At 38.0% G+C, this 72,089-nt stretch overlaps 4 protein-coding genes across 4 annotated transcripts; 2 read left to right on the top strand and 2 right to left on the bottom strand.

Moving 5' to 3' along the window:
- Positions 1-28,837: 28,837 nt before the first annotated feature.
- LOC131621540 (uncharacterized) lies at positions 28,838-29,887 on the bottom strand. The gene is made up of 3 exons (XM_058892583.1): positions 29,313-29,887; positions 29,123-29,249; positions 28,838-29,008 (listed from the first exon to the last, which is right to left on the bottom strand). The coding sequence occupies exons 1-3, from the start codon at positions 29,885-29,887 to the stop codon at positions 28,838-28,840; spliced, it is 873 nt and encodes a 290-aa protein (XP_058748566.1).
- Positions 29,888-46,385: 16,498 nt separating this feature from the next.
- Positions 46,386-49,899, bottom strand: LOC131621554 (uncharacterized). Its single transcript, XM_058892594.1, has 4 exons — positions 49,745-49,899; positions 47,244-47,502; positions 46,954-47,142; positions 46,386-46,750 (listed from the first exon to the last, which is right to left on the bottom strand). Exons 2-4 carry the CDS (start codon positions 47,472-47,474, stop codon positions 46,664-46,666), a joined length of 507 nt encoding a protein of 168 aa, XP_058748577.1. The 5' UTR covers positions 47,475-47,502; positions 49,745-49,899; the 3' UTR covers positions 46,386-46,663.
- Positions 49,900-49,931: 32 nt separating this feature from the next.
- LOC131621553 (DNA polymerase delta small subunit) lies at positions 49,932-55,210 on the top strand. The gene is made up of 15 exons (XM_058892593.1): positions 49,932-50,105; positions 50,183-50,312; positions 50,433-50,539; positions 50,798-50,924; positions 51,262-51,369; positions 51,848-51,963; positions 52,051-52,134; positions 52,638-52,706; positions 52,780-52,851; positions 52,934-53,025; positions 53,114-53,241; positions 53,466-53,567; positions 53,676-53,743; positions 54,496-54,578; positions 54,964-55,210. The coding sequence occupies exons 1-14, from the start codon at positions 50,073-50,075 to the stop codon at positions 54,553-54,555; spliced, it is 1,296 nt and encodes a 431-aa protein (XP_058748576.1). The 5' UTR covers positions 49,932-50,072; the 3' UTR covers positions 54,556-54,578; positions 54,964-55,210.
- An 807-nt stretch (positions 55,211-56,017) lies between these two features.
- Positions 56,018-56,833, top strand: LOC131621555 (uncharacterized). The gene is made up of 2 exons (XM_058892595.1): positions 56,018-56,448; positions 56,574-56,833. The coding sequence occupies exons 1-2, from the start codon at positions 56,119-56,121 to the stop codon at positions 56,661-56,663; spliced, it is 420 nt and encodes a 139-aa protein (XP_058748578.1). The 5' UTR covers positions 56,018-56,118; the 3' UTR covers positions 56,664-56,833.
- Positions 56,834-72,089: the final 15,256 nt, after the last annotated feature.

The raw sequence follows: 72,089 nt of genomic DNA, 5'->3' as shown, positions 1-72,089 counted from the left end.
AAATCGTGTATGTGCAAGTTATGATGCAATTGATTGAGGGTTAATGATCCTCATAGGTGCAGAAACAAGATGGTATGTTCATATTTCATTTATGATGCATGGAGAATAGAGTTTGAAGTTCATGAACACTTACCTTAAAAACGGCACAACTGGAAATCGAATTCTTCAGTAGAGGTGTTACAGAAGTTGTTTGATGATCTGGATAGCTTCAATGGACCTTATGGAAGGTGTCTGGATGCTTGGAACCATCTGAATTCATCTGGGCATGGTCATGGTACCCGATCTGCATAAGCTTCAAGAGTGAATCGAATTTGATGATTCTGAGGTTATTGGCTATATGTGATGGATTGGATAGTTCATATGTGATATATGGATGATGTTAGAAGTGATAGTTTGGACAGAATTGAGCCTGAATGAAAATTGGCATGATAAGTCTTATGTTATGCATATTTGAGAAGTGAGGTAGTGATTTTGAGTTCTTGGTGTTTTTGGGGTGTATGGATGGATCAAACAACTTCCAAATGATGTTTATGAGTTGTGGGGAGCATCATTTTGCTCAGAACTTGCAAGGGATGGAACTTGCACTTTCTCCTCTTTGAAACTCATGAAACTTGTAATTCAAGAAAGAAGAGAGAAAACCTATAATTGTGAGGTTTTGGTGTGAATTGAAGAGTGGAAATGACCTCTATTTATAGGCCATGAGTTCTGAATGCAGAGCTTTGCAACTTGCTCAAGAATTGGTGATTTGGCATTTGGAGATAAAGTGGAATCTTTACATTTAATGCAAATGGTTAAAGTAACTAAACCATGGTTATTTTGGCCAAGCTTCTTATCTCTTTCCATTCTGATCTCAAATCAGAAAATATCATTCAATCATTGCTTTGGTGTGTCATTGCTTGAATTATAGGCCATATAGTATTGAACTTAGTGAAAATGGCTTGTAATTTCATGCATAATGACCTCTAATTGCAAAATTCAAAACCATGGCTACACTCCATATTTTTTCATGCTCTTGGACATTTTGGAAAGCTCATGTTACATACTTCAAAACCCTAGTTGAAAGTTTCTTCAAGACCCTTAAGGAAATGGGTGAAAAAGATCCATGAACTTTGAAGAAAATGAGATTTTAAGTGAAGTTTTCAAAAAGTACCAACTTTGAAGCTCCATACCTCTTAAATGGTTGATCTTATGGAAAAAAATTATATGTGTCAAAGTTGTTTATTGGATCAAAATCTACAACTTTCATGTTGGAAGTTTTTTCAGTTTGTAGGTGAAATTTTGAGAAATTCCCTTCCAAAGTTTGGAAAAAACCATGAAAAACACTTAGAAATTTTTCTAAGTATGAAAAGTCAAACTTTTGACTTTTTGATCCTTGATTGATTTTCTTGATTTTTCTTGATCAAATGACTTCATATATCATATATTGATGATTCAAAACTTCAAAAGTCAAGGTTGACCAAAATTCCCCAAAAGTCAATGGTGTTCTTGTACAGTTGACTTTTTCAGACGAACCGCGTTTCTGGAGATTTCAAATGAGACAGGCTATCCCCACCAAATGAATGGTATGAATGGATCACATTGAAGCATTAGAGGATATTGAGCCATGGTTTGAGTTGTGGCACCATGTTCTGATTAAAAAGTCAATGGTTCAGGTGAATTAGGTCAAAAACCCTAATTGTTGACCAGATGAAATTGATGACTGTAGGTCTTGAATTGAGATACAATTTCCATTGCATGTTGTCATGGGGATTACTTGAAGATGATTGAAACCTTTGATTGACTTCCTGGGGATTTTTAGGGTTTCCCAAATGTGATCCCTGATTTTGGTCCCTGATAGTTCAAAACCCTAATCTGATGATTTGAAATTTCACTGTTGATCAATCCTTGTGTTGGAGATGTCTTGAGCCAATAGATTAGGCCAAAATGATGTACTTGGGGTCTTGAGGTCATGTCCCAAGTCATTAGGTCAAATCCTGAGCAAAAGTCAGGAGTATACTGTCTTCAGTCAAAACCCTAATTCAGTCGATTCAGAGCCTTTGAGCTTGTTGAAATGAATCTCTGGGGACCAAATATTGATTGTAGATGAAGATGATTCATTTGAGATGAAGGGAGAACAAAACCCTAATTGACTGTTTCTTGCACTGATGAGTGATCTCTTGATTAAACCCTGCTGAGCACAAGTAACAAACACAAGCTATGCAATTTGTTAGAGATGCAAATGATGCATATGCAAATGATATGAGGTGGTATCTTAGGTCAAAAATTGGGGTATGACAGATGCCCCTATTTAAGTTTCTTCAACCTGAGACATGAAGATTGAAAATCTTCGTTTTGATAGGGTGGAAGAGACTTAAATATCAGAAGACGCGAATTTTGGACCTAAGATACCAAAATTGCGAATGATGCAAGGATATCTTTACCGAGGGGATATCAAGAACTGACTCCACTGGGGACAAGAGATCGAGAAGGATGTCTCAATCCGTTTTTAGGAAGAGAATCCGTTTTTTCCTTTTCGGGAAAGCAAGTGTATGCTTCACCGGGGAATGATAGCTTTGTAAGAAAAGCTTACCTATCGACATTACCGACTATCAGCACAGGGATAGACTTGTTAATAATGCGAAGGTGAAAGGTATGAAACTAGATTACCGACTATCAGCATGGTGATAGACTTGACAAGGTAAAAAGAGTTTCAAAGGTTCGGTTAATATTACCGACTATCAGCCTTGTGATAGACATGTTGAATAATATAACCAGAACAAAAGGTTACCGACTACCAGCCTCGTGATAGTGGTTTTGAAGACATGATCAATTATCAGCCAAGTGATAAAATGATCCTGGAGACTTTTGTTAGGGAAATTACTGGTTATTCAGCCTTGTGAACAGTAATAAGGCCCTGATTGTCAAATGGTCTTCATGATTGATTTCCTTGAGAGGAAAAAGCTTTTGAAAGAGACATAAGCTGCTCAAACGATGAGGCTATTGCTTATTGTCTATTTTTCACGACTCTGTTTGGGGAATCGGAATTTGAATCTCTGGTAAAGACAAGGTTCTATCCATGAATGTATTGGAAAGAAACAGTCAAACAAGACTTTGTACCCATGAGGAATGAACTCGAATGGGTTTTTTTTATCCTTTGTTTTGAGAGGAGAAACTAAAGCAACCTTCTTCCACGAGGAATGATCTCAGTGGGGAACTGGAAAAAGGATATGTTCTTTTCTGCTTATGGGTGACGACCTACTTGGAGAGATGACACGCCCATACTTGTTTTTTCTTTTTCTCTTTCTTTTCTCTTTTTTTTTTTTGAGGATAGATATATCCTAATCAAGTGATTTTAAAGCAAACATTGAAAAATGCAAGAATGCATAAATGATGAAAATATGATGAATGATGAATGTCATGAATGTAGTATGCATGTTAACAATACTGACAGATAATGAAGTGTATACTGGAGAGGGACCGACGTCGCAATACAACCAGATACTTGGCAAATGTTTTTCAACACGTTGTAGATAGCACGGGTGATGAATGATGCTGCGTGCTTTAAACTTCTCTGGGGAAGATGAGCATCTTTTCTCATTGAGATGGAAGAACCTTTTCACTGGAGATGGAAGATCTTCGTCACTGGGGATAAAAGATCCCCTTCACTGGGGATAGAAGAGCTTCTTCACTGGGGATAGAAGAGCTTTTCCTATCATAATCTTTGATTCATCCTATGGAGATAGCTGTTGATTGTTCCTTCTGTTGTTCACAACTCAAAGGAAAGTTTCGCTTTTATTTTGAAAAAGGAAAGTAAATTCATTTAAAACTTTTTTTTCTCTTTTTTTTTTTCAAAAGTGAATAACACAATTAAAGCGTCATTTTGCAAGCTGAAAGAAATTAAAGATTGCAAACAAATGGGCACAAGGCTCAAATTTATTTAATAGGATGGAAATCAGCTAAAGGCGTGATTCCATAGAGTATTTACAAAAGTTGGAAATGGTAATTATGCGGAAAAGGCTACATTGAAAGCAATAACCACTATTCCCTCTAACAACTTTGAGTTCCAACTGTGCTTGTCGCTTCAGATTGGCGATGATTTGATTGAAGATCCTTTGATGAAAAAGACTCCTCAGGTGACGAAGTATGGACTGATGCAGTTACTTTGTCATAAATCCCTAATTTTTGCATAGATTGCCCTTTCAGGTTTTCAATCTACCAGGATGAATTTTTCTGTTTATTGTCTCTAATTTTTGCCTGGACCGCCCTTTCAGGTTTTCAGTCCACCGAGACGCTCATTTTTGCCTAAGTCGCCCTTTGCGGGTTTTCGACTTACCGAGCTGTTCTTTTGTATTTTTTAGACAAAGTATTTCTTGACTGCATCAGCATTCACAGGATGTGGGAGTTCATCACCATCCATTGTTGCAAGAGTCATGGCGCCGCCAGAAAATGTTCTTTTGACAACATACGGGCCTTCGTAATTAGGAGACCATTTGCCCCTAGAATCTGGTTGAAAAGACAGGATCTTTTTAAGCACGAGGTCGCCTTCTTGAAATTCACGAGGTCGAACCTTTTTGTTGAAAGCTTGTTTCATCCTTGCTTGGTATAACTGTCCATGGCATAGAGCAGTCATACGTTTTTCTTCGATTAAGTTCAACTGATCGTATCTGCTTTGACACCATTCAGCCTCTGATAACTTAGTCTCCATGAGGACTCTCATTGATGGGATTTCAACTTCTACGGGGAGCACAGCTTCCATGCCGTATACTAGAGAAAAGGGAGTTGCCCCTGTTGAAGTACGCACTGAAGTACGGTACCCATGTAAAGCAAATGGCAGCATTTCATGCCAGTCTTTGTAAGTGATGACCATTTTCTGGACGATCTTCTTAATGTTCTTGTTAGCAGCTTCAACGGCGCCGTTCATTTTTGGTCTGTAAGGAGAAGAGTTATGATGCTCAATCTTGAATTCCTCCCATAATTCTTTCATCATTTTGTTGTTCAAATTTGAACCATTGTCAGTAATGATCTTGCTGGGAATACCATATCGGCAAATGATGTTATTCTTGATAAACCTCACAACCACTTGTCTTGTAACATTGGCGTAAGATGCTGCTTCGACCCATTTGGTGAAGTAATCAATAGCTACCAAGATGAAACGATGACCGTTTGAAGCTTTCGGTTCGATCATTCCAATCATGTCGGTACCCCACATGGAGAAAGGCCACGGAGATGAGAGAACGTTGAGTAGAGTCGGTGGTACATGGATCTTATCTGCGTAGATCTGGCACTTGTGACATCTCTTCACGTGTTTGTAACAGTCAGATTCCATTGTCAACCAATAGTATCCTGCTCTTAAGATCTTTTTGGACATTGCATGCCCATTTGAATGAGTTCCAAAGGACCCTTCATGCACTTCATGCATTAACATGTCTGCTTCGTGTCTATCCACGCATCTGAGCAAAACCATGTCGAAATTTCTTTTGTATAGCACATCTCCGTTCAGGAAGAAACTGCCAGAAAGTCTCCTTAGAGTTTTCTTATCTTTGTTTGATGCCCTAAGCGGGTACTCTTGAGTTTGAAGGAAGCGTTTGATGTCGTGGAACCACGGTTTATCATCGATGACTGCTTCAGTTGCAAACACATAAGCGGGCCTTTCAAGGCGCGTGATTCTGACTTTAGGCACATCATTCCAGTGATTGACTTTGAACATGGAAGATATAGTAGCCAAGGCGTCTGTCATTCGATTCTGATCTCGAGGTATATGATGCAATTCAACCTTGTTGAAGAAAGTCAACAGACGTCTTGCATAATCTCTGTAAGGAATCAAGCCAGGGTGGTAAGTTTCCCATTTGTCTTTGATTTGGTTGATCACGAGGGCTGAATCTCCATATATGTCGAGGATCTTGATCCTTAAGTCAATGGCTTCTTCGAGACCCATGATACAAGCTTCATATTCTGCGATGTTGTTAGTGCAATCAAATAGTAATCTGGCGGAGAACGGGATATGAGTACCCTTGGGAGTGATGATGATTGCCCCAATTCCATTGCCAAAAGCGTTTACTGCTCCATCAAAAATTAAGCCCCATCTTGATCCAGGATCAGGACCTTCTTCAGGTAACGGTTCGTCACAATCTTTCATTTTCAAGTACATGACATCTTCGTCAGGAAAGTCAAACTTGAGAGATTGATATTCATTAATTGGTTGATGTGCCAAATGATCGGCGAGAATGCTTCCTTTGACTGCTTTTTGAGCACGGTACTCAATGTCATACTCAGATAACAGCATTTGCCATCGGGCAATCCTTCCTGTTAAGGCAGGCTTTTCAAAGACGTACTTGATCGGATCCATTTTGGAGATTAACCAAGTAGTATTGTTGATCATGTACTGGCGGAGACGTTTTGAAGCCCAGGCCAAAGCACAACATGTTTTTTCGAGCATGGAATAACGAGACTCACAATCTGTGAATTTCTTACTCAAGTAATAGATGGCATGCTCCTTCTTACCGGTTTCATCTTGCTGTCCAAGCATACAACCCATGGATTCTTCCAACACGGTAAGGTACATGATTAATGGTCTCCCTTCAACTGGAGGAATCAATATCGGTGGTTCTAATAAGTACTCTTTGATAATGTCGAACGCTTTCTGGCAATCTTCAGTCCATACAACCCTTTGATCTTTGCGGAGAAGCTTGAAAATTGGCCCACAAGTAGCAGTCATTTGAGAGATAAATCTGGAGATATAGTTCAATCGTCCGAGAAATCCTCTTACTTGCTTTTCAGTTTTTGGTGCAGGCATCTCTTGAATAGCTCTGACTTTGTCGGGATCTACTTCGATACCTCTTTGGCTGACAATGAAACCCAAGAGTTTTCCAGATCTAACCCCAAAAGTACATTTGTTAGGATTCAAGCGAAGCTGATATTTCCTTAGTCGTTGAAACAACTTCAGAAGGTATTCAATATGTTCTTCTTCTGTGCTGGACTTGGCTATCATGTCGTCCACATAAACTTCAATTTCTTTATGCATCATGTCATGAAAGAGAGTAGTCATCGCCCTTTGGTAAGTTGCGCCTGCATTCTTTATTCCAAACGGCATCACTTTGTAGCAAAAGGTACCCCATGGGGTGATGAAAGACGTCTTCTCCATGTCTTCAGGAGCCATCTTAATCTGATTATAACCGGAGAACCCGTCCATGAAGGAAAAGACGTTGAACTTAGCGGTATTATCGACCAGCATGTCAATATGTGGTAATGGAAAGTCATCTTTGGGACTGGCTTTGTTCAAGTCACGGTAGTCAACACACATTCTGACTTTACCATCTTTCTTTGGAACTGGCACTATGTTGGCCAACCATTGAGGATACTCAGAGGTGACTAGAAAACCTGCGTCGAGTTGCTTTTGAACTTCCACTTTGATCTTGTTAGCCATATCAGGGTGAGTCCTTCGCAATTTCTGCTTAACCGGCGGACATTCTGGCTTCAATGGCAAGTAATGCTGAACAATATTGGTATCCAACCCAGACATGTCTTGGTAGGACCAGGCAAACACGTTCACATATTCTTTGAGAAGGTCTGTCAACTTACTCTTGACATCAGCATCAAGCAGCGATCCAATGGTCGCTTCTTTTTTGTCTTCTTCAGAACCCAAGTTGATCTTTTCTAAAGGCTCTTTGTGAGGCAGAATGGCTCTTTCCTCGTGCTTAAGTAATCGAGAGATCTCGTCCGGGATCTCCTCTTCTTCCTCTTCTTCGGCTTCGAACACAGGAAACTCAAAGTTGGGAGAGGGCATAGGGTTATTGCATTCAATGGGTTTATCAATAGTAAATCTGCACATGTGATTTATATTTATTTCAGAAAATTTATGAATGCAGGAGTGTATGCAGATTTTTTTTGAAAAAGTTTTTTTTTCCGGTTTTTTAGGATTACCATTTCCAGAAAAAAGCAAAAATAAAACATATAATGTAGGGAATTCAAAATGACACTTTATTTATGATTCATTTTTGAAACAAAGCCCTAAACACAAACTCATTTGTCTTGGGCAGGACAAAGAGGGAAACTTTTAAAACAAAGCCCTATACACAAAGTTATTTGGGCGGAACATTTAAAAGCAAAGCCCTATAAAACATCTCTCTGCTTTGGGCAAGGCAGGAGCTCAAAATAACAGCGAGGTGATTACTTTGAGCGGCGAACAACACTCGGAACGTCGACAGCTTTCCAGTAGCAACGAACTCCTCTGTGTATTATGTATTCAGGAAAATTCTCTTCAGAATTATCTCCAGTATTGACATTGATTGCTGGTCGAGCAGGATTTGAAGGTCCTGGTTTGTCAACCTTGTTCTTTGTAGAGTTGAAACGGTCTTCTTCTACTTCTTGAAGAGCATAAGACGAGTCACAATCTTCAGAATTTTCAGGATGTATTTCCCAGTCTTCAGGATGAAGAGACTCATTGTCAGCGACACTTTCCGAGTCAACTGCGGGACCATCTTCCCCTTCATCTTCAAAAATGGCATTTATGTGATAATAACCATCTTCAGGATTGTTAATCTTGGCAGATGCATTGAAGTCAGTAATTTCAGGCTGCTGAGAAAATTGACAGTATTGGTAAGCCTCTTCTGGTTGACTATTATATTCAAAGGAATCTCCCCATCCAGTTGGTTGGATATCTTCAATCGTAACCTTTGAACTTTCAGGTGCAGTGTATTTCACCATATAATCAAATTTTCCACTTGGTTGTCCCAAGGTGTCCCAGATTTCTGCAGGAACAGGCTCAGTTTCTTTGCCTTTGGACTTCTCTGAAGGAGGATATGGTTCTTCCTGAGATATGTATCCTGAGTCATTGAGATAACATTTCCATTCTTCTTCAGTATCGGAGAGACTTTCTTCGATGCATTCTTTGATAAGGACATTGACCTCTTGAGGAATTGGATTGAGGAACCCTCCACTAATGAATGTTTCTTTGATCGGACGAAGGGTTTCATCCTTCTTGGTGCAGTTTGAGAATGTTGGTGAACATCCGAGACCTGCTCTAGTTTCATTCTTGGTAGGGATCACAACTTGCCCCCAGCCAGTGGTAGTTCCATCTTTCACTACTTTTACCGCCTCTTTGTAAGAAGAGATTGATGCTTTCTTTTTGGAAGATTCGTCTTCTAAAGAGAGACCTTGGAACTGAGTTCCTTCCACATCATCAGCACCAATGAAAGAGAAATTGGATAAATGACTCACCATTAAGGCTTGTTCTCCACTTATTGTTACCAATTTTCCATTTGTTACAAATTTTAACTTTTGATGGAGCGTAGAAGTTACTGCCCCTGCTTTATGGATCCATGGTCGTCCTAACAAACAGCTATAAGCAGCTTGAATGTCCATGACCTGGAAGGTGATTTGAAATGTATGTGGACCAATTGTCATGGGAAGGTTGACTTCGCCGATAACAGATTTTCGCGATCCATCAAATGCTTTGACAACTACACCACTGAACTTCATAGGCATTCCTTGGTAAGACAAGCGAGCAAGAGTCGTCTTTGGCATCACATTCAAGGAAGATCCGGTGTCTACCAACACATTGGACAAAGAGTCTGACTGACAGTTCATAGAAATGTGCAAAGCAAGATTGTGATTTTTACCCTCCTCGGGGAGTTCTTCATCACAGAAGCTTAAATTGTTGCAAGCAGTTATGTTGGCTATTATCCCATCAAAATGGTCAACAGTCACATCATGATCTACAAAAGCTTGATCCAAGACTCTCATCAGGGCTTCCCTGTGGGCTTCAGAGTTTAAAAGCAATGAAAGTATTGAGATCTTTGAAGGAGTCTGCATAAGCTGATCCACAATTTTGTATTCACTTCTTTTGATAAGCTTCAAAATTTCGTCAAAGTCAGGATTCACATTGGTTCCACTGGATTGACCAACATCAGTGTTTGTATTACTGACAGGAGTTTCTACAGGACTCCCTACTGGTGTATTCACAGGATTTTGTCCGGTAGCAGGAGCAACAGGCTGCTTCGGAGGTAGTGGAGTATATACACGTCCACTTCTTGTTACTCGACTCACATCAGCGATGTTCACGACAGATGAAAGAGTAGGTAAAGGAACTTCTTGTCCATTCTTTATCATTGTAGCATTATAGTTGTATGGAACTGCCTTGTCAGAGTCATAAGGAACAGTGTGAACCGTAGGGGTCGGAACCGTCATAGTGGGTTGAGAAAGTGCCATAGTGATTTGGGAAAAAGTTACCCCTGAATGTGGAATAAACGCCGAACCTTGTGCAGCAGGCGCTTCAGTTGTAGCTGTTTGAACCCCAGAGAAATTATGGCGGAAACCTGTACCAAAGCTGAAAGGCGGGCCCCAACCTTCCGGCATGGAGAAAGATGGAATGCCGAATGCAACTGTAGAAACTGGAGTAGTGACTTCAGATGTTACCGTCGCTTGACTGTTGGGTGGCGGCGGCTGATTCTGTGCGGCCATCAAGGAGTCAACCAGAGTAGTGAGACTTTCCACCTTTTCCTGAAGGGTGGTCACTGTACCACGGAGCTCAACATTCTCTTGTTCAGAGTGTTCCATTACTCTTCTTCTGCTTGAACGAGTATTGTATCTGTGATCTGATTGCGAACGTGGTCGAGAAACTTTGAGACGCGACAGCTTGACGATCTATTGGAGAGAGATCCAAAAGATAAGACTCTAGACAACAGACTCGATATGCCGAATGATGTATGTAAAAAGAAATTTATGATTTTTCCAAACATTTTAAAGATTATTTTCTTGCAAACATTTGAACACAAACAAATCTTTTATTCATTCATCATTTTTTTATTGCAATAATGGGAAATGTTACAATATTGGAGCGTAGCTCCTTACAAAAGCAAAGGATAAATAAAAAAAGCTAAACAAATCCTAAACATCTTCATCAGACGAAGAACCAAATGCATTGTGCAGCTTGAGCTTCATGATTTCTTTCCCATAGTGAGCTTTCAATTCGGCCTTTTCAGTCCTCAGCTTGTCAACAGTATTCTTCCAATCATCAGGAGTCGGAGCGTTGCTTGTTGAACCTTCAAGATTTTTCTTGCTTTCTCTGATATATCTCTTGATTGCAGCGTCTTTCTGGCGAATCTTCTCATCTTTGCTCATGAGCCATCCATCTTGGTAATAGAGAGTTTCTTCGTGATCTTTCACTCTTTTCTTCAACTTTTTATTTTCCACATCCGTTCTACGAAACTTTTCTTCCCAAGCATCTTTTTCTATCCTCATCTTAGCCAAAGTGTCTTGGTATTCTTCCATAGTGGGAATGTTGGGTCGTTGAGACACTGCAGGAAACATGGGTTTTTCATAAGTATAAGGCATTTGAAACTCTTTTGCTCTTTTCTTTACCCAGCAGGTGTAGGCGTCCATGGCAATGCAATTTCTTTCCTCGCCTTTTTCTTTCCATCGGACGTCGTACCAAGCTCTCACCATTCTTGCTTTCAACCTTTGAGGATTATCCCCTTCTCGGTAGAAGTAACCTTCCACTGTAGGACCAATGGGTTTAGTTGAATTTGCATACCCGAGTTGTCGTCGGGCTAGGACCGGATTGTAGTTAATTCCTCCTTGTGTACCAATGAGGGGTACGTTGGCGAATTCTCCACAACTTTCAATGGTTTCTGTACCGCAGCGAGCCAAGGTATACCAATGAATATCATTATTAGTAAGAGACATAAGTCTTCGAGGCCAACGTAAGCCTTCTCGGTTTTCTGTGAAAATAGGAGACTCAGGTAAGTGTGAAACAATCCATTTGAACAACAAAGGTGCACAACATACAATGATTCCACCGCCTTGGCGATTCCTATGATGGACAGAGAAATACATGTCACCAAGCAAAGTCGGAACAGGATTTCCAATCAGAAAGATCTTTATGGCATTGATATCAACAAAGTCGTTGACGTTGGGAAACAGAACTAACCCATAGATGAGCAAGGCTAGTATAGCTTCAAAAGCTATCATGCTACCAGTCTCGATGAAATCAAAGGCTTTCTTTATTAGGAAGTGTGAAGTTAAACCCGGGAGGTTTCCTTTGGTAGTCCAATTACTCTCTATTTCAGATTTCTTCAAGTGGACGCTCGCTGCAATGACGTGTGACTTAGGAATGGCTTCCAAACCATTGAAGGGTATTTTGTCAGACACAGGAATACCCAAAAGATTGGCATATTCTTCCAAGGTCGGTACCAACTGGTAGTCTGGAAAGGTGAAACACCGGTAGACGGGATCATAGAACTGAACCAGAGTTTTGAGAAGTCCTTCATCAACATGAGTGTTTAAAATAGGCAAAAGCTTTCCATAACTTTTCCTAAAATTACAAGGATCTTGTACAGAAGATGCTAACTCTATCAGTTTTTCCACATCAGGCGCTTTGAAACCGTACTTTTTGGTATACCTTTTTTCCATAACTTAATTCTATAATGTTTGCAAAGAAAATTCTCTAAATTTTTTTGGAAAAATCACATTTTTTTTTATGGAAAAAGATGGGTTTTTTAATGAATGTATGAATGCATGGATGCATGGATGCCACATATTCAAACATGGTAAAGCAAACATGGTAGCGAAAACATGGTAACACAAATATGATAACACAAGCATGGTAACGCATAGGTTCAAAGGTCCAAAGTCACGAGCATGAGGTCAGAGAACCAAAAATGGGATAGTTCTAGTTAATCACCTGCACAACATGTTCTACTGATACGTCAGAGTCTACATTTTTCTTTCGGATATTACCGGCTTTCCACAATTAAGCTCATGAGCCAGTAATATTCTCAAGAAAAACTCGTCTGAGTGTGGTTCTCCGCATGACAACTAATCCAAGTCTTCACCTGAATAGTTTCTGCACCACAACCTAATAAGGCCAGGATGGGTTGGGGTTCTACGGCCAACTCAGCTTCTACAGTTCAATGAAAGTAATAATGTCTTCGCTACGAAACATGCTAAACATATATTACCAACAAGGAACCTCCACTGAGCGGAAGGATTCTCACGTGCGCCTGCACATGACTATACCCTCCACCTAATTCTTATGTGTACTTAATCCGGGTTAGGATTTGTCCATAATGTATCACTTGTAACAGAACCACGCAAGTAACAGAACCAGAACCACACATATAACAAAAAATGAAATGAAAAATAAAGCAAATAGAATTAACCCTTCCTTTGGAAACAATAACAAGATGGTCCCCAGTGAAGTCGCCATTTTTCTGTCGCGGGCGAAAAATCGTTGTCCTTTTTCGGGATGAGACACCTGATGCCTTCTTTGGGCTCGAGTGCTCAAAAAATGATTTTTCTTTTGTACCGACCAAACTTTTTATTGTTTCCAAAAGAGGAAAAGGAAAAAAGCTGCAATAACCTAAAAGTGGGGGGAGAGATCTTGGGTAAGAGGGTTGGTTATACGAAGGGAAGGTATTAGCACCCAACGTATCTATAGTACTCTATAGGTTTCTTTGTTTTGTTTATTCCATTCTTGTTATGGTGGAGGTTCTTGTGAGAAAGAGGTGGGACCTAAGGTGTTTGTTTGATTATGCTCGCAAAGATCATCGCGATCCTCTGCATACATATCCCTTAGAGGGAATCAGAGCATCTGTAGCTCGGGGTGTACGGGTGCTAAGGTTTGAGTGGTTTGAGAGAGAAGTTTTGCTCGCCAAGGATACGACCTTGTGCCTACGTATTCTCAAAGGGATGTTGAGAAAGTCAGAGCAATCGTAGTTCCCACTTATGCTAGTGGAAGCAAAGGATAAGAGACAAATGTCATCTCAATGTTCGATGTATCTAATCTATATCATCACATACATCTGTTTGTTTTTGTTTGAAAATCTTTTCATTATAAGCCCTGGGCCATGCCACTTATGGCGCTTAGAATGATAAAGATGTTTTTGTTTGTTTAACCAGCCTTGTGGCAAAAACTTTCAATTAAGTCAGCCTTGTGACAAAAAGTTTTGATTAATCAGCCAGCCTTGTGGCAAAAAGTTTCAATGAAGTCAGCCTTGTGACAAAAACTTTGATTAATCAGCCAGTATGGTGGCAAAATGGTTTGATTGATTAGCCAGCCTTGTGGCAAAAAAGAAGTTTGATTTGATTGATTGTTTGTGATGATATAGAAGAGATACTCCTATCATAGAGATGATAAATGTCTAATCTCCTAGGGTATTTGTTTTGGATATTGGGGATGCTTATAAGAAGCCCGCGGGTCCTTGTACGAAGCCCAAGAGGAGGCTATCCGAGGGTCCTTGCATTGTAAGCCCAAGAGGAGGCTATGGGAGGGACAATCCAGGGTCCTTGCATTGTAAGCCCAAGAGGAGGCTATGGGAGGGACAAGTCGTTTGTACAAAGCCCAAGGGGAGGCGTGGTATAGTTGGTTTGAGCTCTTAGAGCGATTTCACCGGGAAACCATACTCTATGTCCTAACCTAAACTAGAGAGATTCTTTGCACGAAGCCCAATAGGAGGCTATGGGGAACCTAGTGTTGTACTAAGTTGAACAAGCATATATATCACACATACAAACATGAACAAGTACGAGCAAATATGAACAAGTACATGAACAAATATGAACAAATATGAACAAGCACATATATATGACAAGGTGTGTGTATACAATGGAGTTTATGAAGGAAATATACCTGTAAGCATGATCCATTTGTAAACACGGGGGGCTCGGGACTTATGCTCGGGGAGAGACCCACTTGAGTTTATTCAAAAGCTATGTAAACAGGCATTTACAGAGGGGCTTGGGACTTATACCTACATGGAGGCCCATGGTATTTTTTTTGGGAAGATTTAAAGAAAACCTTCATTTTTGATTTGTTGTTAAAAGTTAAAAAACAAACTGATCGAGGTATGTGCAAAAAAGTGTATGTACAAAAAGGATGTACGATGAAATACCTAATTTCATGTACGAGAATGGGAATTATACCTATGTGGAGGCCCATGTTTTATTTTATAAAACATGGTTGATTGTTATTAACAGACGCGTCGTTTGAAAAACTGTTTGAAAGTTTGTTTTGAAAGAAGTTTTTGTACAAAGAAAAAGGAAAGGGTATGTACAAAAGGGCTTGGGACTTATACCTACATGGAGGCTCATGGTATATTTGAAAAGTTTGAAGTTTCTTTGAAGTTTTGTTGTTTTGAAAATGATTTGAAAATTGTTTGAAAAAAGATTTTATTTTTGAAGAGGTTTTATTGTTTTGAAAAAAAACTGTACAAAAAGAAAAGAAATGGGACTTACACTCTCTAATATTCGAGAGGCCCCACTTCGTTTTGAAAATCAATTGATCAATCAAAAAGATTTAATCAATGGTTTCTTTTGAAAATCAAAAAGAAATGGTTTATCGTTTTGAAAAAGAATCGCGATCGCTCGTCTTAAAACGATTTGAATTTGACAAAAGTCAACTTAATTAAGTTAAAACAAGTTTTAATACTCAATTAAGACCTAAGTGATTAGGGTTTGATCACAAAAAGTATTTACAAGTGATTAGGTTAAAAATTAAAAATTAAAAACAATATTTAAAGTATTTAAAACACTTAAAAATATATCATTTTAAACCTAATTAAAATGCATTAAATAAATCCTTTTTTTGTGATTTTTTTGATATTGTCAAAATATGTATATTAAATAAGAAGTGTGTAAAAAATGAATAAAAAATGAGTTAATTTGATTGGTTAAATAATTAATTAAAGTTGTGAAGAAAATGAAAGAAAATAGGTGCTAAAAAGATGGTTTTGTCTCCACAAGGGTTTGAACCCACGCCCTCTCTCTCACCGGCCAAAACACTTACCAACTGGGCTGCGCGCGCAGCTTGTAAGATACACGCGTTCAATTGATTATATTTTAAAACAAGGATTTGAATTTTCCAAACCAAAACTGGCGCCAAGAACACACCTTCAACTGATTTTCAAAATTCTTCAAAACTGTGTTGTTTTGATCAATCAAAGGGTCTATCTCACTCGGTTTTTCACGAGGAACATGATGGTGCCCTCATAATTCATTTATTTTCACTCTAAGGGGGTCAATTTTCGCATGAACATGAAGAACCCTAGAACTGAAATTCAATGTAAAATCGTGTATGTGCAAGTTATGATGCAATTGATTGAGGGTTAATGATCCTCATAGGTGCAGAAACAAGATGGTATGTTCATATTTCATTTATGATGCATGGAGAATAGAGTTTGAAGTTCATGAACACTTACCTTAAAAACGGCACAACTGGAAATCGAATTCTTCAGTAGAGGTGTTACAGAAGTTGTTTGATGATCTGGATAGCTTCAATGGACCTTATGGAAGGTGTCTGGATGCTTGGAACCATCTGAATTCATCTGGGCATGGTCATGGTACCCGATCTGCATAAGCTTCAAGAGTGAATCGAATTTGATGATTCTGAGGTTATTGGCTATATGTGATGGATTGGATAGTTCATATGTGATATATGGATGATGTTAGAAGTGATAGTTTGGACAGAATTGAGCCTGAATGAAAATTGGCATGATAAGTCTTATGTTATGCATATTTGAGAAGTGAGGTAGTGATTTTGAGTTCTTGGTGTTTTTGGGGTGTATGGATGGATCAAACAACTTCCAAATGATGTTTATGAGTTGTGGGGAGCATCATTTTGCTCAGAACTTGCAAGGGATGGAACTTGCACTTTCTCCTCTTTGAAACTCATGAAACTTGTAATTCAAGAAAGAAGAGAGAAAACCTATAATTGTGAGGTTTTGGTGTGAATTGAAGAGTGGAAATGACCTCTATTTATAGGCCATGAGTTCTGAATGCAGAGCTTTGCAACTTGCTCAAGAATTGGTGATTTGGCATTTGGAGATAAAGTGGAATCTTTACATTTAATGCAAATGGTTAAAGTAACTAAACCATGGTTATTTTGGCCAAGCTTCTTATCTCTTTCCATTCTGATCTCAAATCAGAAAATATCATTCAATCATTGCTTTGGTGTGTCATTGCTTGAATTATAGGCCATATAGTATTGAACTTAGTGAAAATGGCTTGTAATTTCATGCATAATGACCTCTAATTGCAAAATTCAAAACCATGGCTACACTCCATATTTTTTCATGCTCTTGGACATTTTGGAAAGCTCATGTTACATACTTCAAAACCCTAGTTGAAAGTTTCTTCAAGACCCTTAAGGAAATGGGTGAAAAAGATCCATGAACTTTGAAGAAAATGAGATTTTAAGTGAAGTTTTCAAAAAGTACCAACTTTGAAGCTCCATACCTCTTAAATGGTTGATCTTATGGAAAAAAATTATATGTGTCAAAGTTGTTTATTGGATCAAAATCTACAACTTTCATGTTGGAAGTTTTTTCAGTTTGTAGGTGAAATTTTGAGAAATTCCCTTCCAAAGTTTGGAAAAAACCATGAAAAACACTTAGAAATTTTTCTAAGTATGAAAAGTCAAACTTTTGACTTTTTGATCCTTGATTGATTTTCTTGATTTTTCTTGATCAAATGACTTCATATATCATATATTGATGATTCAAAACTTCAAAAGTCAAGGTTGACCAAAATTCCCCAAAAGTCAATGGTGTTCTTGTACAGTTGACTTTTTCAGACGAACCGCGTTTCTGGAGATTTCAAATGAGACAGGCTATCCCCACCAAATGAATGGTATGAATGGATCACATTGAAGCATTAGAGGATATTGAGCCATGGTTTGAGTTGTGGCACCATGTTCTGATTAAAAAGTCAATGGTTCAGGTGAATTAGGTCAAAAACCCTAATTGTTGACCAGATGAAATTGATGATTGTAGGTCTTGAATTGAGATACAATTTCCATTGCATGTTGTCATGGGGATTATTTGAAGATGATTGAAACCTTTGATTGACTTCCTGGGGATTTTTAGGGTTTCCCAAATGTGATCCCTGATTTTGGTCCCTGATAGTTCAAAACCCTAATCTGATGATTTGAAATTTCACTGTTGATCAATCCTTGTGTTGGAGATGTCTTGAGCCAATAGATTAGGCCAAAATGATGTACTTGGGGTCTTGAGGTCATGTCCCAAGTCATTAGGTCAAATCCTGAGCAAAAGTCAGGAGTATACTGTCTTCAGTCAAAACCCTAATTCAGTCGATTCAGAGCCTTTGAGCTTGTTGAAATGAATCTCTGGGGACCAAATATTGATTGTAGATGAAGATGATTCATTTGAGATGAAGGGAGAACAAAACCCTAATTGACTGTTTCTTGCACTGATGAGTGATCTCTTGATTAAACCCTGCTGAGCACAAGTAACAAACACAAGCTATGCAATTTGTTAGAGATGCAAATGATGCATATGCAAATGATATGAGGTGGTATCTTAGGTCAAAAATTGGGGTATGACAGAAACGTGATAGCGCAGTGAGCATCCCGTTTAATACTTGGATGAATTTTTTATTGTTGGGAGTAGGGAGCTCGGAGAACGCTCGGCATTTATCCGGGATGGCTTCTATTCCCCGTTCGGTCAGATAGAAACCGAGGAATTTTCCTGCTCGGACGCCGAAGGTGCATTTCTCCGGATTGAAGCGCATCTTGCAGGATCTGGCCCGCTCGAATACGCGCTCGAGATGGGAGGTGTGGTCGGTGTCCCCTCGAGACTTGACGATCATATCGTCCATGTACACCTCGAGGGTGTCGCCGATCTCCCCTCGGAACACTTTGTTCATCATCCGTTGATACGTGGAGCCCGCGTTTTTGAGGCCGAAGGGCATTACGTTGTAGTAGTAATTGCCCGACTCGGTCATGAACGCCGTGTACTGCTTGTCGCTCCTCGCCATCGGGATCTGGTTGTAACCTGAATAAGCATCCATAAAAGATAATAATTTATAGCCGGCCGAGTTGTCGACCAGTCTATCAATGTTTGGTAACGGATAGGCGTCTTTTGGACATGCCCGGTTAACATCAGTATAATCAACACACATTCTCCATTTTCCATTAGATTTCTTAACAAGTACAACGTTTGAGAGCCAAGTTGAATACTTGGCCTCGGAAATAAAATTTGCCTCTAAGAGGTCTTTTACAGCTTTCTCGGCAGCCTCCGCTTTCTCGGGAGACTGCCGACGCCTACGTTGAACTACGGCCTTTGCGGCTGGATTGATGGAGAGGTGGTGGCAGGCGACCTCAGGGTCGAGTCCGGGCATTTCCGCGGCGCTCCAGGCGAACAGATCAGCATTGGCTCGAAGGCAGGCTATGAGCTGCTTCCTCGGAAGGTCTGGGATCCCTTTACCGATTTTCACTGCTTTGTCAGTGTTTTCGCCCAAGGGGACCAGCTCGAAATCTCCATCCGGAACTGGTCGGAAGGGGTGAGGTGACTTCGACCTCGACTCTTCCCCAGTCTTTTGTTCTTCTTCTGCGAACCGGGCGTCCAGGTCGACTGAGCTGACGTTGGTTGTCTCATGCTGGTCTCCTCGAGGATGCTTGTCTTCGGCCCTTGGCTTTTTGTTGGAGCTGGTCGGCGGAGCGATCAGTTCTAATCCTTTGACGGAGGCGTCTGTCATACCCCAAAATTTGCCCATGCTATTTCCTCTTATGCAAAATTCAAATCAAGATACAAAGCTCCAAAACACACTCTCCTATACGAGACTCAGAAATTAGGGTTTGTATAGGAAAAGTCAACTGTACTTTGACCAGCCATAACTTTCACATGGAACATCAGAAATTTTCCATCCAAATCTCATTTTTGAAGGAAATTTGATTCTCTACAAAATTGTGTCTCACATGCCAAGTCTAAAAATGCTTCATTTGAGAGATATGGACCAAAACATTATAGGTCCTTTTCAAAAGTCAACAAAAAGTCATTTTTTTCAAAAGGACACACAAGGAGCATGGAAAATAATTTTGATATGAGACCAAAAACACTGGTTAGAGGACTCTCTAAGGTTTCTAAAAAGTCCTAGAACACTTCCAGACCACAAAAATTGAGAGAGATTGGCCTTGGCAAAGTTGGACCTTTTTAGAGGGGAAATGTGAAGAAAAAAGATTCAAATTGAAGTTCTTTACAAAGAGGCCCAAGTTATTATGATCCAATCTCCATCCTCATGCTGTGTAGAGCCCAAGATTCAATTGCCACGAACTTATGATTTTTATTTGATTTTATATTGATTTTTATTTATTTAAAAATGATATAAGTCAAATAACTAATATAATAATTAAAGATTTAATTTAGGAGGATATTCTACCCAGAATGAATCATCAATCAAACCATATGTTTGGAATAAAATCGTGAAAAATTAGATTGGTAAGAAAAAAATCAAATCTAAGCCAAGTTTAGAAAGAATTGAAACCAAATATCAATCTTTTGATTCATGGAGATTGGACTCAATTTTGTTAACCTAAACCCATGCCATATATATAAAACGGATTCTGACGCAAAGGGGGAGTTTTTTTGGCAGCCAAGAACACCAAGAACACGGCTTATTTTCTTCATAAAAAGTTGAATTCGATTTCAAAGATTGGTGGAGATTCAAAGGGTTTTTATCATTACTGCGTGTTCCTTAGACGTCTCTGAAGCTAGATCGATCATCACCATCCTCCAAAACGGCAGGAATCGGTCTCTGTAAGTCACAGTTGGTATCCAATTTTTTCCAGTTCGATTGTGCTCATACACTCATCATAAATTGCATATGAACGCATGGTTTGAATCGTGATGATGTTTTAAGGCCGTCTGTGTTATTTAATTTGTATTTAGCCAAGAATTATAGGTTGTGCCATAGTTAGGGTTTCTAAACTGTGAATTGGGAATTTCGATTACAAATGTAATTGGACCGAATCGATGATGCTATCATGCTTAGATGTTGTTTTTCGATCGATTCATGCTTTTTTTTGGGGTTTATATTGCGTATCTTGTGAGATTGGAGTTTGCAGGGATTAGCCATGGAGATATTCGCAGCTAAATCGTAGCAAGCCCGTAGCAGTTAAAACATCAGTTCCACGAAGAAGATGAAGGCTGGGCGCGGTTTTCAGTTTTGAATTTTTAAGTAATTCGTTTTACTTTATTTTTAGTGGTGTTGGTTTGTTTAACAGCAATTGAAAAGTGACGCAGTGGTAAAGAGGCTCTTTGTTGAATCAACAAAACCAGGGTTCGATCCCTGGATTCTTGGTTTATTTTGGGTTCTATTTCTTTCACTAATGTCACTTGCAGATTTGGTGTGACGAGGATTTGTACGCATCCCGTGCACCCTCGCTCTTCAGCCACCAGATCGCATCCGTTCCAGATCTAACGTTCCAGGTGCTTGCGGCTATAGCATGTACCCTCAGCTTCACCACATCAAATCCAGCTGAGTCTCTCTTCTTTTATATTTATTTTATTTTCTTTCTTTTTTATTATTTAAATTGTTTTTCTTCACTTATTTTATATGATTATTGGTTAAATTTGTTTTAGGAATACAATTTCTTCTTAATTTCTTTCTTTTTTCTAAAAAATAGTTATCTTATTATAATTATTATTAAATAATTCATTTTAATTATTTTTATTTAGGTTAAGCTATTTAAATCCTTTCTTCAACCAATTATAATTATTTATGATGAAAAATATATTAATGTTACATATTTAATCAAAACTTGTTTTTTTTTCCACCAATTTGATCAATTAAGTTGAAATCAATAATTAATTAATATGATTTTTATTCTATTAATCATGATTAACTTGTGCCCTAATCAGGGGTTTACGAGAACATTGCCCTACACTAAAATATTTGTTTTTCTGTGCCTTTTTCAGGGTTACTCTTCAATATGCGCCGCGTCAAAACAAAAATGGTCAGAGTCAATGCTTCATACACGAGGCAAACCTTTGCCCATCAACCTCCCAATCGAAGCTAAGTATTTTTCCCCTTTTTCTCGTATTTTTACTTTTGTTGATTAGGGTTAACCCTGTTTATGGCTGAACTGATAATGCACTCACAAATGCTCGTTTTCTATTTTATTCTATTTTTTTTAGGGTTCGTCAATTGTCAAAGCGCGTCGAATGTCGGTAACCCTAAAACTTTGCTCTAAAATTATTATTTATGTCAAACTTATTATCCCGCTGGTTTCAATTCCCCTCTCCTCCGCTGGTTATAATTTCCCTTCCCCGTATTTGTTATGTTATTGCGTGGTTAGTAATTTAGGGAGTGTAACCTTGAATTGAATTAGCCTCACTAATTATAAGATAATATATTGAATTAATCACGTGATTGTTGCACCCACGCACCTTTTGTGGTAACCCCTCTTGTTGCCTTGTTGCCTGTTGCCTGGTTGCCTTGTGTTTTTCTGCAGAATAGCCATGTCCCTCGAATACGAGGATACCTCAGCAAATGTTGCCCTCAGTTCATTCAAAGGTCATAAGTCCCTAATGATGCTGCCTTCGATACGCTAATATGACCTCGACCCTCTGGTTGCCTACGAAAGGCTATTCTGATCCTTCCCCTTAGACTACCTGCCTCTCTATGGCATGGGTTAGTCTTTGGGCGAACGATAATTCGATGACCCTTCAACCTCCAAACGAAAGGCTTCCTGCCCTCTAATGGCAAGGATTGACCCTTTCATTCTGAAAGGCTAAAAAGAGACCTATCATCTGAGTTTAAGGTAATTGCCCCTAATTGCCTTGCAATGCTCAATTTTCATATTCTTTCTCACAATTCTTCAAAAACTGGCTACGCTCATTTACGAGTTAAAGTCCATTTTTCCTCTTTCATCTACATTTTCTGAAAACGAGCAAGCAAAGCAATTAAGAGCCCATGGAAAACCATGGATGCAAAGGGTGCCTTACACCTTCCCTTTGCATAAATTACCCCCCGAACTTAGATTTCTTAAAAGGGTTTTTTCTGTTTCTTTTTGCCTTTCCGAATTTGTTTGGATAAAATAAAAGTCGGTGGCGACTCTTGCTTACCGCGACATTTCGATTGATAAAAAGTCAGTTCACCGTATTACAGCGTCGAAGATTCTTCTGGCTGCTTCAATATCGGCGTTGATGGTGGCCACTCGTCCGGTCCTCGTGTAGAACTTCATCTTCAGGTGGACAGTGGAGGGTACGGCGGTCAGTTCGGCCAGAGTGGGGCGTCCGATGATGCAGTTGTACAGGGTTTTGCAGTCGATCACCAAGAACCTGGTTTTGACTTGCCTAGAAGCCTCCCCTTCTCCGAAGGTGACAATCAGCTCGACGTAACCCCATGGTTTAGTGGTAGCTCCGTTGAAGCCTTGAAGGTCTGAACCCACGTAGGGAGTGAGGTGTGAGTCGTCCAGCTGGAGTGTCCGGAAGAGATGGGAGTACATGATGTCGACCGAGCTGCCTTCATCGACTAGGACCCGTCGAACATCGAAGTTCGCCATTCTTGCTCGGAAGAGCAGAGGAATTGTGGCGTTTGGAGCTCCGCCAGGTAGTTCTTCCAGGTAGAAGGTGATTGGTTCAGATTTCCCTCGGAACTTTCTCAGTGTGGGGCCGAGGTCTGCGTTGGCGCTGAGCAGCTCATCGAACTTTCTCTTCACTGAACTGATGGTGAGAGAGCCCGGATCTCCGCCGTTGGAGACGACCATGGCGAATGGGAATCCTTCCCATTTGCTGAGTGCGGCAGGTGCCCCGACCGATGGTATGAAATCTTCGGGTCGGGTCACTGACAGGGCTACTTGTAGGGGCCTGTTGTCCGGCGAATTCCCTTCGTCAGAGTTTCTGTGGTCGTCCCTTCGGGAAGGTTCCCCTTTCTGTGTGTATTTTGAAAGGCGACCTTCCTTGATCAGTGTTTCAATAGCGTCCTTGAGGTGAATGCAATCCTCGGTCATATGTCCATGGCTCCTGTGGTATTTGCAGTACTTGGACTTGTCGGTTCCTGGCCTCGCGGGGTTTGACTTCGGGGGTCTGATGTTCGACTTTTTGAAGTCAGTGTTTTGGCATTCGGCTAGGATCCTTTCCCGTGAGGCGTTCAGCGGGGTATATTCGTTGAAACGACCAGAAGGTCCCCGGCGTTCTTTGATGTCGAGAGACCTGTCGTCTTTCCTTCTCTCGTGCCCGCGCCTCGAAGTTGAGGGCTCATGGTTTGAACTGCGAGCGGCGTCGTTGTCCCGTGACGCTCTCGTGGTAGCAGCTTCTGCTTCCTCATATCTGATGAAGGCCTGAGCCTTGCGAAGGAGGGCGTTCATGGAGTGGACCTCCTCAATCTTGATGGCCTTTTTGAAGTCGCTTCCGGGGAGGAGCCCTCGTTCGAGTAGGTACCTCTTCATGTAGTCTGCGGTCTGCACTTGGACAGCTTCTTTGTTGAACCTGTCGAGGTAGTCTCTCAAAGATTCGTTGGTACCTTGGATTACTGCCTCAAGATTTGCTTCTGATTTCGGTTGCCGACGAGACGCGGTGAAGTGGCTTAGGAAAAGATCTTTCAGTTCAGTCCAGGAGTGGATGGAGTTAGGGGGCAGATTCCTGTACCAATTCATCGCGCCTTTCCTTAGTGTGGTCGGAAAGATGCGGCATTTGATGGATCCTCGTACCACATGGTAGTCCATGACAGCTTCGATGCTCCTTATGTGGTCATCGGGGTCGGTGGTCCCGTCATAGTGGTCCAAGGCTGGTGGTTTTTCCATCCCCCGGGGAAGACGAACACGTCGGATTCGCTCGGACAAGGGACTGCGGAAATCCTCTTCGTCGCTAGGTTCAGGGGAGTTTGAATGTCTGCCCCGCTGGGACTTAGTGCGTGCTTTGCCCGAGATTTTGCGGTTGTCTTTTGGAGAATGCTCGCGGACTTTCTGCACGGCTTTGGAGGGGCCTCGGTGCTCCTGCTCGGGTGAGAGACTCTTGGCTTCAGTGGTTTCAGGTTTCTGATTCTTCCGAGTCTTTCGAGGTGGAGAGCGGGAATAAGACCGCTGGCGCCGGTTTCTTCTCGAGGGGGAGCGAGACCTAGATGGACTGCGCTTGCGACTTCTCCTCGGGGGAGACCGCGAAGAGGAATAGGAACGTGACCGATGGCGTCTCCGTTGGGGGGAGCGATATCGTCGCTTCCTTTCCAGGTCGTGGATGCGGTCGCCCTGTCGGCGGATGAGGCGGTTGGTCTTCTGCAGCTCTTTGAGTAGGAGAATGGCAGTCGGATCAGCGCCCTCGGGAATGTTGATCTGTTCCTCCTCGTCCGGGCTACGGCTTCTTCGTCTGCCAGAGGTGTGGGTGAACGAGGAAGCGGATTGCCCGTCTCGGGTATCAGTTTCATTCACCACTTGGAGCTGGTCTAGTTCAGTCTGGGGCCGGGTCTGCCCGTCTTCCCCGTTCTGAACTTGTCCTTCAGGATTGGTTTGTTCGACGTTCTGGACTTGTTGAAGGCCGTGCACATGTTGAATGTGCTGAATCTGTTGCCTCTGTCCGGCAAAAGCACGTTCCTGCCGACGGCGATTCGTCAGTTCGCGGCTGGAATCTTCAATCAGTTGTTCCAGGACAAAGGGATCAAGACTAGGTATGTTGTTGTTGGCCATGACGATGGTGAAAGGTTATGCTTTGATCTTTGTTAAAGAAGGGGGAGCAAGGTTCCCACAGACGGCGCCACTGATCGTACCTGATCAGGAGAATCGTCAAGGCGCAATATCTGGCTTGAAGAGCAAGATGGGGGGGGGGGTACCTGCAAGGTTCTCCGATGCTTAAGTCAGTAGCTATCAGAGAATGAGGTTTAGAGTTAAGAATAGAATACCTGACCCTCTAGTGAAAGAGGGTATTTATAGCCCCCAGCGCTGGGCCAAGGTTCCCTAATTGGGCCAAATCCAACTGGAGGCCCACGTGCTAGGGAACTGCCAGAACGTCCCATGCTAGGGCTGAGTCAGCAGGAGACTCACGTTCTGGATGCACATAGCGTAGGGTTCGGAGATGGTTGACCGAATCCTCCGCTGAGACGTGACGTGTGGTCTTCGTGCGTGGATAACTCCTTGACGGTTATCTAGTAAGTGGGCCCAAAGGTTTGGGCCTGCTCGGCCAGGGTCTTCGCGACGGGCAGCCCCTATCTGTTGTCCAGTAATTGGGCCCAAGGGAAGTGGGCCTGCTCGGCTGGTAATCAAGGGTTGGGCCTGCTCGGCCCAGACCAGAACAAATTGTATATTAGGAATCAGACATATATAGTTATCACATCACAGGTATTAGTGTTGCTATACACTTCATGCTTTCACTAATTCATAAATCTCACATACTTTACATCTCACAACAAGTCACCACAAATCATATTCACATCACTTACATATAAATCTCATTCCTTTACTTTGCAAGCTAATTCACGATATATCACATATAAGTCACACAATTATAGTCCCCAAAACATCACCGCATATAAGTCATACATCTAGTCACAAAACATCATATATAAGTCACACCTGACATATTCACTTAATCTCATTCACAAATATAGATATCATCATACTATTCATAAAATCATCAATTCACATATTCACATACTTCCATCATTTAACTAGTCACGAAATACAATCACGATATAGTCACAAAACATCACAAACTACGAATCACATAAGACACATGGGACATGACTCATGTAGAACTTACCGGGTCCGATAGGCACTCAAGCATCCACTCGTGAATATCCAAATCCAGACGCAGACGAAAGCCGCAACTAGAGGAGTAGAAGACCACTCTTGAAAAACTGCATTGCAAGAACACATGTTGAGATGACTCTGGCGCATCATGACACAACGGGCACACAGGGTCCAGCACAATTCCTTTCTTCTTAAGATTGGATTTAACCGGCAGAATATTTTTGGCGAGTTGCCAAAGGAAATTCCTAACACGGGGAGGAATATTTGCTTTCCATATTTTCTGCCACAAGCTATGGAGAGGGATCCTGGACGGGCCCGGGCTACGGGACAAATCTTCTTGAACCTGCAGGTGATAAGCTGACTTTACCGAATAAACTCTGTTCTTCTCAAAGTGCCAAATCAGGGTATCCGCTGGTCTTCGGAGGGACAGAGGAAGATTGAGAATCTGTTCTGCTTCATGCGAAACAAAACAATCTGACACCAATTGATTCTTCCAGCAGCCTAGCTCCTGATCAATTAAATCACTCACTTTCGCATTGGCATCCAACAATCTGACTGGGCTTTGAGGTTTAAACTTAAAATTTTGAGGCAACCAATTGTCAGTCCAAACATTCACCTTCTCTCCATTACCTATTCTCCACCTCGATCCCGAATGCACTAAATCACGCGCACTAAGGATGCTTCTCCACGCAAAACTAGGGGCGTAACCAGTAGCGGCAGCAGCAATATCACATCGAGGATGGTAGCGACTTTTGAAAACCTTGGCAAGGAGAGAGGTCTCACTTGTTAAAAGTCTCCAGTACTGCTTTCCAAGCATGCTAGTATTAAAGAAACTAAAATCCTTGAAACCTAAGCCACCCAACCTTTTGGAAATAAACATTCTCTTCCAATTGAGCCAATGTATCTTCCTATCTCCCTCCTTAGAACCCCACCAAAATTTTGCGCAAAGGCCTTCGATCTCCTTACATACACCGTCGGGAATTTTGTAACAGCTCATCACATAGATTGGAATAGCTTGAGCAATGGCTTTAATAAGAACTTCTTTTCCGGCCCTTGACAGAAAACGTTCCTTCCATCCCTTCATCTTCTTCCACACCCTCTCCACCACCATAGCAAAAATTTCCTTCTTAGAGCGCCCAAACATAACGGGAAGGCCCAAGTACTTGGAATGCCGGTCCACAGTCTTCATTCCCAACCTATTACGGATCTATAACTTGTCCTCTTCATGCACATTATGACTGAAAGAAACCTCTGACTTATCCAAATTAACAAGCTGCCCCGAAACGTCTTGATACTTCTTAAGAACATTCATGATATTTTCGGCCTCCACAGAATTGGCCCGCGCGAACAGCAAACTGTCATCAGTAAAGAAAAGATGAGAAATACAAGGAGCATTCCGAGCCACCGTGATGCCATGGATCGCTTTCCTATGAGTAGCCTCCTTGAGTAAACCTGAAAGCACGTCAGCGCACAACACAAATAAGTAAGGGGACAAAGGGTCTCCTTGACGAAACCCCTTTCCGGTTTAAAACATTTGCTTGGCTGCCCATTTAGCAGCACCTGATACGACACTGAGGAAATACACATTTGGATAAGAGACACCAAGGAGCTAGGGAACCCCATGGCAGAAAGAACTTCAACAACAAAACACCATTCAATTCTGTCGTAAGCTTTAGACATGTCGAGCTTGAGAGCCATAACACCTTTTTTTTTGCCTTTTTTCTTGTTCTTCATCCAATGGAACATTCCATTGCAATGAGAGCATTATCAGTGATCAGTCTCCCAGGCACAAAAGCGCTCTGCTCCTCATCGATAATATTCGGAAGAATATGCTTTATCCGATTAGCAATAGCTTTTGTAACCACCTTCATCACTATGTTGCAAAGGCTAATCGGTCTAAAATCCTTCGGGGAACACGGGTTCTTGCACTTAGGAATAAGCACGATAAAAGTGTTATTAATCTCCTTAGGGTCTCTCCCGTTGTCGAGGATATCAAGAGCCAACATGCTTACATCCTGACCAATAAAATTCCATAACTTTTGGAAAAACAAAGCTGGAAGTCCATCCGGCCCCGGAGCTTTTAGCGGCTGCATCTGAAAAAGAGCTTCCTTGACCTCCATAACCGAAAAAGCCGTAGCACACCAGTTGTGATCCTCACTACTCATCTTATTTTGAACCACTGAACACACCTCCTGCATATTGGACGGAGAAGAGGAAGTAAAAATATCAGAAAAATAACCAACCAGAATCCTCTCACAATGTATATCTCCCCTCCACCAACCACCATTTTCTTCTCTGAGCTTTTGTATTCTATTGGTACGTCTTTTTTGCTCTGCCTTTCCATGGAAAAATTTGGTATTTCGGTCTCCGTCTTTTAACCACAACGCTCTACTCTTTTGCCTCCAAATTATCTCCTCCATCTGTAAGAGATTGTGTTTTCTGTTTCTCCAGCTCCTTGAACCTCCTCACACCCTCCGAGTCTGCAGACCAATTTCTATCCTCCTCTAACAAACTCTCCAATCTTCTAATCTCTTTACCAAGATTTCCAACCCTGTATTCCTTAAAAGTGGCATCAAGGTTCTACATAGCTTTAATCTTGTTGACCGTGTTAGCCCCACTAGAAAACCACAAGTTTCTGACAGCTTCACTACATTTTGGATCCCTGGCCCAGACCTCTTCAAACCGAAAAATATGAACTCTCTTCCTTTTAACATCCTTCACAGCCGCTTCCAAGTCAATCCTAATTGCAGCGTGATACGATCCAAACCGAGACAGGTGAATGACCCATATTGGACCAAACCTATTAGAAAACAGAGCTGTTGCGAAAGCCCGATCCAATCGGCATTGAACGTTATCAGCTTACTTCCTCCCGTTTGACCATGTATATGGATAGCCTTCGAAGCCAAGATCAATAAGCCCACAGAGCTCAAAAGATTGCCTACTCCATGACAGTTGGATTAAAGATCTCGCAATCCCTCCAATCTTCTCATCCGCCGCCAGAATGTCATTGAAATCACCAACCATCAGCGTCTTCCTTCCTTCTCCCTGCACCAATTTCTGAACCAGAAGCCAAGTCTTTTTTTTATTGTTTTCTTCGGGATAACCATACACACCGGAGAGCTCCCACGGTTGTTCCTCCAAATCGTCTCTCACAGAACTTCCAATGAAGTTCAAAGAAAAAGAAGTTATTGTGAGATTAACAGAGTTCATCCACAACAAGCCTAACCCACCAGCCCGATCCCTACTAGAGCCCTCACAGTCCACCGCAAAACAACCTTCATAGCCACATTTGAACTGAATACCTAATAATTCTTCTTTCTTAAGACGGGTCTCCATAAGGAAAACCACACTGGGATTTTCAAGACGAATGAGCCTTAACAAGGCTCGAACCGCACGGGGACTCCCCAACCCCCTGCAGTTCAAACTGATAATTTTCATTGATACAGGCGGTGTTGGGATTCCAACACCACCTCTGGTCCCGACAGTCCTTTGTCATTAACTCCAACATCTTGTTTCTTTTTTTTTTCTCCTCCCAAACCCCCCTCAGAGTATCCTTCAGTGATGACAACATTCACTAGTTGTCGCTTTCCACTCTCCCCTTCAATATGCACAGCCGGACCTTCAACAGCATTTTGAGGTGCCTTTCTACACATCCACTTCCTCTTCTTCATGGGTTCTCCTTTAATTCCTTTGCCCTTTCCTTTCCCTGTATTCGAAATATCCACCGCCCCAAAAGATTCAACCACTAGCTCTATGGCCAAATTGTTAACTTGTGTTGGCCCCTCTTGCACATCCAATTTAGCATTTGGAATGCCTTTACTGGTATGGTTTTGCTCCACCTCCACTTCCCCCTCTTTCTCCTTACTTTTTTCCCCGCACCTACTTTGGATTGAGGACACATTGAAGAGACTTTTACTACACGTGCTCGAGCTCGAATCCTTCCGTTTCTGATCTTCAAAAATTCTGGGCAGGGGAGAAGCTCTTAGCCAAGGGCCATAAGAGAGATCTTGCTCCTCTAAATCTTCATAACCTTCCTCACTTAGTTCCCCCAATGCATCACAATCCTTTAGCTGGTGCCCTAATCTCCCACACGCAAAGCAAAACGTTGGAAGACGTTCATATTTGAAGTGCACCCTCAGATTCTTTTCCTTAAACCGCACCACTGTTCCGCGCTTCAGAGGCTTCTTCAAATCCACCGTAGCCTTAATCCTGAGAAATCTCCCATTACGGTGAGCTTCCTTAAGGTCCATCTCCTCAAAACTTCCCAAAATTCCACCTAACTTTTTAGCCATAGCTTCAGATCTGAGGATTAGGGGAAGTTCTTAAACCCTAACCCAGAATACCCCAAAGTGCATATTCAGCTCCGATGGTTGTTCTTCACCTGAGACCCTGGATAAGACCAAGATATTCCTGTCAAAACTCCATGGCCCATTTCTGATGACGCTCTCCAAATCTCGCCTTGTAGCAAAACATAAAAGAAAGAGATTTTTGCTGAGCTCTTGAGTCTCAACTGGCCCTTTCAACCTCCAAGCATTAACCATAGTACTCGTAAAGGCGCGACTATTGAAGCTATTATCTGTCCATAGCTTCCCCGCTAAAGTTCTCTGAAACACCTCTTCTCCACTTCCTTTTTCCACATCTGTCGTTATCCCTTCCTCCTCTTCTTTCGATAGTGGAATGCTCTTCCATCTATCTATAATACCAGCAAGGAAAACTTCAGTCAGATCCACACCCACCCTAGACTTCACAAAGAAGTAGAGAGAAAACCAAAAAAGTTGGGGAGACACCAGTAAACAGACTGGAGGTAAACAAAGGGGAGACGCCGCCCAACCCTAGAAAAGGGTGACCGCGACTTTACGTGTCTATTAGTCGGGATAACTGCAAGTGCACAGTCGTGTCGTATAGTTTTAAAAGATATCGAATCCACAGGGACTATAAATCGACCTACCGTTATCTAAAGTTACTATGTAAAGTTAAGGCTAACGATATTTGAGTTGTTAATAAGGGGAAACTAAAATCTTAAATCTAGGTAAAATATAAATGCGCGAATATCGGTATGTAGTTCGTCTAACTTAGGTGATCCGAAGTTCCATTGGCCAAATTCTTATTAAATCAAAAACCTTTACTAACTATGTCATTTAAAAGTCCTCCTCTCAAACTCTCGCTCTATTGATTAAGACTACGATCCTAACTCATAATGTACGCTCTCGCCATCCCACCGGATTTAGAAACGCTTTTTGAAAACATCATATTTAATAAAATGCTCGCTTCATGAAGACGTTACCTACTTAAATCTCCTAGTCTCAAACTCTCGCTATGTTGACTCAGATCATGCTAGTATTCCCTAACGTACATTCTCGCCATCCCGCGTCGGGTTTAAAAACACTTTTTGAAAATAAATAAATTCTAATTAGTTTTAATACGCTTTCTCCATCCTTAAAACTAATGTCCTATGTCTACTATCCAGTTAAAGATCTCAAACTCTCGCTCTGTTGATCTTAACCTTTATCAGTTCTAAAACCTCAAACTCTCGCTCTGTTGGTTTTATAACTTTATCAAATTAAATTAGACACAAAACCAGAAACGAGTAATTTTTAATAAAACATATTTAAACCAATTTATTTCGGATCCCTACGGTTAAATTACTTTACATACCGATATCTAAATAAATTAGCCAGACATATTAATATGGTTAAACATGCATAAATAGATTCGGTTCATAATTTTAGGCATATTAATTGACATACAATATATCATGCAAATAAATATAAATAAAGGCGGTAAATAATAAACCTGAATAAAATTAATCTGAAATGAAATTGAATCTTGAAGTACTCGAACTTCCACCACAGGTTGGCTGGATCGTTCTTCAGAAATTATTCGGCAGGAATTAAAAACAAGGAAATAAAAACTAAATCTAACGTAAGGTTAGATCCATTAAAGGTTCACAACAATTTCCGGTGTATAAATTGTTGTGAGAAAATATGAACGAAAGTAGAAATAAAAGCTGGAATTAAAAATGCTGGAATGAAAGGAAAATAATACTGAACTAAAAACAGTGGCTGGGATTAAGCATGGTCCAACCCCTTTTACGTGAATATCTGGTTCTTTATATAGTGCTCTTTGTGGTAACTGCTCGTTCTAGCTGGTCCCTTTTTTTCCCCGTAATTATAGGTACACTACTTCGCTGCGCAGAGGAGACTGAAAACGTGTAGTAGTTGAGAAAAGTAGGGAGACGGGCGTCTCTACTAGGAGACGTGGCCCCCTAAAAAGTAGGAGACGGGTGTCTCCTTTCATGGAGATGTGGAGACGGGGGTCTCCATATATATAGTGACACTACGTCACATTACATTACACACACACACACACACACACACATATATATATATATATATATATATATATATATATATATGTGGCATGGGGCCCACTTATATATATATATTTATATATTTACATATATTTATATATATATATATATATATATATATATATATTCGTTTCTTCTCCTTTTTTACCCTTTTTCTTCTGCGAGCCTCGTAAACATTAAATTCCTGAAACACATTAAAATACCAGCATAATACTAACATAAAACAACATAATTAAAATAAAATAGGAAATAATCTATGTAAATCAAGTCAAATAAACGATACATTTTCGCGTTATCAAATACCCCCACACTTAAACCATTGCTTGTCCTCAAGCAATCAACCACACGGTAAAAGAAAATGATTAATCATGGTTTTTGAAACAAAGGCACGACACGACTCCTAATCATACGTGGCTGCTAAGCTAATGTTAGATCGATAGGTAGTAAATGCCAACACCAAGGATACCGTAATGACACAATGTTCAAAAACTCCTTCCTTATACAAACCAATTCGAATTATGCCATTATAACTCAACCTATATCTCTCGTTTTTCTTTCACTCTTTTCATTCAAGCGCAATCACATTAAGCCCGTTATCCGTACACGCACATAGTAGGGGAAATCGGTTAGCGACTATGATCCTTTTTCTTTAGCACGGGGTTCTGGTTTTTTAAATGGTGAAGCCCCACCTTTCCTAACTGCGGTTGCAGGGGATCAGACCGTAGTCCACCCTACCAAGCCCAGTACCATTGACCTCTAGGCCAACCAACAGTGGATGCTAATTATTAAATCCTTATTGGCTTAACAACCGTTGGGCTAAATGACCGGGTCAGGGTCACCTAACTTAGAAGGTTATTCTTCTATTAAATCATATATTTATTAAAAACAGGATCATTCACTTATATTCATCGACTCCCTACGTAGTTTGTGCTTAAGATGGTGCCGACTGCTAATATAAACTACTTAAGAGCTACTTTGAAAACTTGACCCTAAGATCTCGACATAATGGGCATCCAAATTGATATCACATAATGAGGGGGTTTAGGGTATCAGGGTGGTATCGATGTTGTTGAAACATTTCCAAGTCTTTTTAAAAATGCCTAAAGTGTGACAACCTCTATACTTTCAGAGTTTGTATGCCATGCGTCAAAATTCAAATTTTTGTTGGAGGTTAAAATTTTCAAATTTTGGGGAAATTCGATAACAACAGAAAATCATATATAAAGACTTAACAACATAACTAGAAAACAATAAAGCAACAAATGAAAGCGGTAAAGCTTCTCCCCCACACTTAAATCAAACATTGTCCTCAATGTTTCGATCCAAGGTGGAGAAGAAAAGACAGAACCTATATGGATGCTACCGGCGGGCTATCACGACCAAATCCGCTCCGCGTCCGGAGGAAATATCTTCTCCTATCATGCTCATCAACGGTGTCACCACCAGCAGTAACACTCGTAGGAATGTGCATGGAGACCCATTCATCTTTGAGATGATAGTCTATAGATTTTTCTCCTAGATATGGCCGAGACGTGACAAGCGATCCATATCTTTATTATCTGCAAGTTCAAACGATAAAAGGAAAACATTAAACTCAAAACTCGTGGGTTGCCTCCCACGCAGCACTTTGTTTAACGTCGATAGCTCGACGGCTTAAGAGTGCAAGCACTCAAGGTGGTTCTCTCGAGAATGACTCCTCGGTTGAACTTTTAGCAAACCTCGTTTTCCATGGCCACTTATCAAGCCATCTCACATATCCCTCACCTTTTCTTTTCTTTTCTTTTCTTTCTTCTGTGGGGTAGTTCATTCTTTTGAAATCGTGGTGGCGGTTCTGGATCGATCCTAAGTATCAGCTTTTCAAGTTCGGGCTTAGTGATATTATCCACCACCTCAAAGGTTAACCTTACCCTCTTATCACTAACGATATCCTTAGTTTCATGGTCGTCTAAATTTCTCTTTTTATGCAAGACTTCAAATAAGGGTGCATTAGTGTGGATATTTTCCAATATCTTCACATACATTATGGATTTGGAGTCTACCTTAGCTTCCACAAAACTTTGCGGGAAAGAAATCGGTGGGGTATAGGGAAGAGGAATAACAATAGGTTTTTTCCTATCTACCTCTTCTACAACCTCCCTTTCAGATGGTGTTGGTGGATTTTTCTCAATCTCCACTCTTTTCTCACTAGAAATCTTCTCAACCACATCATCACTCTCCTCAATCTCATAATCGCTCTCTTCAATCTCATTATCACTCTCCTCAGGAATTTCAATTTGTTCTTCACTTATGGTTGTTTCCATATACTCCTCAAGTAAGTGTCTTAGCGACTTTTGTTCAAGTTGGGAGATTTGAGTCTCTAATGCCATGTTGTGAGTCGCGAGGGACTCAACCATAGTGGTCAGTTGCCTAAGGGTTTCATTGTTTTGAAGATTTTGTTTGATAAACTCTTGGTTTTGGACGGTTTGTGTCTCTACAAAGTGCTCCATCATGGCTTCCAATCTAGAGTGAGTTAACGTCTCGTCGGAATCCTCCATTGATGTTTCAAAGTTAAAATTATGGGATTCTTGAGGTTCTTCAAAGGGAGTTAGCATTGCGTTTTGTGTTTCCTCAAAGTGCTTTGTCATCATAGATTCTAGCCTAGAGAGAGTTTGTGCTTCAATGAAATCCTCCATTAAGATTTCGAGGTTGGATTTAGGATAATCTTGCGACTCCTCAAAATGTTGGGCGTGGTGATCGTAGAGGAAATCATGTTGAGGATAGGTTTGGTTGGAATTATAAAATTCTTGTGGTTCCTCAAAATGTTGGGATTGGTGATTGTAGAGGGAATTCGGTTGAGGATAAGCTAGTGTCGAATTGTAATTCCCAATTAATGTTTCGAGGTTTGGATTATAGAATTCTTGTGGTTCCTCGAAATATTGATTGTGGTGATCGTAGAGGAAATTCGGTTGAGGGTAAGTTTGGTTGGAGTTATAAAACTCTTGCGACTCCTCAGATTGTTGGAATTGGTAATTGGAGAGGTAATTCGGGTGAGAATGAGTTTGTGACGCATTGAAATTTTCCAACAGTATCTCGAGGTCGGATTTATGGGATTCTTGGTATCCCTCGAAATACTATTGTTGGGAGTTGTAGAAAAAGTTTGGGTGATACATTGTAATTAATGAAAAAAATGCCTTAGTCTCTTTACGATATCGACTTAAATAGTCCCCGACAATGGCGCCAAAAACTTGATCGCGACTTTACGTGTCTATTAGTCGGGATAACTGCAAGTGCACATTCGTGTCGTGTAGTTTTAAAAGATATCGAATCCACAGGGACTATAAATCGACCTACCGTTATCTAAAGTTACTATGTAAAGCTAAGGCTAATGATATTTGAGTTGTTAATAAGGGGAAACTAAAATCTTAAATCTAGGTAAAATATAAATGCGCGGATATTGGTATGTAGTTCGTCTAACTTAGGTGATCCAAAGTTCCATTGGCCAAATTCTTATTAAATCAAAAACCTTTACTAACTATCTCATTTAAAAGTCCTCCTCTTAAACTCTCGCTCTATTGATTAAGACTACGATCCTAACTCATAATGTACGCTCTCGCCATCCCACCAGATTTAGAAACGCTTTTTGAAAACATCATATTTAATAAAATGCTCGCTTCATGAAGACGTTACCTACTTAAATCTCCTAGTCTCAAACTCTCGCTCTGTTGACTCGGATCATGCCAGTATTCCCTAACGTACGCTCTCGCCATTCCGCATCGGGTTTAAAAACACTTTTGAAAATAAATAAATTCTAATTAATTTTAATACGCTTTCGCCATCCTTAAAACTAATGTCCTATGTCTACTATCCAGTTAAAGATCTCAAACTCTCGCTCTGTTGATCTTAACCTTTATCAGTTCTAAAACCTCAAACTCTCGCTCTGTTGGTTTTATAACTTTATCAAATTAAATTAGACACAAAACCAGAAACGAGTAATTTTTAATAAAACATATTTAAACCAATTTATTTCGGATCCCTACGGTTAAATTACTTTACATACCGATATCTAAATAAATTAGCCAGACATATTAATATGGTTAAACATGCATAAATAGATTCGGTTCATAATTTTAGGCATATTAATTGACATACAATATATCATGCAAATAAATATAAATAAAGGCGGTAAATAATAAACCTGAATAAAATTAATCTGAAATGAAATTGAATCTTGAAGTACTCGAACTTCCACCACAGGTTGGCTGAATCGTTCTTCAGAAATTATTCGGCAGGAATTAAAAACAAGGAAATAAAAACTAAATCTAACGTAAGGTTAGATCCATTAAAGGTTCATAACAATTTTCGGTGTAGAAATTGTTGTGAGAAAATATGAACGAAAGTAGAAATAAAAGCTGGAATTAAAAATGCTGGAATGAAAGGAAAATAATACTGAACTAAAAACAGTGGCTGGGATTAAGCATGGTCCAACCCCTTTTACGTGAATATTTGGTTCTTTATATAGTGCTCTTTGTGGTAACTGCTCGTTCTAGCTGGTCCCTTTTTTCTTTGTAATTATAGGTACACTACTTCGCTGCGCAGAGGAGACTGAAAACGTGTAGTAGTTGAGAAAAGTGGGGAGACGGGTCTCTCCACTAGGAGACGTGGCCCCCTAAAAAGTAGGAGACGGGCGTCTCCTTTCATGGAGATGTGGAGACGGGGGTCTCTACGTCACATTACATTACACACACACACACACACACACACACATATATATATATATATATATATATATATATATATATATATATATATATATATATATATATATATATATATATATATATATATATATATATATTTATTTATTTATTCATTTATTCTCCTTTTTTACCCTTTTTCTTCTGCGAGCCTCGTAAACATTAAATTTCTGAAACACATTTAAATACCAGCATAATATCAACATAAAACAACACAATTAAAATAAAATAGAAAATAATCTATATAAATCAAGTCAAATAAACGATACATTTTTGCGTTATCAAAGAGAGGGGAGAAAACACGATAAGTTAGAGAGAGAAGGTCTAACCTCTCACTAGAACACGTGGAGATTTCCAAATTGATTTGGAATTCAAACTTATCCTGAAACACAACTTAACATTACCTATAAATTATTAATACTAATTTATTGGCTAATTAAGTCTAGAATGAGGTAACAAGCATATGGTTCATGGATGGACATGGAAAAAAATACACCCACTTGATTTGATCAACGGTTCATATTAATCGGAGGAAATAAAAGATATATATTTGTTTCACATAGAATGAGCTATGTATCTTTTTTCTGTAACCTCATCTGTTTATATCAATATTTTGGTGCATTCCATTTTTTTTCTTCAATTTTTTAATAAAGAAACTCATACAATTTCTCATAAACATAAATCACAAATGAAACCCACAAACTTTAAAGTTACCATTAAAAAAATGATAGTAACATATTTATGATTTTTCACTGTTACCTGAAATTTTGACTTTGAGAATATTTTTTTCTATTTGTTGTCATCAATTTTATTAAGTAGTGGTTATGTTAAATCCTTCTAAGCTATTATTAAAATGTGATTTTCAATTCTCCAACGAAACCACTGAACTATACGATCATCATTTTCACTCCATAAAAAAGAGCAATTTTATCCTTTGCATAAATTTAACTAAATTCTTATTAATACAATTGGACATTTGGATGAATTTTCTAACAAAGTTATATCCTTTAACAAAATTTTACATCAAAAGCATAATCTCTCAACTCTATTTAACACATAATTGTTGGAGGCAATTCAGAAGTTAAAATGAGAGAGTTTTTAACATAGGGCGAGAGAAACACACATTTATGAGAGATACATCACATATTTATCAAAACTTTAAGGTGATATGTGTGTGAGCTCTCTCTTATAAAGTATTCAATATTTTATTTCTCACACTTGATTTTCAATAATCTCTCTCGAATGTGAGTCAATACATAATGCTCCTCTTAAGTGGAAGCTCTTTTTTTTCCACATTTAACGAGACACCTCTTATCCACCACCTGTGGGGAGTAATTTCGATACAAGTAAGTTGGTCCCTTCACTTGAAATCAAAGGCTCGTGATACTATCATTAGAGACAATTCGAAGATCAACACGAGAGAGCATTTAACATCAGGCAAGAGAAACACACATTTGTGAGAGACACACCACATATTCACTCAAATTTTAAAATGATAGGTGAATGGGTTTCATTTATAAATTGTTCAATCTTTTTTTTTTCTCACAATAATAACAAAAATTTCAATTTTTGTTAATAAATTTAAAAAAATAATAACCTTTTAGATGTATAATGAAAGAGAGAAGTGGTTTCATGGCTAACATCATTCAACTATTCACAAATCTGATTCAATTCAAATTTTTAACTCATGTTTGTAAATAATTTTAAGAAGTCAAAGATAGTGGCAGAAAGAAATCATGGGAAAGAAAAATAAAAAAAGAAAAGTAGCAGTCAAATATTGTGATTTGTGAGTCATGGTGGTGATTGGTTGGTAGTGTAAGAGTAAAAGATGGAGGAAAAAATATTTATCATATATAAGGTCATATTGGGACATATTCTAAACATTTTAATTTGATGGTTATTTTTCATGTGTGGAAGAACGTAATTCTCAGCAACATACTAAAATTTCGATAGTACATTTATACATTTTTGGTATAATTTTTTAAATAATAATAATAATTTATACTACTGGAATTTTCTGTGATTTATCAGAAATTTAAAATTTTCGGTAGTGTAAACAATTTTCTCCTTTTTATACTAATGGACTGAAGGATGTTCAGATGGTTATGATGTATCATCTTTTTTATCAGAATCTTTGTCTTTAGAATCCTTGGCGTTTTCTCCTAATCCTGCAAGTGTTATTTCTATATCTACAAAATTTTCAAATAGCTTTGACTTTTCTGAGTCAAACTTATCATCAAATCTGACATGAATTGATTCTTCCGCAATACATGTTTCTGTATTGTATACTCTATAGCCCTTTGAGCGTTATGAGTATTCTAACATAATACATTTTTGTGCTTTAGAATCAAATTTATTCATATATTCTTTAGTGTTCAGAATAAAACAGATGCATCCAAAAGGATGGAAATAAGAAATGTTGGGTTTTCTTTCCTTGCACAATTTTTATAAGGAGTCTTTTCTATAATAGGTCTTATGGAGATTATATTTTGAATATAACATGATATATTCATAGCTTCTATCCAGAAGTGCTTAGCCACATTAGTATGGGTGGAAATAGGCTAGGCTAGGCTTTATAAGGTCTGGACCCAGCCTACGATAAACTTGAAAGGCCTGAGTCTGGCCTGTGGCCTATAATAGGCTCTCTTTTTTGGCCTGGCCTGACCTTTTTAAGAGCCTGGCCTGGCCTAAAAGCCTATTTTTCATTATGTATTTCAATTAATCCATATTATTTAAGAAACCTTATAAGTTGTCCTATATATGCATATATAGGCCGGCCTATTTAGCCTTTGTTATAATATATGTGCAGATATAGGCTTGCCTATTTAGCCTTTTTTTCTTCTAATAAACATGCAAATATAGGCCGATCTATTTAGCCTATTTTTAATAAACATGAAAATACAGGCTGGCCTATAAGGCTTGATAGGGTTTTTTAATAGCCTAAGCCTGACCTATTTTATTAAATAGGCTTTTAAAAAAGCTTAAGCCTGCCCTTTTTGTTAAATAAGTCTGGCCTGACCTGGCCTTATATAGGCTAGGTCATAGGCCTCTGTAGGCCGGCCTGACCTATTCTCACCCCTACACATTAGTCTTGTTGATCATGGTTTTGGCCATTTTTTGCAATGCCCTATTCTTCCTTTCTACAACTCCATTTTGCATTGGAGTTCTAGAACAAGAGAAATCACGGGATATGCCATTATAATCAAATAGCTCCTCAAACTATTTATTTTCAAACTCACCACCATGATCACTTCCGACTCTAACAATCTATTAATCAAATTCATTTTGCACTTTAGAACATAAACTAGTAAATGCAGAATGTGACTCATCCTCGTCCTTTAGAAATATTACCCATGTCCAACGACTATAGTCATCAATTATGATAAGTCCATACTTCTAACCATTGATTGATGCAGTCTTAACTAGACCAAACAAGTCAATGTGTAGAACTCCAAAGGTCGGGAGGTAGAAACAGCATTTTTAGTTTTGAAAAAGTTTTAGAAAACTTGCATTTCTGACATGCTTCACAAAGAGCATCTCAACTAAACTTCAGCTTGGGTAAGCCTATGACTAACTTAAGTTTATTCAACTGATATATTCTTCTCATGCTAACATGACCCAAGCGTCTATGCCACACCCATTGCTCTTTATTTACAGATATTAAGCATTTTACATCTTAGTTTTTAAGATCAAAAAGCTTGATTTTATAAATGTTGTTTTTCCTCTTTCCAGTGAAGAGAACTGTGTCATCTTTCTGACTGACAACCTTACACATTTTCTGATTAAAAATAATGCCATAACCATTATCACTTAATTGATTTATTGATAATAAGTTATGCATTAAACTCTCAACATGAAATACATTTGAAATAGAAGGAAGAGATCAATTACCAACTGTTTCAGATCCTCCGATTCTTCCTTTCTGATTTTCTCCAAAGCCTACGTAACCAGCGTATCTAAGTTACAGGTTTTTGAACATGTGCTTTCTTCCCGTCATGTGACGCGGGCATCCGGACTCCAGGTACCATGACTGGTGTTTTGACTCTACTACATTGGATATCTGCAACATACACTATTTTATCTTTTGGTACCCAGAATCTTTTGGGTCCTTTTAAATTAGTTTTCCTAGAGTTTCTGACAAACTTAGGTTTACGTGCAACAATAATTTTTCGTGTCTGTGCTTCTGTATTAAAATAGGAGAAGGGAGAATAGGGTTGGTTTTCTTGAGGTGATTTCTGATCATCATTATTATCATCAAAATCATAACCAATTCATATTTTTTCATTGTGACTAACACCATATATCATGGAAGCCATCTTGCTTTCTGTTTATGCTTTTGTTTAATAATTTTTGAAATTCCTTATCATATTTATATAAGATAGTTTCAGAAGATAGAGGGGCGTTAGAAAAAGTTTCTTCAAATTTAAAACATTTGTATTCATAAAACGTATTTTATTTTTCTAAAATGAAAACATTTCCTTTTTGTTTAGAAAATTCTTTCTCTAACTTACGTTGATTTCCCAAAAAGGGATCCCTATTATGCAAACGTTGATTTCAAACCATCATCTGTTTCACTTGCAAGCCAGATTCAAACCATCACCTAACTCCACTAGCAAGTCAGATTCAAACCATCAACTGACTCCACCTCCAATCTATAGTGCCGATATGACGTGAGACTTAAGCTACTAACTGATGAATAAAGGGTTATTGTTCCAGATTGGACTTTTAGCTTATCCAAATCCAATACCACAACTTCAAAGTTATATAAACTTAACAGAACCACGTCAAGGTTACATAAACTTAATACAACTACATCTTAAGGTACACCACTCAAACCCAAGTCCAGTTTTTGTTTTTACGTGATTTCCCTAGAAGCTACATAACAAAGCTTCTACATAGACATGTGGTGTTCAGTTGTGATTTCCAGTTGTGCTCAACATGTGGTGTCTAAGGATAATGCCTCTCTAAATGTCATGACATTATCATGGGACACTTTGAGTGTCTTCAATATTTCCAAATATCCTAGTCAACCTAGGATGATCAAGCACATCAATATAGGGCATTATCTCAAACGAGGTACTAGGAAGGTTTGGATCGTGACTCTAGAGCATGGTAAGTTTGAAAGTGAACTCGCTGATAACTTTCCAAGAGGCCTTAATGTTGTGCAATGTAGAAATCTCAGGAGAAGACCTGGGGTCTGCATTCATGAAGAATTATAGCAATTACTCCCAGAGCTGCAACTGCTGGTGGAGGTGCTAAAGACTTGGTACAACTTCTGCTGGTACCATTTGAGAAGAAGGAGTCTCTGTTGTGGTTGCTGGTGCATGACTGCTGGTCATGTGATTTTATTTGGATCTGCATTGTGATTTTGTTTATTTTAGTCTATGATTCTGTAAGGGTTAAATGCCCAGGATATTTTTGATTTTGACTGCACACAAAAAAACTTCATAAACATTACGTGCTTATGTCTTTGATGTTCTACTACATTTGTCACTTTGTGGCTAAAAAGGGAGAGTAGTAGTGTTGAGATGTTGAGGGGGAGATATCTCTTTCAAGTGTGTGCTAGCAGCTTTTGAGGGGGAGCCATGGCTAAGCTGAAGAGATGTTGGACAAAGATGTCCTAACATCATGTTGAGGAGGACTGAATGTTCTATGTAGTTTTGGTGTTGCTGCTATCTAGTTTTATTATGTTGTTAACCGTGCTAATGTTTTCTTTCTGCTGTTGTACTTCTGTTGCGAGGATTAATTGGTTGTTTTAGCCAAAATGTGCCAAAGGGAGAGATTGTAGTTTCTCTAAAATTGACATGCATTTTGGTAAAACCAACCTGGCAGAAACATGTTGAATAAAATGTCCTAACTTATAGATTTCAACATGTCGAACAAGATGTTCCAACAAGTTAAGTATGACATCGTGTTTGCAGGAGCTGATCTGTCAAGTGTATCACCGTTTTATCAGCTACAAAATATTTTGGAATATTCAGTGAGCTTATGTGCCATCCAAGATTGATTCAATCAGAGATATATGTTCGTTTTCATACACTGTCTATAATTGGAGACAATTTATGAAAGTTTAGATTAAAGACCTATTTTCTTGGAGAACAAGTAGCAGACTTGGTGCAGCCTCTTTGTTGCATTTTTTTAAGCCCAACCTAGTTTATACTAATCCTATAAATAGACTAGTCGAAACCTAGTTTTATGTGGAACTGATATTTGTATTTTGTTGGGGTTCTAGGAATCCTTATTTGGTTGTAAGTTCCATATTTGTTCATTCATAAACCTTTAGGTGTTGAATGTTTGATCTCCAAAGCTGTTAAGCAAGGAAAGTGTCTGTTCTCATAAGCCTTTAAGCATTAAGGATTGTGTGTCTTTGAAGAGTGTCTTCTACAGTTGTTTAATTGTGTCGTTTGACACTGTTGTGATTGAAGGGATTTGAGGAGGGTCTCATAACTAGGTGAGTCTTATGTAGAAGTCATATGAAGGGTAGTGATTAAGTGAGAAGTTGTAAATCAGAGGTTGTTTAGCTTCGAATTGATACTATCGTATATTGATTTCATCCCTGATTTTGTAGCCCCCAGAGTAGGTGTGTTGATCACCGAACTGGGTAAACACTTCCTTGTGTCTTTTATTTTTCTGCACTACTACTATTATCAACTTGTTCCATAGCTGTTAGTTCTCAGATATTTGTGTTGTGACATCTACTTCGACATCACATATCTGATACCAGAATTTCAATTATCAAATAAAACCACATTTGATGAATTTATCAATTGAAACAATTCTAATGAACTCATTCATTTAAACACCATAGGTAGATTTTACACTTGGATCAATGGCAAGAAGGAGTCTACTTATGGGCTATCAAGTTGGACAGAGGCATATATACCAACAGTGGGTTGACCTTTGGAATATGGTTAATTGTTTCACTTTTCCCAAAAGTCTCTTTAACCATCAACCCTCAATTCGTACTTTTAACATGGATAAACTTGACATTCCTTGTTCATTTAAATTTCACAAAATGTCGACTTTGAATGAGTCTTGCAGAAAAATTGTTTTTGATCATTCCTAGGTTGTTATCCCATGTATGTTTTGGCCACTAAAGTGAAGAATCTTAATCAGTTACTCAAAACTTGAAACAAAGACATATTTGGTAATGAGTATACCAATGTTTATAAAGTTGTTGAGGAATTGAATATAATCCAGGGTCCCATCAATAAATCAGGCTTCAATTGCAGATATCATCCATGTCCTCCTCCAAGAGTATGGGAAGAATTCATATCAACACATCATCTCTCTCAAGTGTAAAATCATAGGTGGAGTAGTGAACCATGCCAGACAACTTAGCCAATCTCCTTGGATTCACTATTGGATCAACTCCTTTTGATTATCTAGGAGTTCCAATTTTCAAAGGGAAGTCTGGCTCTCCACATGGAAATTCCATCTCCTTTCGAGTTGTGTCCAACTTGATCCATCTGTTACATGGCATGCTTCTCTAAAGCCTTAAAAATCTATGAACGGTTTGCAACTTTGCTGAACAAAATGGATAAATGCTAGGAAATTTTGTTTGGAAAGGAAACATAAACACTAAAAATTAGTTACTTTCTCTTGGGACAAAGATTGCACACCGTTACAGCTGGTGGAACCGGTCATAGAAAAATCAAGGATATCAACTAAGCAAGTTTCCTCAAACTTGGAGGGAACGTGATTGCTTCTGGAAAAAAATGAGCACAACCAATTAGGTACTACATTTCTTTATCTATTTGGTATAGATTGAAACATACTCTCGACAAAATTCAAGCAAATATCATTCTGGCATGATAATTGTCTAGGCTATAAAATCAAATATCAACTTCAGAACCTACCTGTTCAACTGACTTATTTGAAAGATAACACTCTCAATGATTTAATTCATGACTACAATTGGAATCTACATGACTTATTCAACACCTTGACTCTTGACATTACCTCAAACATTCTTATTGTCACTCTTCCAATATATGATACTGGTCATGATTATTTAATTTGGAGCATCTCCAACATGGCATCATCACTATCAAATATGCATATGAAATCCAAAACTCTGATCATACAAAAGTCAGCTAGAGCAGAATCATTTGGCAACAATACACCCTTCCTTCTAAATCTCTCATTACATGGAGACTCATTCATAATGCTATTACCATTGACAACAATCTTAGGAAGAGAGTCCTCATCACGATCTTATGTTGTACCTATTCAAGAGTCAACCACCTCCTACTCCATCTATCAAACAAATCAGTTGAAAAGCGCCTCTTCTCATTGGGTTAAATGAAAAATCACATAGTACCTCTAGAGGCAACCCCAATCTTGCTATTTGTGGTGGCATTCTCCGAGACTACTCAAGAACCTTACTTGGTTTCAGCTAACTTAGGCCTAGCACATGATTGGTTCATCACTTATATAGGCAGCTCAACACCTGGACGGTGAGGTTCCGATAAAATATTGCTTTCTAAATATCTAATTATAAATTGTTATGGCTATTTCATACAGATTAAAAATATATAATTAATTTTGCACGGACAAAAGGCGTATAGAGGAATAACAAACAGTGTTTTGGCCTTTGTGATGCGGTCAGAATTGAGCCACTCTTTCATACAGCACCTTCTAGTCAATGGTCATATTATCTGCATCTTTGATATTCATGACCTGAGATATTGAAACTATGCAGCCTTTGTACAGCAGAGAAGACTGAGGTTGAATACACTTATAACAAACAAGAACAATAACACTGAGAAAGAACTTGAAACACATGAAAGGTTTGCAGTATCCATTGCTTCTTGGTGTAATCAGGAATTAGTTAATGAAAAGGTTATTCTATTATTTCGATAAGTGTACACCACCACTAATTGTCTGTTATTGTCTTAAACGAGCATAAAAAGAACATAACTACATAAAGATATACCACTTTGCATTTGGCTACCTGTTTGCCAAATAGTTCATGCAATTTGCAGATTGAAAATGAAGGTAATTGAGGTAGTTAATATGATTACACACAATCTCATAACAGAAATCACCACTGCATATAATAAATTAACCAATGGGGTAATACAAAGGTTAAGTTTATGACATGTTACATTACTTAGTATTTCTGCGTTTACTGTACTCTTCAGCTCTTGCAACACCATCCATAAAAACATCAATTGTCCAATCCTTTAAGTCCTCCTGTAGACAGAAAATGAAAAAACTTCAGCCACTAAATGAAAGTATTCCTTGTGATTAAATTTCATAGCAAAACTCTTATGATCTGACCAAGTCTCACTCGCGACCTCGCGTGTTTCAACAACTATGAAACACCGACACAAACATCGTATACGATAATACCACACTAAAAATAAAAATAAAAACAGTGAGAGAAAGATTGATACCAGATGCAATGGTTCTCCGGTTCTGATTCTAGAATTAGGCCGGGAAAACTTGGATTCAAACGGAGTTCTGGGTGGGAGTTCCCGAATCTTCTCCCACTCTTCACGGCTGAGCATTCTCACAGTGCCTTGACCCTCTGGAGAATTCTTTATCTTACGTTCTAACAACTCTTGAGATCTAGATTCATCATACTGCCAAACCATTACACGACCCATTAGTGACTAGTTTCAGCTAGTAATATGATCGAACAGGTGATGTGCATAAAATGAAGTTGAGAGAATGGAACCCATACCATCATAAGGAGCTTGGCGAATATTGCAACGCCAACGGCAACAACAATCATGGGCATGGAAGCGGTATCGAGGTAGGATAAGGATTCGGGGACCGGGACAATGAACTGGTCCTTGGTTTTAGAACTCCTCATCTTCCTTTTGTTCTCCAATTCCAATGCCTTTCTTTTCAGTGATTCGGTTGGGACATCGACACGCAGCGTGTGTAGCAATCTGTGTTTTATTCCGTTCATCGATCAACCGATTTGCTAAGCTGTTGTACTGTTCCAAAAATCATGTTCATCTTAGAATTACAGCGGAGGACAAATATATATGTTGCGTAAGTCTGGGTAAAAGGACAATATCACCCTTCGTCTTCTTGATTTTAAATTTTTAAGTGATGAAATAAATGAGTAAAGCACCTAATAAGTCATTAAAATTGTAATCTCTCCGTTTCGTTTTAAAAAAGTTTCCTATGCATGTTTTTTCAAAATTATTTGTCATTTTATTGTAGCATTTCTTTTCTCTCACTATTACTAATATTTGGTGATTTTTGTTCCATTTAATTATTAGATTAACTATAAGTATTAAAGGTATTTGAATAATTAATGTTACTTTTTTTTTATTATGAGTTGTTTTTGACAATTTTACATGTATTTAAAAAATATAGTTGTTCTAGCATGATTAAAGGCTCATTAAGACTAGTCAAATCATAGATTCAATTCAATCAAAGCATACCCACCATTGACAAACGAATAAGTAGACTTTCATTCTATAATACTGCATAGAGGTGTAACATTTCTTTCATCATGACTGTTAATTTACATCCAACAACCGTTTGCACAACACATAAGACAAATGGAAGACAGTTATAATTGTCCTATCTTTTGCATGAGTAGAAAAGAAAGGATTTAAGAGCCAAACCAAGATTTGGGCTGTGGTAAATGCTCTTAAATACAATGGAGTTAAACTTGTCCTTGATGATAAGGTATTTAACTTGTCCAATCATAATTCCGTTCCTATCTTATAAAGGTATTTAAGAATAATGTCAAAATTTTAAAATAAATTGATAGTATTAATTAAAAACATATCTATAAATCTATATTAAAATCATATTTAAGAACCGAATCTTATAATTAGAGATTGAGGAGTAGGGATGGCAACGGATGCCCACGGGTGCGGGTTTCACACTACCCAAACCCGTATCCGAAATCACAACCCGAACCCGAACCCAAAGGCTATTCGGGTGGCAAAATAACACCCGCACCCACACCCACACCTGTTGGGTTCGGGTTTTTTCACCCAAACCCAAACCTGCAGTAAAAAGCACAAAAAAATACAACAACAACATTGAAATTTGAAACACAAGAATTCCATCAAGGTCTCTCAAATAAATTACAATTAAAATTAAGTTCTTAACATAGTATATCAGAAGTTAACAAAAACAACACTAAACCCATGGTTGCTTATTTCAATAATTAAATAACCACTGTGTAATAGAATAGAATTTGATACGAGATATAGAAACTGTTAGAAATTAAATAACAGTCTTCTAATAACCTATTACAATGTAATGTAAATATTATAAAACTCCTTCATCTTGATTTTGAAAAAGTGATATTAAAAAAGTGATATTAAATACTAGTGAAACTCTTTCTAATAACCTATTACAATGCTAATATTTTAAAAAAGTGATATTAAATTCTAGTAACCTGTGATATAAAAAAAAAACTAGGTGAGCTTATTTCTATAAGCTCTTTTGAATTTGAACTTATTTTATTTTGAAGCAGTAACTATAATGATGTTAAATTAATCTGATATGGAGTCCTAAGGTGTATTCCTGTTGTTTATCAATTACAGTCTTCATTCTCAGCTTGTGTTGAATAGCATTTAATTGACTTTTCTATTTTAGGTTGAGCTTCAAACAGTGGATGGACTGGTAAAGGATAGAACACAATGTGCTCCAAATGGATATTATTTTAGGGAAATGTTAACAAGTGCTCCTATTTTAGGGAAATGGACTGGTAAAGGATAGAACACAATGAGCTTAAAAGAGTAAGTTTTTCTTGGAAATATAAGTAATTAATGCATCGAAAATTGAAATAGTTAACTTTTTAAAGAATATTTTCTTTAAATAGAATGTTTAAAGAGTGCCCCGGGGCACTCGTTAGCATGACCCATTATTTTATTCCAGTATATGACAAGGTAAAACTTGCATAGATAAGTGTACATAGAAGCTTATTCCGGTCAACTTTTCCGCATTGAAAAACAGTGATTCTTAATGCAATTATTTTCAATTATTTTCTCACCACGATTAAGCTAAGATGAGTTAAGAGACAAAACCAAACTAGACACAAACATAGCATCACAAATTCAAAATTGATGGATAAATCAGAAGAGAGATTCATTTTCAAGAAGCATATAGTGGATGAAAGTACAATCAGAATCAATATCTTTCTCCTTTACCATTTAGAATGTCATATTCAATAAATTGAAAAGAGAAAAAACGTGAATACTGAAATACCTGTTGACTGACTGACTGTTGTTGCGATGGCCGTAGGAAGGTTGTTGGCTTGTTGCAGACGGTGGCCGGTGGGATGAATGAGGTGGACGAACTAGTGAAGGAGATGAGTGAGTCTTGAGATTGGGGGTGGCCGACGGATGGTTTGAAAATGGGAGTGAAAACCTAAAATTCTGTTACCATTATATATATATAGGGGCACTCAAGTAATTTCATATATAACCGGGTGTGGTTTCGAATTTCGGGGCCGGGTGTGTCTGCCATCCCTACTTCAGAGTCCACAACCAAAAAAAGAGTGCGACTTTCGAACTTTTCCCGCCAAGCCATAGCAATGGAGAGAGTCCAATGCTCCTACGAATCTCAGGTTCAGTGCTTCTCCTCTCCCTCTCATCGTGTTTGTGTTGTTAACTGTGAAAATATGCTAATTCGATTCTGGTGCAGGATAAAACGTTCGAAATCGGGAAAGAGATGTATCGTGGACAGCAATACAGTCAAATTTACTATGCTCGTCTTCACTTGATGAGAACTCTACTGTATTCTCTTGTTTCCCAGTGGAAACCTAATTCTCCTGGTTCGTATTTTACCCTTTCCTTCAAATTTTTATTTTTATCTATTTTTACCAACTTAGGGTTTTCCTTTAAATCAATGTTTTTTTATGTTTGATTGCTTGAGTTTCTGGTGATTTGGACAGTGTGCACGGTGTTGGAACTGAAAGAGGGCAAGGAGTGTGTTGTTGTTGGGACACTGTTTAAAAACATGAAGTTGAAACCTTGCATACTTGATGAGTATTCTAAAGAGGTACTACCATTCCGGGTTTCTATTTTTTGTAATTGGAGGGGTGTGGTTTTTGTTTTTAGGGTTGTTAAGTAGCGGCTATAATGTTGTGAAATTTGAACAAAATCACGACTGTTCTGCGATACATTGGCTCTGTAGCACTTTTCATAGTAAAATTTGAACAAGTTGTTATTTTCTGTGATTGACCATAGTAGGTTTTGTAAGCGATAAATATGACAATGATATGGCATGCTGCTGAGTTTCTTTGCTAATGATGTGCAGAGATCGGTTGTCCCACTTGTCAAGCCGCATAACTTTGTGGACAAAAATGATTATCTTGTTTTGGAAGATGAAAGTGGAAGAGTTAAGCTTAGTGGGAATGTTATTGTTCCATCTGTCTATGTAACAGGTTTGTTTCATTAACTACTTAATTGAGCAACTTGGATTTCATGGTTGAACGACAGTTTTGAAACATTTACTTCAAGACATTATTAGGTTTGGTATATATGTCATTTTCTTGACTTTTTCCTTCTCTTCATCCCGTAAGGAATTGTTGTGGTACATATGGTATTTGATTGCTAATAATTTGCTATGCTTTTTGTTTTGTTTCATATTTTTCTATGTGATCTTGAAATTAAACACATGGCTTCTTAATGTTATTTGTTATTTTAGAGATGCAACTTACCTGCCAAACAAATAATTCGGTCTTGCACAAGATGATTTTGTGCTAACGTTGTCTGTGACAGGAATTGTGGTTGCTATACATGGTAAAGAGACCGGAGCAGGTGATTTTTTGGTTCAGGAAGTTCTAGAAGCTGGCTTACCACCGCAGATAGAATTCCCCATTAAATCAAGTATATATTCTCAGTCTTTTACATTACAATGCTTCTAACCTATTGGTAAACATGCATATCATATTATGGAATTTTTCTTTTTCAAATTGTAGCCACTTTTGGTGTTATGGTAGGCTAAATTCTCTCAGAAGGAGTTGTGTCGTTTGAGAATTTTATGATTCATAGTCAGAAAACATAGATTCTCTCCTGCTTTGCTTCATTTATCATAACTGAATTACAGAAACTAGTTTCCTATTTTTTCTTTATGTTGTCAAATATTAGAAAGTTATCTGTAGTAATAATTCAATTTCAAATTAGTTGCTTGCTGTATGCTCCATTTAATCTTGCTTCTTTTAACATTTCAGTCATTAATAACAGTCTTGCCATTTTGTTCTTTTAACTGCGTTTTTGATACTCAATTCTTCAACCCATGATTTTAAATATGTATAATTTTATTAAAGTTGTCGCTTAAAATTTCCTTTTTATTTTGATTGAGCAGGGGAAGACAGATATGTTCTTTTTGTGTCAGGATTAAGTATTGGCAGCAGCAAGTCTAACCCTCTTCAATTTCAGCTTCTAGTTGATCATATTACTGGCCATTTAGGAGATGAGAAGGTTTATCCTGTTTTTCTCCCAAAGTCCTGGTGCTGATAATTATGCAACATTTAAAGATTTAACTTTTCAATATTGACAATAAAACAGGAGCAAAGTATTGCGTCGCAAATTGTTCATGTAGTCATTGCTGGAAATTCTGTTGAGATAGCTCGTGGACTTCTTAATGGACAGGTATTATTGTTATTGTCGAAGTAAATCTCTATGTGTGTGTTAGTTACTACATACTAGCAGTGTATAGTGTACACTAAGGTTTTTATTTAAAATAGCGGGAAGAATAGTACAAATGTCTGCAGTATTACACTTACGAATTATGTATAGATAAAAATATGATAAAAAGACTAATAACTAATACATGCTAAAATCTAAAATAGTTTCCTGTTGATTTTTCTAATGATAATTTTAATCTCTATTTTTTGGGTTTATGTTTTGACTTTTTTTCCTTGAAAAGTTCAAACAATTTTCTCTATCTAAGTCTGTGCATTTGATGCTTTATATGATAAAAGGCTAATATATACTGATATCTAAAATAGTTCCACTGTTTTGTGTTTTCTAATGATAAAACATTTGTGCGATTTTTTTTGTTTATGTTTTGATTTATTTTTCCTTAAAAAGCTAACGATTTTGGCAATCGATGTCTGTGCCTCTGATGCTTTATATTTCATCAATATTTACAGAATTTGGCTTCAAAAGATCTTTCGAAGATGGCAGAACCAGTAAAGGAGCTAGATATTCTGTTGAATCAGGTTCATTTCATTTGTTTGATTACTCTACTGTAGTTGTTTTCTAAATAATAGGCTTAACTTGTACTGTACTCAGATTGCTGCGGGTTTGCCATTGGATATCATGCCAGGACCCTGTGACCCTGCTAATTTCTCATTACCACAACAGGTTCTTATGTTTGTCCTTTAAGAGTATTTATGCCATTTGTAACATGGTTTTTGAAATTTACTACTAAGAATTGTACTTTCAGGCATTGCATAGATGCCTTTTCCCCGGGTCATCAGTTTACAACACTTTTAGATCTTGTACAAACCCTCATTGTTTTGAGCTTGATGGTATCAGGTAAATAGACTGTTTATAATATTATTCTCATTACTTCTGAATGCCATACAGTTATACAGTAAGCATGATCCATATTGCTTCCTTCCAGGTTTCTTGGGACATCTGGTCAAAATGTAGATGATCTTGATAAGTATTCAGAGGCAAAAGATAAAATTGACTTCATGGAAAGGACATTACGATGGAGGCATTTGGCACCAACTGCACCTAATACCCTTGGTATAACATTATATATGCTTCCATTCTTAACTTGTACTATTGGCTTGGTTATCCGTAACCTGTCATTTTCCACTCAGCTCAGAATTTTTTTGGAATGGTTGAACCATTGTCAACGCCCGTTGTATATTACCTGCTGCTTCTAAAGAAAATAAACTAATTAGTTAAATCAAACTGTCATTGTTTTTGTTCAAAAAGATTGTTCTGATATTAATTGTTGTCTTCAGGTTGCTATCCTTATACTGATAGGGATCCTTTCTTCATTCAGGATTGTCCACATGTGTACTTTGTTGGCAATCAGGAAAAATATGATACCCGTGTGATAAAGGGTATTTTTATTCTTCTATGTTGCAGAAAAAAAAATTACTTTTTCTGTTTTGCATTTTATATAATTTCCTCTCCTCGAAACACTAATTCATTTTACACATTGATTGCAGGATCAGAAGGCCAGTTGGTTAGACTCATTTGTGTTCCTAAATTCAGTGAAAATGGAGTTGCAGTTATGGTGAGCTCTAAAAGTTTCATAAATATTTTCTTAATAATGGTCTTTTATAGTTATATTACCCTGCGAGCATTTCAACAACCTCATTCGTACAGTCTCATCTTTAACATTTCCTTCTAGTCAATTCAGAACTATATTTTGATAAATGACCTGCTACCTGAAAGTAATCTATTTTGCTGCTTTTCTCCTTTCTATTATCTAATGAAGCAATTTTAAAGTTCAATTAAAAAAAAGCATGTTAACAAGTTATATATTAACTGTGATTTAGACTTGCGTAAAAGGTTTTATCTCCTGAGAATCATGAAAAAATTGAGAAGTATTACCTCAAGGGTTATGTTCTTTTGCTTTGCTGATAGAGTTAAAATTGGCGAACTGGGCATTTCCATTTTATTTTATTTCTGTGGATTGGGGGACACAAGACAAGTAAATCTGGTTTCTAGACTGTCTTTTCTTTCACCTATATAATTGGAAGGGGAGATTTTTTGCTGAGATTCCCCCTGTCGCAATGATAGATATTGTTTCCGGATGGATTAAAGGTTATTATACTTATTAATGAATCGAGTAATAAGACTCTAGTGCAACATTTTGAACTTGTCATTAGTATGCAATGATCTTCATCGACCTTATTGTTTATACCTATTCTACATGGCTGCCTGTCACAATTCACAACCGAGGAAGGATTTTTTTTCTTTGCTTAATGCTTGGCTGTGACATAACATAATAGGTAGTTTTGTCTGATGTGTGTCTTTTTGCAGTTGAATCTGAGGGATCTTGAATGTCACACTCTCAGTTTTGGAACTCAGTTCAGCCCATAACACCACAGAATGAAGTTTTTGTGGTAAATGTCCGATCTTATACATTTTACTAGTTAGGAATATCGCAGCTTCTCTATAATAGTTACAGATAGAATCTATTTTTCTTAAATGGTTTTGATATGTTATTGGCTTCAAAATATAAATGGTTTTGTAAAATATTTGAGGTGTGGTGATGTTATTGTAGTAAATGTATTAAACCTAGGCATAAAGTTTATAATTTTACTGAAATATAGTAGCTTTCTTCACTAATAATTGAAGCTAAAATTAATCTAAAATCACGAGATTCCAAATGCTAGAGTTATACTCCTGCTAGGGCATATAATAGGATTTTCTTGACAAACTGACTTCCATTTACAACGGCAATTAATATAATTTTTTTTTCTCTTATTGTTGAATTATTCAATACAGGTTACAGGGAGTTTGTTTATTATGCTGCTATCTCCATGTCTTTGGAGATACCGCGAAGAACTGAAAATTGAATCTTGAAGATGACAAGGGCTGCTGTGTTTCTTTACTGTAATTTAGTTTTGTACTAACCCATTATGTCAACCTTAGTAAGTTAAGACATAATATTGACTCGAATTTGTATTTTACTATTTAGTTTTGATTGTAACATAGTAAGTAGTATTTAAACATGTGATTTAAGTTTATTGAATTTTGAATTAATCTAGGTTTTGTTTTTAATTCTTGTATGGAAGGATATTCACCATACGAGTAAACCTATATTTGGTCATGCATTACTATAGTCATTCTAACGTCTCTAGACAATTCTACTTTGGTTTATAGCAACAAGAAACTAGAGAGATAAATCGACGCAACAAAAACATGATAACTAACATGTACTACGAATAGTACATCTAAGGCAATTGAAGGTGGGGTAACATCCATCAGCAGTGGCAGTGAATGATTTTGCAGTTTTAATAGGGAAAATAAAAGAATGCTTAAATCATAAGATTAATGCATAATCATAGCATTGGTGTGAAGTATGTCAACATAATCCCTGAATACTACTAACATTAATCTAATAGTATGTGTTAACATCATTTAAAAATTAAAATAAAGTAGCTATTTCAAATTTTGGCATTGCCAAATGTTACACACTTATATTACCGAGACCAGGACCCAACTTTTAGAGCTCTTTTTAGCTTAAGACTATTGTTCATCAACATTATAGTACTTGATTAAGAGCGTGTTTTATTGTTCATCAACATTATAGTACTTGATTAAGAGCGTGTTTTATTGTTGATCAACATTAATAACCTTTTTTAAACGCCGAAAAAAGTGTGTCAGAAAGAAACACTGAATTGAAGGAGAACGTTATTTCAGGTCCTGTCGACTTGTTATTATTGTAAAGTCTCTCTCAGAAAATTCACATGCCATGCCACCTATAAAGAACAGCCAAAACAAATACACCTTCTAATAATTAACCTCTTTACAACCCAACGGCTATATTTCCATTATTCAATTTCAATAATAATAATAATAATAATCATTTCACATACAACGGTCCATTATCCTCATAAAACCATCAAATCTTATTAACATTTTGCTTACTCTCTTTCAATGGAAACTATCACTACTGTTACATCTATCTCTTCCACCTCCACCACCGATGCTAAGATTCAGCGAGTAACTAAGAAATCTTCCGATGAACTGCTAAGAAAATTCGCTCAAGTGGGTACCAACGAGAAGAAAGAGCTGCGTATCATCAAACGCAGGAAGAAGATGAAGGAGAATCATTCCGATAGCCAGAGCCCTTCGAAAGCCGGCTCCGCCATTGTCGAAAGGAGGTCGCTGCTGCCGCCAACCGTGAGCCGGAGGTCGGTGTTGCTCCGGCAGCTTAGGGTTAGAGATAACAGAAACAAGTCATCTATCTTGGGAACCATTCAGAAAGTGAGATCCTAATAAACACTTTTTCATCTTGTTACAGTTTTTGTTTCAGACAAACATTCTTAGTTTGTGTTTTTTTTCTTGTTGCAGACAAACATTCTTAGTTTGTGTTTTTTTTCTTGTTGCAGACATGGCGTACAACAGTTGAAGGTGCTTCTAGAGTTTTCATGGAAAAGCATTATCATCGTCATAAGCGTTTGATCAATGATATTGTTTGAGCAATTACAAGCTAAGCAAGTTTCTAATCAGATGAAAGCAAGGCTCACTTTATGTATATTTAACTCTTGGTTTAATTCAGTTGTTATGTTTTTTTTCTTCTTATTATTTTCTTTTCACTAATTGTATTCTTTTTGACTTCAAGTATCAATTAAAATTGCATTTTTTTAAACTCTGTTTGCCTACAAATTAGTACAAATCGGAAACAGGAAAAGTGTATTATAAGAGTAGTAGTTAAGTGTATCTAATACGTCCAAGTAATGCTTGAAGTTGTAACTAATGACAGAGTTGGTTAACATATAAGTTGTATGCTTTGAAGTAATATCTATAAGTAACTCTTTGATCATCTAAAACCTCACATCAATATGTTAGGTCTTAGCTTGACACACTAACTGTTTTTTAAATAAATGACACTTTGACTATCACAATGCAACCGCATTCTGCCTTGTTCAACATCCAATTCTCTCACCAATCCTATAAGCCATAAGGGTTCTTTGACAGCTTTACCTACCGTCATGTACTCCACTTGAGCACTATCAATTGAATCGATTATTTCTATCAAATAGGTCCTCTTTGCTAAAGTAAAGACATATGACCACCATAGTCTAAATCAACATATCCTACAACTGAAAGATCAACCTATTCACTATTAAACATGATACCATAACTCATATTTTGCATTTGTTTGTGGACACTGATCCAATGAGAGCTTAAAGTGATTCGCCAATGGAGTACTATAGTCTTCGAATTAATCATGTCAAACTTATCCAGCACCTTTTCAACATAACTTTTTGAGAGAGCCGTAACTTTCTAGCACTCCTAACCGTGTGCATTTCCTTACCAATATTCTTTTTAGGAGCACCTAAGTCTTTCATGTTAAACTCCTTTTCCAAAATTTTCAGTTCATTTACATCAAGTAAATAATTAGTAGCAAACAACAATCTCATCAACATACAATAACATAAATAAAAGAGTCATCATCAAGGCTCCTAACATAAACACAACAGTCATAATCACACATTTTGTAACCAATCTTAAGCATGTATGAATCAAAGCACTTGTACCATTGCCTTGGAGACTACATTAAACCATACAAAAGAACTCTTCAATTTATAAACTAGTCTGCCATGTGAACCCCTCTAGCTACCCCATGCAAATTTTCTCATATAGATTACCGTAAATAAATATTGTCTTCACATCCATATGCTTTTAATGCATGTCTCGGCTGACTACCAAGGCTAATACGACCTTGATAGAAGTATGTCTGACGATCAGAGAGAAAATCTCATCACAGTCAATCCCTTTTTATTGTGAGTACCCCTTTTCTACAAGACAAGTCTTGAACTTTTCCCAATCTTTTTCTGTTATTGTTAGTTTTCTCCTGAATCACTTATTTGCTGGAAGTTTCCTCTTTAGATGCTGATACATTTGTCAATTGCTTCAACAGTAAGTGCTCATAAAAAACAACATCTCTACTAATTGCCATCTTTTTTTAATCGGATCCCATAACTTGAACCCATTCAAACCTTTTGTGTAATCGATGAAGACACGCTTCTTCGACTTTGGATCACGTGTGGATTGATCTCCATTGGATATATGCACATAAGCAAGACACCTAAATAACCTTAAAGTGTCAAGATCAATAGGATTATCCATCCATACCTCATATGTAACTTTCCCATCCAATTAAACTCGCGGTGACCTGTTGATAAGATAGCATGCTATGTTAACAACATCTTCCCATAAACCTTTTAATAGTAAAACATTTAAGTAGATATATATTGCCCTTTAATTTAGAGGCCTATTCATTCTCTTTGCCATACCATTTTGTTGTGTGTCTTCTTTCAATGTTTGCACGCCACAATCGTCCATGGAAATTTAAATTTTTCCCATTCCAATAATTTCCCCCAACTTTAGATCTTCGAATAAAGGATTTTTACGGGGATTCTCGTTAACAGATGCAAATTGACATCCCTAATATTTGGCAAGTTCATATCCTTTTCTTTTCTTATGTTATAGAATTGTATAATTGTGGGTTTTTATTTGACCTTCCATTTAGAGCGATGTTAGCCTCTACTAACGATGGTATTAGAATCCTCTCATGGTGGAATGAGTCTATATTCGTAATGGCGTTTTACTCTATCCATGATGGTATTAGCCTTTATCCATGGTGGTTGTGGCATTTTTCTTATTTACTTAGTATTACATGTCATTATGGGAGATTTGTATGAAAATTAATTAGAGAAATGCGTAGCTTGGTGAGGCAACGCCACTCTATAAAGAATTCCTTTTGAGCATGTATATATCGGTGAACATCATTGGTATCCCCTTATTGGACTTGTCGTGCCTATAGAGTTAATGGTCTTGAAAGGTCGTGTCATCCACAATTTTAGTGGTTGTCACTTCATATATTTTGGTCTTGACGACCTGCGACATTTCAAATCCTTGATGGACTTTGGGAAGCATGAGGAGTGGCTTGTGGTGATTCTTGGTGTTACTGATCAGATATGTAGATGATATTCCCATTGTAATAGCCTACATAACCTTTGATTGAAGACCCACAATAACAATTATCACTTAATTGACTTATTCTCAGTAGGTTATGCATTAGTCCTCCAACTAAAAGCACATTATTGATAGAGGAAAGAAAGCCATTACCTAATATTCCTGATCTTACAATCATTCTCTTCTGATTTCCTCCAAATCCTATACTGCATCCTTCCTTCATCCCGAGGTTCTAAACCTTTATACCGACATGTGTCGTGAGCATCCAGTGTCTAGGTATCATGACTAGCATTTTAACCTAGTTGATAAATAGATCTCATCTTCATCATCATTGTCTATTGTACCATCAAGTTTCACTTGAGAGGGTGTTAAGGCCATTAGAGCAACATTTGTGCGTTTCTCTTCTTCATTAGAGGATTCATCTAACTAATCCCATGCGCACAATAAACCTTTCTTATTTTCTCGATATCTACTCTTCTTGGATCTTTCCTTCTATATATTGGGACACTCATTTCAAAAGTGTCTAGGCTCTTTGCATTCATAAAAAAATTAATTATATCTTGGATCTTTGAAATACTTGAGCTCCCTATCGAAAAATGTTATTTCCTTCTGGTCCATAGATGCCCAACTTTCTTGAAGATGATAAAAAGTTCACTATCTTCTAATGCTACTACAGGAACTTCATACAACTTGTAGAGCCTTTATCTTATTGCTTTTAAACTTCAAAATAATATACTTTGTCTTCCTCTGAAGTTCATATTCATTCATATCTATGCCATGACTCCAGAGGGAGCTAATGTGATCTTCAAGAGGTAAGTTGTTCGAATTCTTTACTTATTTAGTAGAAATTATCTCTGATTTCCATTTCTTTGGTAGACTCCTCAGGATTTTCTTGATGTGATATGTAGTGGTATAATACTTATTCAAAACTTTAAGTCCAAAGGTTAAAGCTTGGAATCTAGAAAACATGGTATCCAAGTTTTCATGGTTTTCAATTTTGAAAATCTCGTACTTCTTTATCAAAGCATTTATTTGGGATTCTTCAACTGCATGTTTTATTCATAGTTAATGCAGAACGAATCATAGATAATCTTTATTGATTTAGTGTGGGTGACCTTATCATATTCCTTGTACGAAATAGCATTTACAAGAAATGTTTATGGCTTTATGATGTAGCTTGTAAGCTTTCTTCTAATCATCTTTCATAGAAAAAGGAATAATGTTTTTACCTTATGCATTTTTAGGACGATTGTAAATTCAAAACTATAAAATTATATTTTCAATTCTCAAAATTTTCTCCATTAAACATGGGGTATGATTGAGTAAGATGAATTGGTTTCTTCATCATTAACATTTGAGATTCCAAACATGTGTTCCTCAGAAATAGTTTAAAACTTTAGGGAAAACACTTCAACTTTTTCCTAAAATGAAATTATTTGTATAAAGTTAACGATTGCTTTCATCCTTGACACAAATGAAGTAAATATCAACACCTTGCTCTTATAGACCTTATGTTTTGGGGGATGGTGGTCTGACATAATACTCTTAATCATTTCGTCTTAACAAGTCTCATATTTGTAGGATTGTGTACTGAATAAGCATAAATATTACAAACCAACTATGAACAAACATTGGCCTATTGCCCAATCCTGGATTATATAATTCAATACATGAGCCCAAACATGTCTCGCTAGTTAAACCTAATGTCATCTCTCTAACACAAGGATCAATCGTTGCCTTCAGACTCCCGCCCATCACGGGAGGTAAATGCCCTAACCAAACTAGAGTAGGTGCTTTCATTCATATAAGTATATGTTAGAACAAGATTTGTTCTGATCAATATTCTTAGTTTTGATGATAACAAGGATGTGAATTTTGTGTGAGATAATGTGGTACTCTAATACATTGCAATTTCCCTTTCAGGAAATACATAAAGAGTATGCACAAATCAGCGCTCAGAAGCTTTGTCTCAGAAGGTTCAGCATGTAACATCAGAACATGGTCTGGCAAGACATCAGAAGATGGTCAAGGCAGAATCAGAACATGGGTCTATGGAAGCATCAGAAGAACTTGAGTTCAGAAGCAGAAGCACTGAAGTTCTCATGGTATCACGCTCAGAAGCACTTCAAGGTCAGAAGACAAAAAGATGCTATGCACCAAGCTGTTTGACTCTGATGATATTCAAACGTTGTATGCACAAACATCAGATCAGAAGAAAGTACAGGTGGCAGGCTACGCTGACTGACAAAAGGAACGTTGGAAGCTATTAAAGGCAACGTCAGTAGACACAGCGTGAACAAGGCTCGAGGTAGTTGACAAAAGCGTGAAACATTAAATGCAATGCTGTACGGAATACGCAAAGCATTAAATGCTCCCAACGGTCATCTTCTCAAGTGCCTATAAGTATGAAGTTCTGATGAGAAGCAAGGTTAACGATTTTGAAAGAACTTACTCTGAAAAACTTGCTGAAACGCTGCTCAAATCAAAGCTCAGAAACTTCATCTTCATCAAAGCTCACTACATTGCTGTTGTAATATATTAGTGAGATTAAGCTTAAACGTTAAAAGAAATATCACTGTTGTGATTATAGCTTTTCAGAAGCATTTGTAATACTCTTAGATTTGATTACATTAATTTGTAAGTAACTAGAGTGATCAAGTGTTGATCAGGATACTCTAGGAAGTCTTAGCTTGTGTCTAAGCAGTTGTATTTAGAGTGATCACGTGGTGGTCAGGATACTCTAAGAAAGTCTTAGCTTGTGTCTAAGCATTTGTTCCTAGAGTGATCAGGTTGTGATCAGGATATTCTAGAAGACTTAGTCGCGGACTAAGTGGAAAACCATTGTAATCTGTTGCGATTAGTGGATTAAATCCTCAGGTGAGGTAAATCACTCCGTGTGGGTGGACTGGAGTAGTTTAGTTAACAACGAACCAGGATAAAAATAACTGTGCAAATTGTTTTTATCATTCAAGTTTTTAAACTACACTTATTCAAACCCCCCCTTTCTAAGTGTTTTTCTATCCTTCAAATGGCATCAGAGCGCCGGTTCTAAGGTGCAAGCACTTAACCGTGTTTAGAAAAGATTCAGGAAGAGAAAAACGCTTCAGTAAAAGATGGCTGGTGAAATTCCAACAAATACATCTGCATCTACATCTGGCTCTGCTGAGCAATACAATGGTAACAATGGTTATACTAGACCACCAGTATTTGATGGTGAAAACTTTGAATACTGGAAAGATAAACTGGAAAGTTACTTTCTTGGTCTAGATGGTGAACTATGGGATCTTCTGATGGATGGTTACAAACATCCAGTGAAAGCTAGTGGCGTAAGGCTTACAAGGCAAGAAATGGATGATGATCAGAAGAAACGTTTCAAGAATCATCATAAATGTAGGACTGTTTTGCTGAATGCTATCTCTCATGCTGAGTATGAGAAGATATCTAACAGGGAAACTGCCCATGATATATATGAGTCATTGAAAATGACCCATGAGGGAAATGCTCAAGTCAAGGAGACTAAAGCTCTTGCTCTAATCCAGAAATATGAAGCCTTCAAGATGGAGGATGATGAAGATATTGAGAAGATGTTCTCAAGATTTCAAACTCTAACTGCTGGATTGAGAGTTCTGGATAAAGGCTACACCAAGGCTGATCATGTAAAGAAGATTATCAGAAGCTTACCCAGAAGATGGGGTCCAATGGTGACTGCATTCAAGATTGCTAAGAATCTAAATGAAGTTTCTTTGGAAGAACTTATCAGTGCCTTGAGAAGCCATGAAATAGAGCTGGATGCAAACGAGCCTCAGAAGAAAGGTAAGTCTATTGCATTAAAATCTAATGTTAAAAAATGCACTAACGCTTTTCAGGCTAGAGAAGAAGATCCTGAAGAATCAGAATCTGAAGAAGAAGATGAACTGTCCATGATCTCCAGAAGGGTAAACCAACTCTGGAAGAGCAAGCAAAGGAAGTTCAGAGGCTTCAGAAGCTCAAAGAGATTTGAACGAGGAGAATCTTCTGGTGACAGAAGATCTGACAAGAAGAAGGTTGTCTGCTATGAGTGCAATGAGCCTGGACATTACAAGAACGAGTGTCCAAAACTTCAGAAGGAGAATCCCAAGAAGAAGTTTCATAAGAAGAAAGGTCTTATGGCAACATGGGATGATTCTGAATCAGAATCAGACTCTGAAGGAGAGCAGGCCAACTTCGCGCTAATGGCTACAGAAGATGATGGATCAGAATCTACATCAGAATCAGATTCTGAAGAGGTATTTTCTGAACTATCTAGAGAAGAGTTAGTTTCCAGTTTAACAGAACTTCTGGAACTCAAGGCTCATCTTAGTATCAAATACAAAAAGCTGAAGAAGCAGTTTGAATTTGAAACTAAGAAGCTGGAAGTTGAAAATTCTGAACTGAAGGAAAAAGTTTTAAATCTATCCAAAGATAGTGGATCTCCTTCTGAAACAGAAAAATCCATTCCTAGCATGAATCATATTCTGAAAGAATATGACTCGAGCTTCAGAAAGTTCTTATCTAGAAGTATTGGCAGAAGTCATCTTGCTTCTATAATATATGGTGTTTCTGGAAACAGAAGGTTTGGTTTTGGCTATGAGGGTGATACCTCACATAAATTTGAACCTATTGATGATCTGAAGATCACATACAAGCCATTGTATGATCAGTTCAAATATGGCCATGCACATGATATTAGGCTCACTTCACATGCACAGAAGTTTAACACTGTTCACACCAAGAAGCATGTGACACATCCTAAGAAATATCATGCTGATAAACCTAAAGAGTATCATGCTGTTCCTCTTGTTAAATATTTTGCTAAACCCAAGTTCAATCAGAACTTGAGGAGAACTAACAAGAAAGGACCCAGGAAATTGTGGGTACCTAAGGAGAAGATAATTTCTGTTGTAGATATCCTTGGCGGCAAAGAGGACAAAAAGCAAAATGTCATGGTACCTGGACTCTGGGTGCTCGCGACACATGACGGGAAGAAGGTCTACATTCCAAGACCTGGTGCTTAAACCAGGTGGAGAAGTCAAGTTTGGAGGAGATCAGAAGGGCAAAATCATTGGCTCTGGAACCATAAGTCTTGGTAACTCTCCTTCCATAACTAATGTACTTCTTGTAGAAGGATTAACGCATAACTTATTGTCCATAAGTCAATTAAGTGACAATGGTTATGATATAATCTTCAATCAAAAGTCTTGCAAGGCTGTAAGTCAGAAGGATGGCTCAATCCTATTTACAGGCAAAAGAAAGAACAACATTTATAAGACAGATCTTCAGGATCTTAAGAATCAGAAGGTGACTTGTCTTATGTCTGTTTCTGAGGAGCAATGGGTCTGGCACAGAAGATTAGGACATGCTAGTTTGAGAAAGATTTCTCAGATTAACAAACTAAATCTGGTCAGAGGACTCCCAAATCTGAAATACAAATCAGATGCTCTTTGTGAAGCATGTCAGAAGGGCAAGTTCTCCAGACCTGCATTCAAGTCTAAGAATGTTGTCTCTTCCTCAAGGCCGTTAGAACTTTTGCACATTGATCTGTTTGGCCCAGTCAAAACAGCATCTGTCAAAGGGAAGAAATATGGATTAGTCATCGTTGAAGATTATAGCCGCTGGACATGGGTAAAGTTCTTGAAACACAAGGATGAGTCTCATTCAGTGTTCTTTGAATTCTGCACTCAGATCCAAACTGAGAAGGAGTGTAAAATCATAAAGGTCAGAAGTGATCATGGTGGTGAATTTGAGAACAAATTCTTTGAGAAGTTCTTCAAAGAAAATGGTATTGCCCATGATTTCTCTTGTCCTAGAACTCCACAACAAAATGGAGTTGTAGAACGAAAAAATAGGACTCTACAAGAAATGGCCAGAACCATGATCAATGAAACCAATATGGCTAAGCATTTCTGGGCAGAAGCAATAAACACTGCGTGTTATATTCAGAATAGAATCTCTATCAGACCTATTCTTAATAAGACTCCTTATGAATTGTGGAAGAACAGAAAGCCCAACATTTCATATTTCCATCCTTTTGGATGTGTATGTTTTATTATGAACACTAAAGATCATCTTGGTAAGTTTGATTCTAAAGCACAAAAGTGTTTCCTTCTTGGATATTCTGAACGCTCTAAAGGCTACAGAGTATACAATACTGAAACATTGATTGTAGAAGAATCAATCAATATCAGGTTTGATGATAAGCTTGGTCTTGAAAAGCCAAAGCAGTTTGAGAATTTTGCAGATATTGATATTGATATCTCAGAAGTTGAAGAACCAAGAAGCAAAGCTGCAGAAGCTGATAGTCTCAGAAGCAATGGATCAGAAGATCAAGTTGCTGCATCTTTAGAGAATCTCAGGATTTCTGAAGAACCAACTATCATAAGATCATCTAGACTCACATCTGCTCACTCAGAAGATGTCATTATTGGAAAGAAAGATGATCCTATAAGAACAAGAGCATTCCTCAAGAACAATGCTGAATGTCAATTAGGTCTGGTTTCTCTGATCGAGCCAACTTCTGTTGATCAAGCTCTAGAAGATACAGACGGGATAATTGCCATGCAAGAAGAGTTAAATCAGTTTACAAGGAATGATATTTGGGATCTTGTTCCAAGACCTAAAGGATTCAATATTATAGGAACAAAATGGGTTTTCAGAAACAAGCTGAGTGAGAAAGGTGAAGTGGTAAGAAACAAAGCTAGACTGGTGGCTCAGGGTTATAGTCAGCAAGAAGGAATTGACTATACAGAAACCTTTGCACCAGTGGCCAGGTTAGAATCTATTCGTCTATTAATTTCTTTTGCCACTCAACACAACATCACTCTTTATCAGATGGATGTTAAGAGTGCCTTCTTAAATGGTTACATAGATGAAGAAGTTTATGTCCATCAACCTCCTGGTTTTGAAGAATCCATGTCTCCAAATCATGTTTTTAAATTAAAGAAATCATTATACGGATTGAAACAAGCTCCTGGAGCTTGGTATGAACGTTTGAGTTCTTTCCTTCTGGAAAATGGTTTCACTAGAGGAAAAGTGGACACTACTCTCTTCTGTAAAACATTTAAAAAGGATTTTTTAATTTGTCAAATATATGTTGATGATATTATCTTTGGAACATCTAATGCTACACTTGGAAAGGAGTTTGCTGAGTCTATGCAGGCTGAGTTTGAGATGAGCATGATGGGTGAACTCAAGTATTTCCTTGGGATTCAAATCAACCAAACTTCTGATGGAACATATGTTCATCAAACGAAGTATGTGAAAGAACTTCTGAAGAAGTTTAATCTTTCTGAAAACAAAGAAGCCAAAACTCCTATGCATCCAACATGTGTCCTAGGTAAGGATGAGGTAAGTAAGAAGGTAGATCAGAAGTTGTACAGAGGTATAATTGGATCTCTTCTATACCTAACTGCTTCTAGACCTGACATTCTCTTCAGTGTTTGCTTGTGTGCTAGATTCCAATCAGATCTGAGAGAATCTCATTTAACTGCGGTTAAGAGAATTCTGAGGTATCTGAAAGGTACTACTAATGTTGGTTTAGTTTACAGAAGATCCAAAGATTACAACTTAGTAGGATTCTGTGATGCTGACTATGCTGGAGATAGAATAGAAAGGAAGAGCACTTCTGGAAGCTGTCAATTTCTTGGAAGTCATCTGATCTCATGGTACAGCAAGAAGCAAGCTACAATTGCCCTCTCAACAACAAAAGCAGAATATGTTGCTGCTGCTGGTTGTAGCACACAAATGCTCTGGATGAGAAGTCAGCTAGAAGATTATCAGATATATGAGAGTAACATTCCTATCTTCTGTGATAATACTTCTGCTATATGTTTATCTAAGAATCCTATCTTACATTCAAAAGCTAAACATATTGAGATTAAACATCATTTCATAAGGGACTATGTTCAGAAGGGTGTTATATCTTTAAACTTTGTGGATACAGACCATCAATGGGCTGATATCTTTACAAAACCCCTTGCTGAAGATAGGTTTAAGTTCATTCTGAAGAATATCAGTATGGATTTATGCCCAGAATGAGAAGATGAGAAGATCTTATGTATGAGTATCTTCTGAAATGAGATTGGATTAGTCTTTTATAAGAAGTTCTGATTGTAATCAATTAGAAGTAGTGATTCTGTTATTACTAACGTTTCATTGTCTAAGTTGAATCAGAATCTCTTTAAAAGTAAAACAGCTGTAACTGGCTATCCAGATGGTAAACACGTGTTCACTATTTCTGGACAAGCGTGTGTGCAGTTGAGGGGACGCCTACTTAGGTAACTGTGCTAATCACTTCTTTTGTCATTATTATCTCTCCTAACGTCATGTAACATTAAATGCTATCCATCATTTCCTTTTATTTCTTTTTCTTTTAATACTCTTCAAACGTTTCTTTTCCCTCTTATATTTCTCTCTCTTGCATTCAGTTTCCTTTTCGCTCTCTCTCTCTTTGCATTCATATCATAAACCCTAGCAGTTTTCACAATCTGCAACTTCATCATGAATCCCTCGTCAAGTTCTGCAAATCAAGAAACTGATCGTAAACAAAAGAGAAAGGCAACTAATGAACTAGAAAACAAACCAAAAAGAGTAAGGATCACCTATGACCCTCTCAAGGTGAATCCCTTTGAAGCTATGATATCTGGAAACTACTCTAGACGTGTGTATCAACCCCTTGATGGTATCCCTCAATCACCTCCCTCTTCACAGACTTCCACCACCTCTTCCTCTTCTTTCACCTCTCTGGAACCACCATCATCACCATCTGATATCCTTTCTCCTGCAACCCATCCCACAGATATCTCCTCATCTCTCTCACACCCTTTTCCCACCAGAACACCTAACCCCTACAGTTTTGTGTTTCCTAACTCCAGATTCACTGTCAACCCTCCAACACCTACCACTCATTCTTTTCTAGAGCTTTTACACTCAGATGTAAATAGCTGGTTGGAGATTCTGGGTGCTGCTCACCTTAATCATCTGGATGAGTATGCTACCTGCAACCTCTGGGAAGCCTTTCGCCAGGATTTTCTGGTTAGGGCTACGGATGTCCAGAGAATGATCATGACTGAAGCACCTGGGGCTCGTGGTCGTCTCTTGGAAGTTGGTGAAAGCAGCTATCACCATCTCATCAGGAACAGAAGAGTTCTTGAAGAGAGGATACCTGCAGATGAGATGGTAGAAGAAAATCCCTGCAGAGACATCGTGGTATGGAGACCAAGGTATCTTGTGCTGACTGGAGATTTTCAATGGTTGTTTGATTGGTTCAGAATGAACCCTTCTGAAAGTGCTCCTCACATGGTCTTTCCAGAAGTGGTTTATCCTGCTGAAGTTGCTGGTCCTACTCCTCCAACAAACCTAGCAGCTATTCTTCAGGCGTTGGAAGTTGGAGCTTCTGAGTTGCCTGAACCAGAATATGCTGAGGCTGCTCCTGAGTTAGACTCAGATGTTGAGATGGAAGGTACAGAAGCTGAAGACCTTCCAGAAGATCGTCCTGCTGAGATTGCTGTCCCTGTTGGCAGAAGTTCTGGTGTTTCTTCTTCTGGTGAACCCTCAGCTCTGATGAAGACCTTGGAAGCTCTGCATCAGAATCAAGCTATGCTGGCTTCTCGTTTGGACGCGCAAGAAGCAGCCAATGCTGAGTTTCGCTCCTTCATGGCAAGGCAAACTGCAAGCACTGACGGGGTTCATGACACTCTGGCGCAGATTCTGTCTAAGCTAGGGTCTTAGTCTTTGGTCTTTGTAGTTTTCTTTCCTTGTTGCATCTGTTTTCTGCATACATCTTTTTTAATTCTGTTTGCTTAATCAATGAAAAGTTTGATTCTGTTTCTTTCCTTTGTCGTTTTATACATCTGAATCTTTTATATTCTTTTTTGATGTTATGACAAAAAGGGGGAGAAAATATATGATAAATGATCTGATTAATATTATCAGTTACCGGGTAAAAAGGCCCCACATTACTAACAAAACTTGCAAAGTTCTATGCTTTAAGTTGTGTTGTTCCAGGAATTGAAGATTCTCTTTAAAGATCAACATGAGAAGCAACAAGATGAATCAAGTTCTTGGATTCTTGAAGCAAGCTGAGTGCTATGAAGCTTCAGAATCAGAATCAGAAGCAAGAAGGAAGAATGTTCAGATATTCTGATGATAGAATATGATCTGAAACATTATGTCTATTTGTTCTGACACATTCTATATGGCTCTGATACATATTATGTGTTCTGAAACATATTCTATGTTTTGACTCATTCATGCTGACTTTTGTCATTTAGTTTTGTTCTGTAACATTTCAGGATGTAGAGATGCTCTGATGATGCTTTGGTACATTCAACAATGTTCTAATACAATCTAGCATGAAGTGATGTAAGAAGAAATTCAAGTTCTGAAGATGTCCGATGGAAGCAGAAGTCAGAAGCTGGGAATGTTCTGAAGATCAAAGAAATTCAAGTTCTGAAGCTGTCCGATGGAAGCAGAAGTCAGAAGCTGTGAATGTTCTGAGGATCTAAAGAAATTCAATGTTCTGAAGCTGTCCTATGGAAGCAGAAATCAGAAGTCATGAATGTTCTGAAGATCAAGCACTGTAAACGTCTCTACTGAAATACTCAGAGAAGTCTTTTATTTATAAAATTCTTCTAGTATTAATTTCAGGGGGAGATTATTCATCTCAGGGGGAGATTGTTAATCTCAGGGGGAGACATATTCACATGCTTATGCTATAGCTGTGTAAATTGTCTTTAGCCGTCTGCTCTTTCTGATCGCAAATTCATATCATTTATATATGTTTTTGTCATCATCAAAAAGGGGGAGATTGTTAGAACAAGATTTGTTCTGATCAATATTCTTAGTTTTGATGATAACAAGGATATGAATTTTGTGTGAGATAATATGGTACTCTAATACATTGCAATTTCCCTTTCAGGAAATATATAAAGAGTATGCACAAATCAGCGCTCAGAAGCTTTGTCTCAGAAGGTTCAGCATGCAACATCAGAACATGGTCTGGCAAGACATCAGAAGATGGTCAAGGCAGAATCAGAACATGGGTCTATGGAAGCATCAGAAGAACTTGAGTTCAGAAGCAGAAGCACTGAAGTTCTCATGGTATCACGCTCAGAAGCACTTCAAGGTCAAAAGACAAGAAGATGCTATGCACCAAGCTGTTTGACTCTGATGATATTCAAACATTGTATACACAAACATCAGATCAGAAGAAAGTACAGGTGGCAGGCTACGCTGACTGACAAAAGGAACGTTGGAAGCTATTAAAGGAAACGTCAGTAGACACAGCATGAACAAGGCTCGAGGTAGTTGACAAAAGCGTGAAACATTAAATGCAATGCTGTACGGAATACGCAAAGCATTAAATGCTCCCAACGGTCATCTTCTCAAGTGCCTATAAGTATGAAGTTCTGATGAGAAGCAAGGTTAATGATTTTGAAAGAACTTACTCTGAAAAACTTGCTGAAACGCTGCTCAAATCAAAGCTCAGAAACTTCATCTTCATAAAAGCTCACTACATTGCTGTTGTAATATATTAGTGAGATTAAGCTTAAACGTTAAGAGAAATATCACTGTTGTGATTATAGCTTTTGAGAAGCATTTGTAATACTCTTAGATTTGATTACATTAATTTGTAAGTAACTAGAGTGATCAAGTGTTGATCAGGATACTCTAGGAAGTCTTAGCTTGTGTCTAAGCAGTTGTAATTAGAGTGATCACGTGGTGGTCAGGATACTCTAAGAAAGTCTTAGCTTGTGTCTAAGCATTTGTTCCTAGAGTGATCAGGTTGTGATCAAGATACTCTAGAAGACTTAGTCGCGGACTAAGTGGAAAACCATTGTAATCTGTTGCGATTAGTGGATTAAATCCTCAGGTGAGGTAAATCACTCCGTGTGGGTGGACTGGAGTAGTTTAGTTAACAACGAACCAGGATAAAAATAACTGTGCAAATTGTTTTTATCATTCAAGTTTTTAAACTACACTTATTCAAACCCCCCCTTTCTAAGTGTTTTTCTATCCTTCAGTATAATGCTCAACAGAAACTCTAGTCATCCACAAATAACCTTTAACATCTAGAGTCTTAATCATTGTACAACGATGACAAAATTCTCCATCACCTACTTATATATTGTATGATTTTGTTCATAACCTATTAATAGCAAAATTCATCTTACCTGACTTAGCTAATACAATAAAAAAATTATACAAGAACATTTCTTTTTGAAGAAAAGAAATTATGATAAGACATTTACATTTACATCCATAATCGACTGCCACATATATATATTGGATTCAATTAGTTTAGTTAGTTAGGTTTAGATAACTATCGGTTAGTTTAGTTAGTTAGGTTAAGTTAATTATCAATTAGTTTAGTTAGTTAGGTTCAATTAATTATCGGTTAGTTTAGTTAGTTAGGTTCAGTTAATTATCCGTTGGTTTAGTCAGTTAGGTTCAGTTAATTACATGTTAGTTTAGTTAGTTAGGTTTGGTTAATTACATGTTAGTTTAGTTAGTTAGGTTCGGTTAGTTACTTGTTAGTTTAGTTAGTTAAACTCTTGTCATTTACTGTTGAGTTAGTTAATTTCCATGCATCTCTATATACAATATTCGTTCATTCTTCCACATTCATACTTTTATCTCCACACACTTCACACTCCTTCAATCTTTTCTTGAAATCATACCATACTTTCGCTCACTTTTACAACCTTTTCTTCTTCTTCTTCTTCTCCCCAAGAACAAGATCATGTTTATGTGGATTCAACAACTACTGTGTGCTTGCTCAAGCAAAGGCACTATAACATGGTTGACAATATTGACATTAATGAACTTCGTGCTGATCCTTTAGGGTGGTCGATGAAACTAATTAAGCATCCATTCGCTCAATTCTCCATGGTTGCGGTATAGGCAAA

The sequence above is a fragment of the Vicia villosa genome, unplaced genomic scaffold (assembly GCF_029867415.1).
Source record: "Vicia villosa cultivar HV-30 ecotype Madison, WI unplaced genomic scaffold, Vvil1.0 ctg.000009F_1_1_3, whole genome shotgun sequence".
Lineage (NCBI taxonomy): Eukaryota > Viridiplantae > Streptophyta > Magnoliopsida > Fabales > Fabaceae > Vicia > Vicia villosa.
The sequence above is the reverse complement of the archived record's forward strand: the minus strand, read 5'-3'. Positions and strand labels throughout refer to the sequence as shown.

What these genes read in the sequence shown, in the direction of transcription:
- LOC131621540 (XM_058892583.1), bottom strand. Translation starts at nt 29,887, where the DNA reads ATGAAAATTATCAGTTTGAACTGCAGGGGGTTGGGGAGTCCCCGTGCG. An exon ending in ACATGGTCAAACGGGAGGAA is followed by an intron (nt 29,250 to 29,312) that starts GTAAGCTGATAA and finishes GTTTTCTAATAG; the next exon opens with GTTTGGTCCAATATGGGTCA. An exon ending in ATATTTTTCGGTTTGAAGAG is followed by an intron (nt 29,009 to 29,122) that starts GTCTGGGCCAGG and finishes GCCACTTTTAAG; the next exon opens with GAATACAGGGTTGGAAATCT.
- LOC131621554 (XM_058892594.1), bottom strand. Translation starts at nt 47,474, where the DNA reads ATGAACGGAATAAAACACAGATTGCTACACACGCTGCGTGTCGATGTC. An exon ending in TCGCCAAGCTCCTTATGATG is followed by an intron (nt 47,143 to 47,243) that starts GTATGGGTTCCA and finishes ATGGTTTGGCAG; the next exon opens with TATGATGAATCTAGATCTCA. An exon ending in CCGGAGAACCATTGCATCTG is followed by an intron (nt 46,751 to 46,953) that starts GTATCAATCTTT and finishes TTCTGTCTACAG; the next exon opens with GAGGACTTAAAGGATTGGAC.
- LOC131621553 (XM_058892593.1), top strand. Translation starts at nt 50,073, where the DNA reads ATGGAGAGAGTCCAATGCTCCTACGAATCTCAG. An exon ending in TTGATGAGTATTCTAAAGAG is followed by an intron (nt 50,540 to 50,797) that starts GTACTACCATTC and finishes AATGATGTGCAG; the next exon opens with AGATCGGTTGTCCCACTTGT. An exon ending in ATTTCTCATTACCACAACAG is followed by an intron (nt 52,852 to 52,933) that starts GTTCTTATGTTT and finishes TTGTACTTTCAG; the next exon opens with GCATTGCATAGATGCCTTTT.
- LOC131621555 (XM_058892595.1), top strand. Translation starts at nt 56,119, where the DNA reads ATGGAAACTATCACTACTGTTACATCTATCTCTTCCACCTCCACCACC. An exon ending in TCTTGGGAACCATTCAGAAA is followed by an intron (nt 56,449 to 56,573) that starts GTGAGATCCTAA and finishes TTCTTGTTGCAG; the next exon opens with ACATGGCGTACAACAGTTGA.